We start from the raw sequence: 60,948 nt of genomic DNA, 5'->3' as shown, positions 1-60,948 counted from the left end.
AGCTCTGCAGGTTTGCCTATGACCTTCAGGACGTTTGTCCTGTCTCTGAACCACCTGAAATATATTTATTTCATACAATTCTTTAAATCAATTCACCTAATAGATTTTTTTTTTTTTTTACCTAGCTTCATCTTAAGCTTTTATTGAAAACAGTCACCAGTTTGGTCTGCTGGTTTCCTCTTGTTCTGACAAATACTAAATGAAATGTAATGTTAATGTAAAAGCCACTCCCCACCCCTCCTCAGGTCGCCTGGTGACAGCATGCTGCTCAGCACCTTGAGCAATACAGGGTTACTCCGGTCCCTCATTATTGACACTTTTCCGCTCCTCGTTCCTCGGGGCGAAGTCCTTAGGGGCATTCCTACTAGACCAGACCTGCTGGAGCCGGGGTCTGTTGTCAGGGGACAGGTGGGTCCAGGTGCCAGGGGACAGGTGTGTCAGGGTCAGGTCCCTGCACATGTGCAGGGTCTGGTTGGTAGTTGCCCTGTAGCCTCTGGGAAGCCCCTACCATTCTCTGCCTCATCTCCCTCCGCTCTCCAGCCTTATTTTCAGATCCCAGAATTGTGCCAAACGCATACCCACTTGGGGCCTTCACACGGGGTGTCCCATGTGACTTTCCTTCCACAGGGACCTCTCCCCTGACCCCTGGGGCCCCAGGGCGCATTCTACACTCTAAGAGCCCTCCTTGCACTTCTGGGCACAGGCATCACGCAATTCGGTTAGGAGCATGTGTGAGGTTATGTCATGACCTTCTTGCAAGACTGCGGGAGCTGGGTGAGGAAAGGGCTTGCGCGGCCTCTGGGTTGGGTCCCCTCCTGCTGCTCCTGGTCCCACTACCACCCACATCTCTTCCTTGCTCCTGCACATGGACTTTCCATTCCAGCCAGAGGCCTCCTCCCCTCCCCTCCCAACATGGTTTGCTAGTCCTGCCTCTCAGCCTTGACTTGGCCTTTGGTGTATCCTCTGCCTTTGCTGAAAACCAGGGGAGAATCACCTTCCTCAGGACAGCGCCCACATAGCCCACAGCCTGCTGCCCCATCCTTACTACTCCATCAGCACCTCAGTCCCTGGGAGCACCCGTTGCTTCTCATCAAAATGGCAGTTCTCCAAGGGGTAAAAGCATGGGCTCTGGAGCCAGGGCTCCAGGCTCCAACTGGGGCTGCGCAGTGACCAGCTGGGGGACTCAAGGAAGTGATTGAACTTCCGTGCCTCGGCTCCTCCAACTTCTCAAACATCAGCACAGCACAGTCACCTGGAAAATTCATGAAAACCCAGACTGTTGAGCCACACCCCAGAGTCTGATTCCCACAGTCTGGGTGGGGCTGAGAATCTGCATTTCTAACAGCTCCCAGGGGCTGCTGCAAGGACCCCACTTTGAGAACCACTCTCCTAGCTGTTAGGCAAGCTAGATGGACAATAACGTAATCAGGTAGAATCATGCGGCAGGTACTAAACACTCAACAAATGTTAGTTATTAATACCGTTCATATCAGAGAGTCTGGCCCTCTTTAAATTCCTGACAGGTGTTGTGGCAAAAGAAGAACTGAGTCCAGAGCCTGGCTACACCCTTTCCCAGCTCTGGGACCCTGGGCAAATCACCTAATGCTCTCATATTCACAGGGTTTTCCTGGAGGCCCCTTCCCAGTATAGCCTGAGCTTCCTGAAGGGCTCAATATACAGCTGGTGCCTAAGTAATGTTTCTTGAATCTAATGGAGTGAGATCTGAAAGACAGAAGCTGCAGAGTGCAGCATGATCACGGGGAAAGGCAGTCAAACTGGCACAGCTCGTGAACCACTGAGGTCTGGAGCCGTCCACGCACAACCACCCAGTTACCTACAGGCAGCAGGAGGGAAAGTCAGTGAGTGAAGACAGCCAGGCGTGGAATAACAGGGAGGGGTGGCAACTGTGGCAAATAGGGAGCCTGGCCCCTTCAGAAGGGGGCAGCCACCATCTCTACAGTGAGTCGTGGCCATGAGCCAGCGCCAGCCCAGTGCTGCTGGTCGGTCTGACTGTGGCAGAAGCAGGAATGTGGGTTATGTGAAATCACTCAGGAGTCAAACACAGCACGCTAGGGACCAGACCCAGTCCACGGCTGCCAGACTGGAGTGGGAGCAGCTTACGGGCAGTTGGCCTAGGCTCCGGGCTAGTCTGCCTGAGCCCTTGTCCCCACATAGGGCCCAGCAGAGGGCAAGAAGGGGGATGGCGGGCTCCCCAGAGTGTGTCAGAATCATCAGCATCTAGACAGGCATTTGGCTTCAGGGCATTTATTTCATGTCTCTCTGTACAGACCCTGGGGCCAGGTATGGGGGCAGGAGACCAGGAACGGGGTAGCAATAAATAACATGGACAGACGGAGCTCCCCTCCAGACAGATGAGGTTAAAGGGGATTAGAGGGGAGCCACAATGCAGGAGGGGGTTGCTGGCAGGCAGGGGCAGCTGAGTAGGAGGAGGAGGTCAGGCCCCCAGGACCTCGCTGTCACCTGCCCCATCCCTTGCCTGCCACAGCCCCCACTGCATTTGGGAGGAAGGGAGTCACCAGCCAGTGGGGCCAGCGAGGGTCCTGAAGGGGGGTGGCCGCACGGGCTGCCCCCAGCTCCCTCACTTGACACGGATTTCAGCATACTCGGCTAGCTCCTCCGTCAGGGTGTAGCTGTCCTTGGTGGGCCGCTTTCCCAGGTCCGAGTGAGAATAGCTCAGGTCCAGCTCCGGGGGCTCTCCCCGAAGGCCCAGCAGCCTCCTCTCTGTTCCCAGGCACCTCTCGCTCTATGAAGGGAACCAGCCCATTAGAAGGCTCCTGTAGCACCTTTTCCAGATGCAAAGCCTAGAGGATCTTGTACCCCCACAGCTCCAGAGCTGAGTCCCAAAGCCCTGTGTGAACCTCCTTTCTCAGGGACCTCCAGCCCTGAAGTCCCTGGATCCCACTCTGGGCCTGTGGCCCTGCTCATCCCCCATGCACAACAACCCCCTTGCAGCTAAGTCTCAGGGTCACCTACAAGTACAGTGTCTCCAGGAAGCCTTCTTTAACATAGGAATTTAGGGGGTACACAGTTCAACCTACACCACCTTCTCAGATTAGAAACCAACTGTTTGGGATCCCACCTTGCCAATTTATTTTTAAATGCAGGGCCCAGTGAGCCCTTCCCCTCTGCCTGGGTCTGGCGTGGTCACCTGCTCAGTCTGGGAGGTCCTGCAGGTGCAGCTTTGGCTTCCCCACCAAGCTCTCCGTCTCTGTGCCCCCCGCCCCACAGGCCTCTGGACACAACACAGGACAGTGACCACAAACGGACAGAAGGGAGCAGCGATGGGATAGAATAGACAAGGCTAGGTGTGCTGGGTAAGGCCAGACTTCACTGGGGCCCATCCTGGATGCCTGACAGGACGCACAGACATGCACGCCAGCCCCAAGGCCCAGCCAGGGCCCAGAGGCAGGCACACTGAGGCCCCCGGAACCTACCTCCTGGGGCGCTCATTCCAAGGTAGAGACCTCTCTGGACTATTGGAGAAGGAAATGCAGTCATAGACCCAGGCGGTGAGGGTGAGGGCTTCCCTCAGCCCTGAACCCCAAAGCCCCCTTCATAGCCTCAGCCTGGACCCTGCTCCCAACCAGGTCTAAGCCAGCCCTCTACACGTCCTCCTTTCCCTTCTGTGGGGCCGGGCTCCCCTCTGCCCCTGGCCTCCCAGGCCCCTTCCTGGCCCTCCATGGGTTCTCCAGCCAACCTGTGGGGCTCTGGCACTCACCTCATACTTTTCTGGTGCCCCAGAGATGCGGAAGTCACTGCTGAACAGGACAGGGGGGTTGTCCCCCGCCGAGAAGCTGGGGCTCTGTGTCACGTTCTTTCTGTAGGGCAGGATGTATCAGCCCAGTGGAACTCCCAGGGTTCTCCCCTCCCTCCCTTTCTGTGCCCCTGACTACCTTAGGAGTTTGGCTCAAGGGACCCTAGAGCTGCTCCCATCCATCTCTAAGACAGGGCAGACGGCCTCCTCAGAGTGACTGCGCTCTTCCTGTCTGCCACTGCCCATCCCTCCCCACTTGGTGACTAGGCTAAGCCTCCCAGCCCCTCGTCTCTGTCACTGTTCAGGACCCCAGCCTGGTTCCTCAAATGCTCTGGGTCTGTCTGTCCCTCTTGCTGCCAGGATGTGGAGCAGGGAGATTAATTCTTTCTCGGGAGAGCTGATGTGTGTGTGCCACAGGGAAGAAAAATTCCTGGCACAGTTGTGGCAGGTGGGCGTGGTTTGGGGCTGGCAAGAAGTGTTTTATCACAAACATGTGTGACCACTGTGGCTTCTGGTACCAACTGTGACTGACACTGTAGCTGCACGTCTGGAGTAGCTGACTTTTTCTGACACACTGGAGTGTGTGCAAGACAGTCCACAAAGGCAGGAGTCCACAGCACAGTAAGCGGGGCTCAGGTAATGATCAGTGGACAGTGCTCCGCCCAGGCTCTGGCACACCCTGATGGGCAGCGGGTCATGGTCGCAGGAGCCCTCTCTCCTCTCTCCAGCTGAACATTCTCAGAGAAGAATCCGCTCTCCCACACTCATATGGCTGTCCTCCTGTGCCCGTATCCCAGCTCCAACAGACACGCCCCTGCCCTACCCCTTGCCCATCAAAACTCCCCACCCTCATACTAGCCCTGGCAGGCCACTCACTTTCTGCGGGTCTGAGTAATGTAGCAGACAATGGCGATTAGTATGGCAAAGGCGACCACAGCTCCTACAGGCCCGATCTTGGCCCACATCAGGCGGTCTGAAGGCAGAGAAGACCCACATACCCTCAGGGCTATTGGTAGTAGTAAGGACACCTGGGTTCTTAGGAGACAGGCGAGAGCAGGGGTGATAGGGAAATAGGTACAAGCTGGAACTCCTTGCACTGGGGCTTTGTGGCCGGAGGACCCAGGGAGGAGCCAGCAAAGTATGGGCAACCTTTCTTGCTGACTGCAAAGAACATTTTTATCACTTCACCAATCCGCGCAGCCTAACCCACGCTTGGTGGCTGACGGTCAGCTTTGGGGAGGGCAGCCTGGATCCCAAAGGAGGCCCCTCCGTCCCCGTGGCCCCAGCCCCAGGCCACACCACTCACGGGCTCCCTGGAAAGGCAGCTCCAGGCTCTTGGAGCCATAGAGGTTGTGGGCGGTGCAGATGACCCGGGGCGGGACCTGGGCCTGCCCGCGCAGCGTGAGGATGCTGGTGAGCAGGAGACCGCTGCGCTCCGAGTACACGAACTCCCGCTCCGTCTCATTCACGGTCACGTTGCGTGAGGGCAGCTCAAAGGCCACGGACGGCTCCGGGCTGGATTTCACCACGCACAGGCACTGCACCGTGTCTCGGGCCGCTGCGCAGTGGGACTCCAAGAGGATTATGGGGGCAACTGCAGAGGCAAGACCAAGACTCAGTGGGCTGAGACTTCCCAAGGCCAGTCCTCCGGGGACTCCTTGGCTGAGGGCCAAGGGCGAGAGTGGCAGCTGTCTCAGAGATGAGCTGCATTTTCCCCTTTGCACTATCTCTTGCACCCGCTTTAACTTGTTCGCTTTGTAGAAAAAAGCAGATCATGGTGCTCCCCGCTCAACCTCTTCCAGGTGTTCCCTGTGTCACTTAGAATAAAATCCAGATTCTTCGCCTTGGTCGGCAAGGCTGCGCAGGACCTGGCCACACTCTCATCTCCTTCTCTCGCCCTGGCTCACTTCTTCCCAGTCACATGGCCTCCTTGCTGTTTCTCAAGCTCATGCAGCTCTGTCCCACCCCAGGGTTTCTCCCTCAGACCGACACCTTCTGACGCCTGCCGAACTCACTCCCTCACTCCAGACACGTTCCCCTCCTCTGACAGCCCCACGTGAACTGCACCTGCCTCACCAATCATTCATTCCTTTCCTGCTTGGGTTTGCTCCCCAGCCCCTATCCCTTCCCATATTTAAAGTGACACAGCTTGTCTCTTATTTCCATCAAGACAGCTCTGTGAAGACTCGTGCACAAACTGTTGAATTCCGCCAGCTCCCCTTTCGGGCCATCCTACAGATACCCCCTGGCACCCTGATCTTCTCCGTGGGACTCCCCATTGTCACTGGCACCAAATACTACCCTCCATCCAGGATCATTTTGTTGAGCTTTGTTTTGCTGTCATTTGTATGATAAAAATGGTACTGGCATGGTTTTTTCCTTTCATTTTCTTAACTATGAAATTAGAATAGAACAATGCATGCTGCTTTTTAAAACTATGTCCTCTTTCCCTCCTTGAGAGTCTGGCACTCCCCTCTGCTCACTCTAGCCTGAGCTCTGATTCTCAGTTCTGACCAAAACCCACTTACACATGGGCAAAGGCCCTGGACCCACCGACCCCACTTATTTTCAATTTCCAGCAAAAAGGAATATGCAGGTAACAATAATGGGCTAATGGATCCTGTGACCAGGTGCATTCACAATAGAGATGATTCCAATTGGAACCTCAATGCCTACATGTATCAAAGTCTGGCAAATTAAAAATTATATATCCCATGTCTGTTAAGGCAGACACACACTATGCTTACTACAGTGTTAATGAGTTACACACCACAGAGCAAATTAATAATGACGAACATGAACTGACAGTGATTAATTTTTTTAAAAACCTCTTTCACTCAAGGCTGCACTGGTGATCTGGTGACAGGGTCCTCTCTAGATGCTGTGGAAACCTGACACCCTGCCTGCATGTGCTCCATATCTTCGCAGGTTTGCAAGCAGCCTGGGAGACCTATGAAACCCTGGTTGACACTAGACAACACCCCCAGTCCCACAAAGAATGGGGAGCTTGGGGGGAACAGCTTAGCTCAAATCCCAGCTCTGCCATCTACTGGCTGGGTGGCCCTAGTCAGGCCACTCAGCTTCCCTGAGCCTCCAAGATGGAGTTCTCATTTGTGCAAATAGGGGTAATGGTCCTTAACTTGCAAGGGGTGGAGGATACTCTGACAGTAGGTCCACGAGTGAGTTGTAAAGGCTAACCATCCCACCCTGGGTATGATTAGATAAATAGAGCCACCCCAGCAGAGGGAGTGAGAACAAAGCCTTGGCATCAGGATCTCAAGGCAGACATCCAGCCTAGGGTCCAAAGGAGAGGTGGGTGGGAAATTATGAGGATGTCTAAGGGTGACAGAGCACGTGTCAGGTGCTATGGGCACTCACCATAACTTCCTGTCTTCACAGCCATCTTTGGGGAAAGGTACTGTTATCACACCCATTTTTCAGAGGAGAGAATTAAGGCTCAGCAAAGGTAAAGCCACTTGTCTGGGATCATGTGGCAAGATGGAGACAGAGCTGGGATCATCTCTGTGTGGTGCTGGACACCAGTAACACTTCAGTTTCCTTCCATGTATTAAACGGGGATGAACAGTCCCTCCCCCAGTCACGTTCTTGTGAGACCAAAATAGGTCAGTATGTGCAAAGGGCTCAGACTAGTCCCTTGCAAACCCAGTAAGGGTGAGCAGCCTGTGCATGTCCCGTGCCAGGCAGGGCCCTGGGGTCAGCAGGTGAGACAGAGAACCCTGCTCCAGGAGCACCCAACATTGTCAGTGAGCACTTACCCCTGGTGCTAGGGGACATGGACTTTGGGATGGAGGAGGCCTGAGGGATGGCCCCACCCAGCAGCCTGAGGCCACACTCCCAGAGGACCAGCACAGGGACACAGGCTCTGGTGAAGCATGAGGTGCTCAGCAGCTTTGGGTGCAGCAAGGTTGTTCCTCAACTCCAGTAAATTGAAGGCTTTATGCTCCAAGTTGGCTGGTTTGCTCGTTTGTTTTCAAAAGAAGCCATATTAAATGGATCATTGGGTGCCCAGGACTGCAGGGGTGGTGAAGCAGCCAGCGGTTTAAGAGCTGAGACACACAGGGGTCTGGGGGAATCCTGGTTCTGACTAACTTCCTAGCTGCATGGCCTTGGGGGATTCTGATCACTCATTTTCTCCTTAGTGAGATGGGGGGTCATGACAACACACACCTGCTTCATGGGGTGGCCACAGGGGCTCAGCAAAATAATGTAATCTTGGCCCAGAGCAAGCCTGGAACGACCATTTGCTGCTACCACTCTTATTCAGGAGGGTCTGTAACTGAAAGTGTGTGTGAGATGGTGTGTATATGTTCAGAGGCTTCCATCAGATTCTCAGAGGGTTCTCTGACTCTTAAACTTATGAACCACTGGCTTGGGATGTAACGGGGCAAGAATGGGGGAAGCTGGGCCCAGGAGGGTGAGGATGGAGAAAGGTGAGTACCCCACAACTCACATGCCATGACCCCATGGGATGCTGCCAGCAAGCACAGACCATGAGGGAACATGCCCAGAGGTGAAAGGGCAGCAGAGCAGTGGACAGCCACCGCTTGGCTGTGGAAGATGGCACTCTAGGAGTAATCTGAATCTATGGTGTACTGATTATTGCCACATACAGAGTATTGAGCATGGATTGTGGCAAATGTGTGATGGGGACATTTGTAGGTGGCGTAATTGAGGCCAGGAGCAGTGAAGTTTGCAGACTAGTGCCAGTGGCCAAACAAGAGCTGAGGAGGAAGCAGGGGAAATGGAAATATGGAGGTGACATTCAGTGGGAGTTGCTGGACAAGGGAGTCGAAACTATGACTTGGGAGCTACACCCCTGAATTATGGCCAGGGATGGGGGCGTTGGTGGTGCTGTCCACAAAGAGGAAGTCCGGAGGGAGAAGTGCTGATTGTCAGTAGAAGGATGAGTTTCATTTCCAGGACAGTTCGCTTTTCATGTGCATCCATTTCATCTCTCTGGCTATACTCTGTTAATAAGCTTGCTGTCCTCTTGGTCCTCTTCTCCACCTCCCACCGAGCCATACAGCTCTTTGCACATACAATGGCTTATCATGTCTTCTAATGTGATGACATAGGATGAGGTCAACTTTGGGCAGTACAGAAGAGTAGAGCCAGACCTTCTGGATTTGAATGTCAAATTCCCACCATTTTCTAGCTGGGTGACCTTGGGTATGTAGCATAATCTCTCTGGGTCTCAATTTCCTTCTCTGGAAACAGGGGACAGTAACAGAACCTCCCTCCTAGGGATGGCATGTGGATGAGATGAGTGGGTCCCTGTACAGAGCTTCCAGCAGTAGCTGGTACATAGCAATGCTCCACGAGGTTTAGATGTCATGGTTATTGTTTTAGTTCAGTGCAAAGGGGTGGCGTCCACAGGATCCAGAAATCTTTTTCATCAAAAATGCATCTTAGGATGTGTGGACAAGTATTCTGAGGTGGGACTTCTAATTTCATGCTGTGGATTCTGCTTCCCTGCCTTCTCCGTCCTCATCTGCTGGTGCAAAGCTGATCGTTGATTTGGGTAGGTGGGTGCCTCCCAGGAAGCCAGGTGCCCCCACTGAACCATTCACAGAGGCCCCGGCAGGGGTGGGAGGAGGACAGGGATACTCACACTCCACGGACAGGTTGAAGGCAGTGGCCCGCTGGCCGTACTGGTTCTCGGCCACACACCAGTATTCTCCGTCATCCTCCGGCGTGACGGCAGGCAGCTCCAGCTGCAGCTCGCTCTCATAGATCACCGTGGCCAGAATCTGCTTCTCCTTGAAGATGGTGAGAATAGGATCCGGGTTGCTCTGTGTGGAGCACAAGATGGAGACCGTCTCTCCCTCCACGGCCACCACTGTCCCGTTCACCATCGGCTTCCGGGGTGCATCTGGGGGTCGGAACAGTGAGCCAGTGGTCAGAAGCCAGGGGTGCCTCTTTGGCCAGCTAACTCCCTGATGTGACCTCATACCCCAGTCTGAACACGCTAGCTCAGGATGGCCCAGGTAACCCCAGTCCTGGCTCTCATGTTTACAAAAACAGGGGCTCTGCAGCCAGAATGCTTGTATTTGAGTCCCAGCTGTACCCCTTCCCAGCTATGTGTGGACCCATGTGTTAACCTCACCAGGGCTCCTTTTTCTTATCTGGAAAATGGACTTGATGATAGCCCCAACCAAGAACCTCCTAAGTGACAGACACTGTTTCAACGTGAGCAAGATAGATGAAGATTCCTGCCCAGGTGGGCACACACTATGTAAGTAAATGAAATACATAGTTGGTAAGATGAGGATGGGAAGTCATGGTTCTCACAGTTTTAACTAGGATGGCGAGGGAAGGCTTCCAGAAGGAGGTGGGTAAGAGCCAGCCGTGGGGCTGTCTGGGGAAGAATATTTGTGTACTTGACAGCATTCAGGAACTGCTGAGTCAATGTTGGCTCTGGCTGTTATTGTTATTATATCCAGCACTGGGCATTGTGCCTCAATAAATATTTGTGAATCAATGAATGACCTCTCTTTGGTTCCTAGCTAAGAACCCTGTCTGACCAGACCCCTGTCCCAGTGGCCCCATAATGTACACAGTGCACACAAGAGGCTGGGTGAGGCTTGGGATCCCCTCATCCCTCCCATTAGAACTACAGAAGGGCTTGTTTTTGAAGGGTGGATTCCAGGAGCCAGGCCCAGATCTACTCCCATACAAGCCAAGGCCCACAGGCATCTGAATTTAACAGGCTTTCCTGGTTGACAGGGACCTCATCTGTCCTGCGGTCTTGTCATAGGGATGAGAGTGGTGCAGAGTGAGTGTTCTCCAGATGTGCAAAAAATTAAGGAACGCCTTGACCTGCAACCCTCCTCTCCATCTTCCCCTCAACAGCGTTTATGGCCCTAACCAGCCTGGTCCAGCCCAGCTCCGCCCTGGGTGAGGCCCGTTTCCCCTCATCTCCCCACCCGCAGGGCCCATGCTAGGCGCGTGTGCACCCAGGGCAGTCACTCACACATGACGCTGAGGCCCACGGTGCGGTTGTTCTGGCCATAGGTGTTCTCTGCCAGGCAGGCGTAGACGCCGTCCTCCCCAGGGGTCACCTCCTCCAGCTCCAGGAACAGGCTCTTGGCCACGGCCTCCTGGAGCACGGTGCCATCTCGCATCCAGGTCAGCAGCGGCAGCGGGTTGCTGTCAGCGCCGCAGAGCAGGCTGACATGCGAGCCCTCGATGGCCTCCACGGAGGAGTTCATCTCCACAATCACCGGGGGGTCTGAGGCCAGCACACAGAGGGGGGTCAGCGGACAGGGGCCGCAGACCCCGCCCCCAGCCCTGACTCCGCCCCCAGGCCCTCCCCAAGGCTCACACTTGACGTCTAGGCTGGCGTAGCCCTCGAACAGCAGGGAGGTGTTGGGGAAGGAAGCCTGGCAGCCCAGCCGGTGGCCGTTGGCCTCCCTAGTGGGTACAAAGTGTAGCAGTGACACCTGCACCCAGGTGCCTTCATCCTCGCGCAGCCGACCTAGCACAGCCGGCTCCCCCAGCCCGTCATGGCCCAGCCAGCTCAGCTCTGGGCGCAGCTCTGGGCAGTTGTCAGGCACCATGCAGCTGACCTCCACTTCTGTGCCTTCCACCACCTCCGGGGGGACCACAATGTTGGGAGTGTCTAGGCGAAGTGGGGAGAAGGAGGGTTGAGGGAGTAGCACCAGGCTACACAACAGCCCCACCTTGTCCAACCCCATTCCTTGTACCTGTTCCTCTCCTCATCCTTGGATACAGAATTCCCTACAACCTTTTCTCCTCCTGGTTTCCCTTCACCCAGAAGTCCTCCACAGATCCTGTGCATATGTAATAATCATGAAAATAATGATATAGTGGTCTGAGCATTTTACAGTTTTTAATTTGTCAGTCCTTCCAGCCGTGCTAGAAGGTGGACAATATTATTTTGCTCATTTTACAGATGATGAAACTGAGGCTACAGTTATTATAGGGTAAAACTGGGCCTCAAACCCTGTCACTCTGGCTTCAACATCTGTGCACTGGACTCTGTATTCCTTAGACCTCTCTCCTTCTCCATGTTTGCTATGCTTTACCCTCCATCTGTGTGTGTGTGTGTGTGTGTGTGTAGTGTCCTAGAGATGTGTCCATGTCTGGCTGTGCCTGTGGAGTCCCTTTCTGCATCAAGCCTGTAATCTGGCTCCTCACACAGACTCAGTGCTGATGGGGAGCCCAAATCTAAGGGTTCTACACCTAGGGCTTCTCAGGTAGTAAGCAGTGGATCCTACTCTGATTGACAAATCTGGCCCAGAGCAGAATTTATTTGGCCTAAATTTAAGATTCTTTTTAAATGATCTATCTGAATCAGCAGCCAATGTTTAGAAATTAGGAGATTATACAGAAAAATATACAATTCTGGTTTCTCTTGAAGACTCAGACTGACAGCAATGGCCCTGCATCTCACCCGCACTGCTGTGAGCACTGACAGTACTCACTCACTGAGCTCTAAGTGCTGTTTTTATCCCCATTTTACAGAAGAGGAAAACAAAGCACAGAGAAGCTGACTGACTTGCCTACCATCACCCAGCTAATGTAGGGATTCAGAAGCCTCCACCCTAACCCCTGGGCCCTACTGTCTTTCTCCCAAGAGTTTCTAGAAGAGTAAGTGCCCTCCTTTTCCTCTGAGGGCAGCAAGACTATTTTGGGCCCTGCTTTGCTCGTTTCTGTCATTTGCCTGGTCCATGTAGGGGCATTGGGGTCTGCATCCCCAGCCAAACCGACTAGTGCCTGGATCTGCCACCCAGGCTTCCCTGGAAAGGTGCTGGGGGTGGGTACCTTCTTGCTGCACCCACGCCTGCCCAGGAGCGACCCTGCCTGTCCTGCTCCGCCCCAACTCCACTCTGGCCTGCCCCGCCCCAGCCCCACCTTGGCCTGTCCAAGCCCCACCCCCTGCCCGTCCAAGCCCCGCCCTGGCCTGCTCCTGCCCCTCCCCTGCCTGTTCCAGCCCCGCCCTGGCCTGCCCTGGCCCCGCCCCCCACCCCCCTGCGCCCGCACAGCCTCCGGCGTACTCACTGACGATGTCCAGGACGCTGTGCTCGGAGAACGTGTACTGGTTGTAGCCCCCCAGGTCCCCGCGGAAGTAGTACTTGCCGCCCAGCTCCGGGCTGAGGCTGCTGAGCAGCAGGGTGCAGTTGCGCAGGCCCAGGTCCCCCAGGAGGCGGCTGCGGCCCTGGAAGCTCTCGTGGACCACCTGGGTGCGCGACTTGAAGACCACTGGGGGGTAGTTTTTCGGATAGGGGCTGTTGAAGTACCAGACACCATGCACGACAGCCGGCCGCAGCTCGTCGGGGAAGTCGAAGCGGCAGGGGATGGAGACGCACGTGCCCTCGAAGGCCGCGATGGAGGAGGGCATCCAGGCGCCCCAGTGACCCCCTCGAGAGGCTGCGGGCGAGCAGAACTACTGAGGCAGAAGGACATGCCCAGCCCGGGGCTCCCTCCACTTCCATCACCTTCCACTTTCCTGGGAGATCCAGGGACCCACAGAAACAGCTCCACCCCACTCACAGGCCAAGGGCCCAGGATCCCTGAGCCCTTACCTGAAATCATAATCCAAAACAGAGGCAATGCCGTGAGGAATATCATTTTGTACAGCAAGTGAGTCACAGCTGGAGAGGGGAGAAGAGAGGGTTAAAGGCCAGAAGTGAAAGGGGTGCCGCTACGAAGGCTTTAGGAAGGGGCCTGTTCAGATGTTAGCTGCTACCGCTATTTAATATCTATAATTACAAATAATTGTATGGCATCAACTATATACCAGGCCTCAGTGCTTTATTTAGCTATATTAATTCATTTGATCTCTTTGACATAGGTGAATTATTATCTTCATTTTATAGCTGAAGTCCAGAGAGGTTAAGTAACTTGCCCAAGGCCACACAGCTGGTAAGTAGCAGAGGTAAGACTCAAGCCCTATCCGTCTGGCTCCAGGTCTGCAGACTTAACTGCCAAACTGTCCTGTCTTTACATGGTTAGTGATATGCTGATAATTATCAACACCATTGTGCCCCTGGAGATTTCCAGAAAGTAAGGAGAGAGCCAAGGCTGAACCAGCAGCTGGAAGGAGGAGAAGTCAACAGGAAGAAGAAGTTGGATGCCTGCCCTCACCTCAGTCTCCCTGAGTTGGGAATGTCTTCAGGTCCCACCTGAAGTTGTCAGCCAGCTAACCTGGAACAAGAGTCCGACAGGTGCACCTGCTCCCGCCTACCGCTCTCCTATGAGTTGTGGCCTGTTGTAAGGCTGCCCATGTGGTCTTTGTTGCCCATAGATGCTTGGGACCCTCCCACACAGTCTCCAAGCCAATCTGTGGTCACACTCACACCCAAGCTGTGATGGACAACTGTGGGGAAGGATGGGGGAGCGGCAGACCACTAGGCGGGGGGGAGGCGGGGGTTTGGTAAGTAGGGTGAGGGAGCAGATGTCCCACGGCTGAGGCCTGGGGGTGGCAGGCAGGGACCCAGTCCCATCAATGACTGGGTTTCACAGTATCAGCATTCCCAGCATGCCGCGTGAATTCCTGCCGCCCTCTCCCACCCCACAGACGGTCCCTGTTGTCCCCACCCTCAACAGAGGCCAGTGCCGGTACAAAAGAGCCCTGTTCCCTCAAGATGAAGGTGCCTCTTCCTGGGGAGCTTCTCAGGTAGGTGGTGGTGAGGAAAGGGTCGGGCACTCCTGACTGGGCTCTGAGTGGGGCCAGGAAGGACCAGGGGTTAGGAGTTGTTGAGCCTCTGGCACCCAGCTGCTCTGTGGGTCGCCTCAGGGTTGGAGCCAGGGTTTCCAAGCAGCTGCCTTTCCTGGCCTTCACCACCTTCTTCCCACAGACACAGATGCATGCAAAGTCAGACACATGCAAATGCTGGTATGAAATGTGACAGATCTAGACCCAGCCAGAAGGAGCCGGCTCCCACCATAGAGACTCACGGGACACTCGGTCAGGGCCCTGCGCACAGACGGGCACAGAGAACCCTGTGCCGATAGAACATGCCACCTTTGAACCTGTGGCAGGATGATACAGGAGATAGACACAGGTGAGGGCCAGTGGCAGGACCTGGGCAGACATGTGAAACAAGCATGCAGACCATGCACTGGATGAGAAAGGTCTTGGTGTGGGTCAGAAAAGTCTTAGCTTTTACAGAGATTGTGACTCTCTAAAGGGCCACAGTCTCTAAACATGTAAGAGTACATCTGGAGTAGTAAAATTTCATGGAGGGAGTGGGCTTAGAAAAAGAGGTCTAAAAATTTTCTTTAGTGGGTGTAATGAAAAAAAGGTTGAGAAACACTGATGTAGATGGGGACTCACCCAGGGGTGTGCATACTCTCACATGAGCCCATACAGACACACACACACACACACACACACACACACACACACACACACACACACACACACACATACTCTCACATGAGCACAGACACACACACACACACACACACAACCTGTTCTGCACCCAGGTACTGGAACTTGCTCACTCATAGCCCACTGCTCCCCCCACCCCCTCGCACCCAGATGCAGGATGCAGGTGTCTGATCACCTGGGCATCCCTCCGCTCTTCACCCAGCCCCAGACCACTTACAGGCCCTCTGCCCCAAACTTGGAAGCCCCAGGGCAGCTGTGTCTGCAGCACCTCCACCCTGAGGTCCCAGCCCCTTCCCAAAGCAGTCCTAAGTAGCAACCGGCCCCATCCTAAACTAGTGGCAGTTCACAGCGACCAGCCGTGGCCCAGACCACCTGGCCTTGCACGTGCTTGGGCGCCCTGCCTATCCTGTCGCCACCGCCCTCCGCTGGTCACCGGGCCTGGCCCCTCAGCTGCAATACTCACTTGAACGCTCTAGCTTCTGCACCCTCTGCTCCGCCAGCCCCGCTCGCAGTCCCCTGGCCTCCCAGGGTCTAGGCCCCCACTTACCAGTCCCTCCCCTCCCCCTGGGTGCCAGGGGCCGCCTGCCTCCAGGGCCCAGCTCCTCCCTGCCCTCGGGGGAGGGGGCACAAAGGGGCCCTTGTCACCATTGCGCTAACTGGGCAGCCTGATGCTTGGGTTCTACTAGCTCCTTCCTGAAGGGGCTGGGGGGGTGGCTGCCTCACTTGTTCCCCGTCCTCCATCACTGTGCACCCTGGTTCTGGGTCCTCGGTGGGCATTCTAAATCTCTGGAAGCCTCGGGCTGAGGAGCAGAAGGCATTGTCCTCAGCTTCTAGGGAATCTAGGTGGCAACGAGAGGCCACAGAGGCTGGTGTGGGCAGGAGGAAGAGACAGGACCTCCCACCCTGGGCTTCAGTGCCACCTTCCCCCTCTCTAGAGTGGTTTCCCTGGATCACATTTGGTGCCCACATCCTGGTCTATTTTCTTCTAGGCGCTTCTTGTCCTCAGAAGTGACCTTGTATATTGACTGTCTCCTCCCTGGGAACATGAGCTCCAGGACGACGGGCCTGGCCTATTTATTCCCAGTCTATCCTGCCTGTAGAGCAGCTTCTGGCACAGTTAAGCTTCATAAATGCAGAGTGTGTGCATGAATGTGTTCCTCAGCTACTCCATGGCTCCTTCTGAACAGAGGCTTTGCACTGTCCCTCACAGGAAGCTCCCCCTACTGTGCGCTGCTCCGCACCGCACCAAGGTTACAGCCTGCGCATCCTTTCTGCTCACAGTCTGCATGGCACTCACCTCCTTTGGGAGGTCTGCCCTGCCCTGCTCGCCCAAGCCCAGCACCTCCATGGAGAGAGCTGCCTTGGCCCTCCCTAGTCCTCAGCCCTTTTGCCAACCTGCACTCTCAGTGAGCTCCTTCCCCACTAGCACAAGATTGCCAGAGGGCAGGGTTTCTGCCTGTCTGTCTGTCTTGATCACCCTTGTTTCGCTTAGGGCCCTGCCTGGTGCACAGAGGGTGCTCAGCAAGGATTGGGCTGACTCTTTGAGCTGGGTGGGGACAGATTCCATAGTGCTCCTCCTGCCAGCAACCTCTCCCATTGGCTATGACCCCTGCAAGGTCGGGGGGGGGGGGGGGAGGGGGGAGCTGACAGGGGTGTGGTTAAGTGTAGTAGTGGTTTGACCGTGAGCTGTTCCGTTACACTGAGGTATCTTCCGTCCTTCAGGACAGAGCAGGGGGAAGGGAGGGAGGGTCCTTTCTCCCAAGGGAGAGGCCGGGCGAGGTGGGGGGGTGAGGGGCGGGGAATCCCTCAGACCCAGAGTGAGGAGTCAGAGATGGCTGAATGGAGGGGGAGGGGGAGTCCCACCCCCACCTCAGGCTTCATGATGTCAGACTCTGCCCGTGCCCTTCCCAGTCAGGGACAAAGGCCCATTGAGAGTGGGGTGGGGCTTGAACGCCTGGGTCCTGGAGAAGAGAGGGGCCTGGTGCCTGGGCTTTGGGGAAGGACACTGAGATCCTGGGGTTCTCATATGTCACAACCTTCAGCAGCAATAAAGAATCCTTGGGGTCCGTCTCTCTGGGTGTGAACTGAAGGCTGCCCTGCGGAACGGATGCCCTGGCAAGTGCATTTGGCAACAGTTACTAAGTCTGAAATCTCTTGTCTGCAGACTGCAGGAGGACCGGGGCACTGGAGAGCATGTGCCTGTCCGAGCAGGGAACTGACACTCAGATCCAGCTACCGGTGCTGCCAGATCCTTCCAGACAAGGCAGGTGTCCTGTGACAAACTACCACAAACCGGGCAGCTTCTTGTCTCACAGCGCTGAAGGCTAGGAGCCTGAAGTCCACATGCTGAGGGAAGGATCTGCTCCAGCCTCTCTCCGTGGCTCACAGATGGCCATCTTCATGCTCACGTGGCACTCCCCCGTATGCGGGTCTCTGTGTCCAAATTTCCCCTTTTTGTAAGGACACCAGTCCTATCGGATTAGAGTCCACCTATGGGCTTCATTTAAGCTCGATTACCTCTGCAAAGACCCTATCTCCAAACCACATCATAATCTGAGGTATCTAGGGTTAGACTTCATCATGTAAGTTTTGGGGGCACACAGTTCAACACATAACAGCTATTTTTAGTAGCTGTTCCTATTTTTATGTAAAATACCTTGATTTTTAGATGTTAACTCAATTTTATCTAAAACTGTTGTAGACCAAGCAAAACTCACCCCAGGGCAGAATTAAGCCCCCAGGCCCACTTGCTTAATGGTCCCTCGAGTGGGAGGTACCACTGGATCCAACAAAGGGGCACTTGCTTCCCCCAGCCAGAGTGGGCAGCTTCACCCTAGTCCTCAGAGTGTGGCCCCCAGGCCAGAGTGGGCAGCTTCACCCCAGTAGTCCTCAGAGTGTGGCCCCCAGGCCAGCAGCACCAGGACTGCCTGGGACCTTGTTAGAAATGCAATGTTCGAGGGCCCCAGCCCAGACCTGCTGAATCAGGAACTCTGGTGGTCTGCATTTTACCAGGTGCTCCTGGAGGTCCTGGAGCACAGCCTCCCTCCCACCTTGCAGGACCACCTGGAGGACTCGCTAAGATGAGAGGAGAGCCCTCGGGGTCATAGAACCTAACTAGCTTGGCCACCTCCCAGCTATTTATTGAGGAGGTCTGAGAGGCCTCCCAATGCCCCTTTTCAGGGACTACAATGCTAACCTTTTACAATGACAAGGCATTTGACATTTCCAAACCCATTTCACCCTCATCTGTTGCTGAGCAGCTCAACAGCCATTAACTGAGTACCACAGAGACACTTCTTTCCTTTTCCAGATGAGGAGTGGGGTTTCGGAGTGGGGAGGAGTTGCTTTCAAGATCCACAGCTAACAGAACGCCAAGCTCTCCACCTCACCTTCCTCTCCCCCAGCCTCCAGTCTCATTCAGGAAAACCTCTCCCTGAGGACAAGCCTCTCTCATGGTTTCTAGGGTAGAAGGCAGAAGCTGGTGGTGTCTAGGACTGATCTGGCTCCCACTTGAGTTTAGTTTGGCCCACAGGATGTTGACTTAAAAAATCAAATTCCTTTCATCAGTTGCCAATAGTTTAAAAATCAGGGAATTTCACACAAGTGAGGACTGCCACCTTCTCTTGAAAAGAGGCTCTGGCCATGTTTGGCCTGCCTTTGGGCCTGGCAAGTCATCTCCCAGAGCCAAGACCCAGGCCTCCCCACTTCCTATTGTACTTTGAGGTCCTTTATTATCACCTGAGCACAGATGTTTTCTTATGGGCTAAGAAGACAGTCAAATGTATCTCTGTTTCTACCAAAAGTGGGGAAATCAGATAAATTGCAAGGGATACAGTTTTCAGGCAGAATGGGAGGGGACTTAATTCCCTGTGGAGGTAACCACTATTCTCCTGTGTGTCTCCTGTGCAGTGTGTCCTTGTTGAGAGAATATACCTTAAATGCCCCAGTGAAACAAATCTCTCAGGCTCACTCATTTACTGTACTTTTCTGGAAGGCCAGTGGTCTCAAACATAATGGTTTCGGGACCCCTTCCTAATCTGCAAAGTTACTGAGAACTCCAAAAAGTTTTAGTTTAAGTGGATTATATCTAACGTTGCTTAATGTATTAGAACTGAAACTGGGAAATGTCTAAAGCACAAGGGCAGACAATTTCCATCAGAGCACTGATGTCATTACATTCACAGAGCCTCAGAAGACTCTCCTGTACATTCATGAGAGAACAAGGCTGAAAAAGGCATGTAACATCTTAGTTTACTCCATGTGGAGCCCTGGGAGGAGTCCTGGAGCCTTACTTTGAGGACTTTGCTAAGCATTTGAATGTGTTCCCATTTCCAGAAGACTTCAAGGAGAGGAAACTTTGTTTAACTTTCAGCCCCAGCTGTTGCAGCATAAATTCTAGGTCGTTTGAAGTGGGGAAGAAAGGGAAGAACAGAAAACAGATTTTCTTCACCAAGCCTCCTTGCAGCCCCAGTACACACCAACCCTATGCACCCCACTGAGTACTGGCCCTTACAAGACAGGGGCCCCAACAAGCCTCTGGCATAGGACTTGGGTGGGGACAAAGGGCAACAGACACTCTGGTTTGGAAAACAAAAGATAGAACCAGCCATTTTATTCCAAGATCATTCATATTGAGTGCTGGAGGGTGGCAGGAATAAATACGGGAGGGGAGGATGGAGGTTACAGCTGGAAGGCTCTACGTCCGGCAGCACATCCCACACTTTGATTTAATACAGCAGCCACAGCAGTACATGCAGATAGGGAAGTGGGTGTCCCGCCTCCTTAGCCTCCGGAGCACGGGCTGTGGGACAGAAGGGAGAGTGAGTGGGCTGTGGGCACAGGGCACGTGGGAGGCTCCAAGGGGCGTCCCAAGGTCCCTCACCGTCAAGCCGGTAGCAGCTCCCACTGTGTCCTGAGTCCGGAGGTCTGCAAGCTGTCTTGAGGTCTGCAAGCATGGTATTGAGGATGGCAGGGCCCCACAGATCTCTCAGACTCATCCCACCAGCCAGCTCCTCCCCACGGGGCTGGTGTCCCATGGCTCAGCCAGAATGCCAGTGGCGGCCTGGTTTTCTGGCCTTTTCTCCCCTTCCCTCAGGCAGTTCTCCTTCCTCCAAACATTCCCGCTCTGTCTCCTCTCTCCACAGCCGCTACTCTTCTTTGGGTCATCACCCTCCCTGGCCTGCATGCCAGCGCCCTCCTATAACAAGTGTCCTGAGCCTTGCCCCTTATAAGCCACTCCCCGCGCCTTATCAGACCAAGGCTTTCACCATTTTAAAAGCCTGCAGGGCTCCCCTGGCACTTGGAGGAAAATGAGTATTTACAAAGTCGTCTATAGACGTAGCATGTCCACCCCTCATCTCATCTCCAAGTGCCATCTCCTTCAGTTACTAAGCCCTCTGACCCCGGACTACACCATGCTTGCCCTCAGCTCAGGCCTTTGGCTCTCCCCTTCCCTCATCCTCCCAGCCCTAGGACAAATTTCATTTGCTCACAAGACCTCCTGCTTGAGTGCCAGTCCTTTATTCTGTCTAAAGTCCTGCCACCTCCATCCCCCTTCCTGTCCCATAGTCATTCTCCTACCATCTTTTATGTTATTCGAGAATAGCATTTACTAAACACATTATCTTATTTATATTTTAATTGTTCATCAACTAATTGCCTGACCAGGATGTAAACTTCATGAAAGGAAAAATCTTCTCACATCTGCCTTGTTCATTGCTTGATACCCACTGTCTAGAACAGGACTTCACAGAGAGTAGGCTCCCAAGAAGTAACTGTGGAATTGGTTCAGGGCCCCCAGTCCCTGCCACTCAGGACCCCCATCTCTGCACTTTGAGCAGCTGCCTGTCCCCCCTTTGCCTGCCCTGAATTCTGCCAGTGGTAAGCGGGGCGGTGCTCCCAGCACCTGGCTCTCCAGTCCTGGCTGCCCTGCTGGGCCCAGGTCTGGTGTGCTCTCACCTGCTGTGGGAGGACTGAGCCACTGGTCAGGCCGGCCAGGAGGAGGAGCAGGAGGCAGGTGGCCTGGGTCTGCGTGCTCAGTGCCATTGTGCCGTCTGGCTGGTTGTCCTGCTGCTGGGCTAAGACTCGCTCTGTGTCTAGGGCCCAGTTACAGTTGCTTTTATGGGGCCTGCTGGGGGAGGCAAGGGTGCTAAGCCCCCTCCCCTTTGTCCTAACTCATTTCCAAGAAGGTGATGGCGCCGAAAAGGCGGGAGATAAGCGGGAAAAGAGTGACAGGGAACAGTGTTGTGTCACCCTCAGCCAGCAGAGGTGTGTGCAGGGGGTGGGGCAGACAGGGCCACAGACACACACACCCCTAGCCGGCCTCCTGAAAACACTGTCCCTGACATGACATCACCCTTTTGATCTCAGAGAAAACCCCCCCTTTTACCCCTGAGGTTGAACAGGCTGATAGCTGGGCAGGAGCACAGTGACCTCTCATTCACAGGCCAACTTCTCCCCCTATGTCCTCATTCACAGGGAAGATGGGGGCTGCTTACTGGATGTCCCCAGGGTGCCCAGCACAGTCCCCACTGCTTTGGTTTCACAAGAGCATAGGTTCTGGCAGGGGATGTGGGCAGCCAGATGCTGGGGTTTGTGTTGGCACAAGCCCCCACTATGCAGGTGTTGTTTCCAAAGTATCAAAACCTTAAGATGTGGCCCTGGTATCTGGAAAATGTTCTTGGGAACTTGTGACCATAAAAGACGGTGGTAATATTAATAACTAACATGATGATTCTATGTCATCACGTTAGTTATATGTTGTATCACGTTAATCTATGGCGGAGATGCGCTGACTCACTTTTATGTTGACTCAGCCTTGTCGCCTGTCCTCCAAGCGGCTCCTGCCTGCCCCACGGCAGGCTCTGCTCCGTACTCAGGAACCCTCACTGCCCGCTCAGCTACTGACCCTGGGGGCCTGGCTTCCCAGACCCTGCTCCCTCTTAGCAGCCCACCATGCCCAGCCCTGAGACTTTTCTTCACCTTATAGGAAGAACTGAAGACAGCAATTAGGGTGCTGGCCAAGCTTGCACAGCCAGAGGCAGAGCTGGGATTCCAGCCTGGGAAGCCCAACTCTGGGGCAGTGGGAAGCCCAACTCTGGGGCCTGTGCTCTTCCCATTAGGCTTTCCTGTTTCCATGAAAACACCAGAGGGTTCTACCGTGTGCTAGACCTGGCTGATTGGAGCTGACTATGCACGTCTTGTCATGATGCTACACAGTGTCATTATATTGGTACCTTGAAACCTGCAGTGATAGGAGTACTTACACCACAGACATCGGCAACACTAAACCAGAGCTTTTTATTTGGAGAGCTGGTTGCCCAGGAAACCACTAGATGGGGAAATGAATCAAGGCTGCCCATGGCCAGCTCATTCCTCTCTACTACCGGAACCATCCTAGGGTGTGCACAGCCCAGGAACCACAAACCTTGGTTCCCGAGACAGGCCTTTGGCCGTTCAGTCCGACTTGCTCCAGGGCCATCCAGCCTCAGCCTGACCGCTGGAGACCAGGGCTGTGGCTGCCGAGGAGTGAATACTTTCTTTCTGGTCCCGAGGTGCTGCCAAGTCCCACTTAAAACCACAGAAATGGGGGCAGGGGGGCGCTGGGAAGTCAAGGATGTTCCCTGCCATCCGTCTCCCCATTCAGTCCCCGTATCTCTCTCACAGACTGCCTCACACTGGGGAGTGGCCAAGACAGGGAGCAAGAGCTCTCAGTGGGAAGAGACTGGTTGGGGACATCTGAGTTGGGGCAGGGTAGTGCTCGGGGGCTGCAGGTTGAGGCAGGGTCCAGTGAGTGACGGGCTGCAAGCTCGCCCACAGGGAGACACGGCAGCAGAGGCCAGGTTTCATCATCAGCCAGGGGCAGGGGTCACAGCACAGGCGCCAGAGCTGCAGGGCAAGGCGACAGGCTGACGGGCCAAGCCTGGCTTCCTGGCCATCTGCCCTTACTGGGGGCGGGGGGCTCAAGGCCAGGCCCCACCATTGGCTGGGCCAGAGGGAAGGGCTTCAGCCCAGAAGAGTAGGGCCACGAGCCAGTTCTGTTTTTAGGAACTGGTGACATGGGAGACCCCAGCGTCTCCTCCAAAAACATGGGATGCGTCCTTGACCCCAGTTTCCTGTCCCCACAATACATACGTACACCTGGGGCCTCAAAGAGGACATTTATCCCTTAATTCCTCCATCCATCCAACCAACAGACTGGGTACCGCGGGGTATAAGATGGCAGGGACTGGCACACAGGCATGAGCCCAACAGCAGAGGCCCTCCCCTCATGGCCTCTGCACAGACCCCAGGCCCCCTCTCCACACCTGAGATGAACAGATACACAAACAGACAAGGCGGGGCCACATAGGGCCAGTTTATTGCAGTTAAATACCTCTCTCTCTCTCTCTATTTTTTTGTCCATTTTTCCATAAAGAAAATTAAAACACACACACACACTCAAAGGGGAGCAGGGATCCAAAAACAAGAGGTGGGGTGGGACATGGCCTCCCTGCTTAGGTCCAGGCCCCAGGGAAGGCCCCCCAAAGGCTCCCCTCCTTCCCATAAGCACCCTGTCTCAGTACCTCCAGAGACCAAGGAGGCAGCGGGATATGGCAGGGCCTCTGTCCTCCTCCCTCTTGCCTCCAGGTGAGACCACTAGAAGTGCTGGGGCTTCGTGGGGGCCGGGAGAAGGGAGACAGACAGAAGGGGGAAGGAGGGTATTGTTTCCAAGTTGAGGAGAGCGGTGGGCGCTTATCCACAGAAATGCATTATTTCTCTCCGTTTTTGTTAAAAATCTACTATAAAAAAACGCAGCTGGGGGAGGGGCAACTGTCCCTCTCTGTGCTAAGGGCTGGGGAAGGGGCAGCAGAGGCCTGGGGCAGCAGCGGCTGCGTGGTGGGAGTGGGTGTCACGGCCGGGCACTCTCGCCCACCATCTCCAGGTTGTGCTGCTGCAGTTGGGCGCGGAGCACGGCGTTCTCGTTCTTCAGCTCCTCGATCTGCCGCACGACAGGGACCAAGAGCCAGGGGCTGGCCTCCTGCTCCTGGGGTCCCATCGTGCACCCTGCTCCCCGCCCCGCCACTCACCTGTTGCCTCAGGAGCTCATTGTCCATCTGCAGCCGCTCGGCCTCCTTGAAGGTCTCCTGCATGCGCTGGTTGGTCTGGCGCAGCTCCCGGATGTAGTCGCAGGCCTTCGACAGGATCCCTCCTTTACTCTGGGGAGCGGGCCTGAGCGTTAGCGAGCACTGCCGCTTGGCCTCGGCCCATGGCTCACCCCAGGACAACGCCTGTGCCCAGTGGGGCAGACTTTCTGGAAGAGGCTGGGGGCCTGGGCCCACTCACCGCTCCTGTCTTGCTATTGTCTGCGTTACAATCTGGAATGATTTTTGAAAGCTGGACGATCCAGTTGTTGATCTTGTCCCTCCGCCTCCGCTCCACTGCAAGAATAAGACGCCACATGGCCAGCTGCACCGCCGCACTCCCCGGGCAGTCTCCCCGCAGGTAGGTGCCCTTGGCCAGGGCTGGGCCAAGATCTGAACGCAGGGAGCCAGCTTCCGAGCCCGCCTCACACTGCCTCTCAACTCAGAAAGTCTCACCTTCATGAGCCACACACCCCCTCAGGGCAGCATCAGTAGCTGAGGACTTCAGTTCATTTTGCTCGCCTAACATATTTTTTGAAGGCTGAGCCAAACTTAAGAATCAGAACATTTCACATAATTTTCATCTTTTAACAAATGGAGGTGTGATGACAGTGGGCATGTAGCCCCTTCACACAGGACCCAGGCACCCCCGGCTCTGGTCCCTGCAGTCCCTGCATGTGATTCTCCACAGACCTTGGGTATCCCTGGAGCTCTGGGCCTCATGATTTTGCTTTTTCCTTCTTTTTAACAAAATCAGCCTGACAACATCTCATTACTGCTTAAAATCCTTTAGGGTCTGGGCAGTAAGTTCCAGCAGCCCAGGCTGGCACATGTAGTTCTCAGGGGTCCATCCCATAGGGCACTGGGTCACCCAGGAACAATGTAAACCCCACCTTGAAGACCAGGGATGGCAAACTAATAAAGAAGATTTCACTTGAAAAATCCAGATTTGTAATTTTATTTCATGATACGTGGCAATCATACCCAAACTCTGTCTGCTGAGTTGAGTGGCAACTACCTACTCAGACAAGGTATGTATGTGCCCCCCTCCAGTTTCTCCCCTGGCCCATATCACAGCCTTGTGCCAGCTGCCTGGGGTCTGCCTGCACTGGAGTCTGAGAGCCCTGTTCTGGAACCTACTGAAGCAGAGCTGGCCTTCCCTCTCTATACCAGGCACTGGTGGGGACATACGAGGAAGCCTGGTTACTCCTAGCTCTCCCCGCATACCCTCACCCACTGCCAGGACAGCTCCTGGACAGATGCACTGTTTGTGCAGGGGTACTGGGCCTATTTTCTCAAGGGCAAAGGAGGGCAAAGGGCTATTTTCTCAAGGGTGGGTGGTGCTGATGGGAGACTGGGATGGGGGGTATGGGTGAGAGTGAGAAACGAGGGGTGGACCAGAAGCATGCCCCTTACTTCTCACCGCCCCTGAGGCCAGTACCTCCTCTTGCCGCTGCTGTTCCCGCTAACAGGCAGATCCCACCGTCTTCTCATGGCACTCGGTTTTGTTGACTCATTGCTGACCAGTCCTTCCCCACCTCCAAGTGTCCCCCACTTTGGCTGGGGTGACAACACCCTCCTATGTGGGCTCTCCTCCTATCATCTCTTTCCACTGAAACCTCCCCAATATGGTAAGAATGGTGCCCAGAATTGAGCTGTGTCTGACCATAGCTCAGTGAGTACACAATACCTGGGCCGCATGACTGTCTTGGTGAACGGAACCTTTCCATCAAGGGCAGCTATGTCTCAGTCTTTGGGAACTGTGGCCAAAAGCGGTAGCACAGCCAAGAGTCCAGCCCAGGCCTGGCAGCACTGCCCATCCCATCCCTCAGTGTGCTCTGTTCCCAAGGTTTCAGTTGAGGAACTCAACAGCAGATGGCTGCTCAACTCCCTCTACCCTCACGCCGCCTAGCATTCTCACGTCTGGGTGCCAGGCTGCAGCTGTACCTCATTTCAAGCTCCTTTCAAGCGGGCAGTAGTGGGGGTGGGACACATCTTCTCTAGTCTGCACTTGCTCCCGTAAGACTTACTGTCCATCCTAGGGTGTGCAGGGCATTCCGTGAACCCAGAGTCTACAGCGGACTCAATCTCTGTGCTACTGGCACTCACAGCACCACTGTGACCTGCATGGGAACAAGTGATCCTGACACCAGAGCATATGTGGCATAAGTGAAGATTGCACGGAGTGCCAGGGTGGAACAAAGACTTCTGCATGGGAGTGGGGTGGGGGTATCTTTAGAGACAGACCTTGAGAGAAAACACTTGGCTGGACTTTGAGGGGAGGAGCATCAGGCAGACTTGTGTCAAAATTCCAGAAATGGGGATATGGGAAGACTTTTGGGGGTGTGTGGAGGTGGGGGTGGTAGTGGTAGAAAAAAGGCCTCAAATGCTCTGCTAATGTGTCTGGACCTCATCTTCTCTTTCCCTAGGAGACCAGGCCTTTGAGTCCAGGAAGATCATTTCAGCACATTTGAAATGGAGGAAGACAAGATAAGACCGAGGCCATGACCACCCCACAGTAATGCTTCAGTTATGCCTGTACAATACTTAAAACATAATTTAGAGGCAAAACCTGCCAGGACTGAAGAAGAAATGAGTAAGTTTGCAAATATGGTTGCAGACTTCAACACACCTCTTAAGCAATTAACAGAACAAGTGGAATCAGGACAGAAAATCTGAGCACTGTCAATCAACTCGACCTAGCTGACACTGAGGGAATACGCCACCTGACAGCGCACCTGGAAACAATCACCAAGGTACTCAGGGCCACTAAGTTTCAGTACATTTCAAAGAAATTATATAGATAGTATATTTCTGACCACAGCAAAACTAAATTAAAATCAGTAACAAAAAGATATCCAGGAAACACACAAACATTTGGATATTAAGCAACAGGCTTCTAAATAACCCACGGGTCAAAGAAGAAACCACAAGGAAAACTGGAAAATATTTTGACCTCAGTATAATAAAAACACAATGTATCCCAATGGGATGCAGCTAAAGCAACATCAGAGTGAAATCCACAACTAAACAGTCTTGTATTAGGAAAAAGGAAAAGGTTTAAAATCATCTTGAAGCCCTCCTCCTGCCCAACCCCCAAGCACACTCAACCTAAAGTTAAGCGGAAAGAATGAATTAGTAATATTCATAGTAGAAGCTAGTGAAATAGAAAAAGCAATCCCATTGGGATTTAAAAATCAGATTTGACATAGAGATCTGGACTTCTGGCTGGTTCTGGCTGTAGTGGACCCAAATTCTGTCACAGCAGCCACAGGCTAGTGCTGCAAGGGCTGCCCTTTGGGCGGGACACGTTCACTGTGAGGCCCAGAGATGGGCTCCTGGGGCACCAAGAAAAGATGGGAAAGAGGGAAAAAGGAGACAGAGAAGCTGATCTGAGGTCCACTTCAGCTAGCCTCTCAGGGTTTGCAGATGTGAGGGAAGGGGAAGATGGAGGAGCTGAGGTGACCCCGGCTTTTGCTTCTGGCTTAGGTGCTTGTGACGGGTGCTGAGTTTTGCTGCTCTGGGAAAAGAAGTGCTGCATAGGAGCCTCTGGTGGGGGCCGGGGGGTGGGCAGTACATTCTGTTCTGGACGAGTTGAGTTGGAGGTGTCTGAAGGACATCCAGAAATGGAGATTTTGAATGGACAGATCAAAATATAGGCCTGGTGTTCAAGAGAAAAGAATGGAGTAGAAACAACAGCTTTGCACATGGCCAGGTTTCAGGAGGTCGGGGAGGAGGCTCTGGGAGGACACTGAGGAGGAGCTCTCACATACTCTCTTCTGGAGAAAGCTAGCAGACCCCTTCCTGGGGACATGAACACCTACAACTAGGCATACTGGCCATCCCTGGGCCTAATGCTTTGCTCTCCTCAGGCTGAGGAAGCGGGAGACCTCAAGAAACACCAACAACTCACCCAAGTGTGAAGTCACCTGGGGAACCTATCAAAATAGATTCCTGGGCTTCCCTCTGACCTCCTCATTCAGAACCTCGAAAGGACTGTCCTGGAGATTGTGATTGTAAGCTTCCGTGGTGACTGGGAAGCCCTGCTTTGAGGAGCAGGCTGGGAAAGAGCAGCAAAGAGTGTAGGATATTACAGTGGGTAGAGCAGAAAGGAACATTCCCGAAAGAAGGGAAAAGGCAGGGTCAGATGCCTGGAGCACAGACAGGAGGGGAAGCCAGTAGATTTGGCAATAAGGTCGTCACGGTTACCTTAAATGGAACCGTTTTGGTAAAGAAACGAGTCAGGCAGCCAAGGGCACAGGGAGGATGTACCGGTAGCGGGGGGGTCACATACTCTGCAGGTCAGGAGAGAAAGGGCAGATGCAGCCAGAGGGTGAGGGCAAGGTAATGAGAAAGACTGAAGACTGTTTGCAGATCGATTAACCTAATAAGTGGCGGAGAGGCAGAAAGTGGGGTGGAGGGTGGCAGGCCAGGCTGCTGGGGGCCCAAGAGCCTCTGCTCCCTGTGGGTGTCTGCGGTGGTCCTGTTGGCCCCATTTCACACAGCACTATCAGGCACAGAGATGAAGAACCAGCTTGGGCCATTTGGCCAGCAAGTGGCAGAGCCAGGATGGCCTGGGTTGCCTACCACAGACCCCTCAAACTCACCACACCCAAAACCCAAGCTCAGACTCCCCCTTCCCTTTCAAACCAACCTAACCCCACCATGAAACCCTGATTCATGAGATTCTGATTCTCCGGCCTTGGAATCCTCTCCCCAGGCACTCCTACCCCACTGCAGCCCTGTCCTGACTCAGGACCGATGGCAGTCATGTCCTATTTTCCTGGCCTCCGGTGTTGTCACCTTTCCCATTCGGTCTCCACCCACAAATCCCTCAGTGGCTTCCCTTCAAACTATAACAACAATCCAGGAGCAAGGATGCTGGGGGGACCTCTTCTTACAAGGCCCCGTGTGACCTGACCCCGGCCAGCCCTCTTGCAACTCTACCAACTTCCTCTTCCTTTTCCTGAGTTCTGCTCTTCCTCAAACACTCCAAGCCTATTCCTGCTCAGGCCTGGGCATTTGCACTTGCTCTTCCCTCTGCCCGGGACTCTTCCTCAGGTACTCGGCTGGCCCACTTATGCTTCTGCTCAAATGTCACCTCTCAGAGAGGTCTCCAGAACACACTGCCACCATTACTCTCCTTACCCCACTTTACCTTCCTTCATGTGACTTATACGACCTGATGTCATATCGTAGCTTTGTGTAATCTCTCTCTCCCACCAGAATGAACACTCTTGTGAGACCCAAGGCCTCATCTGTTCTATTATCTGCTGTACCTAAGGGCCTAAAACGGGCTGGCACATAGTATGTATGTGCTGAATGAAGGCTTCAACTCGGAGCTGTTCAGATCACAGTTGCACAGGCCACCCCCAAATGAGCACCTCCAGGACTCCTGGGGCCCCATCCTGACATTCAAGGTCCTCCTTGACCCTGCTGTCTTCCTTCCCAAGTGTGCCACATGAGACCTCTGCAACAGCCAGACCAGCACCCCTGGAAGCACCCTCACTCCACTCTGCCTCCCCTGCCCAGCCTGTGTTCCCCTCTGCCTCACAGGCACTCCCAAAGGCCACCTCCTTCGGGTAAGCGTCACCTGATCCCGCTGGCCTCTGCCCACTGGCTCATCCCAGGACAACTCCTATGCTCAGCGGTCAGGCAGACACCTGCCTCAACTCCTCTCAGCCTCTTCGACAGTCCAGAGCAGGCTCCAGCTCTGGCACAGGACACATGGTGCCCAGCCTGGAACCTGCCTCAGGAAATATTTGTTAAGTGATGGTTGTTTGGGTGTAAGTGTTCCCCTGCATTTGTATGCTACTATGCCCACTGCAGTGGCTACTGACTGAGGCAGGGACTTCGGTAGGGGACTAGGGGACAGCATCACATGCCAAAATGACCTTAGGGTGGGATTTGGTGTTTATGCAAAGGGCAGGACGCTCTGGCCTGGGCCAGCGAGAGGCACAGCTTCCTGCAGCTTTACCTTCAGAGGAGCTTCCTATCAGACTAGAGCCGCTTCTGGAAGCCAGGCGAGCAGGAGAGTGAGGGACTGAAGCACAACAGCTGCCACATGGAAAGGTAGGTGCAGGGGAGCCAAATCAACCCACTTTCTCACAAGGGGCAGGAAAGCCATCTGTGAATCTGCCATTTTAGATGTTGGCTAGTAACTCATATTCACTAGGTAGGATGACAAACATATTCCAGTTCACACCTCCTGACTGTTATGTTCCTAATAATGAACATTTCCCTATCTCTGTTTCTACCTTTCCAGCATTCAGCGAACACCTCTCATGCACTTGTAGCATACCCGGTGATCCGTGCCACCAAGTACCAGGCCTGGCTGTGCGTGTGAGGCCCAGGAGCTCCACCCTGACCTTACCTTCATTGTGCTGAGCTCTCCTCCTTTCATCCCGTGGTGTTCTGGTTCCGTCAATTTTCCTAGAAGAGGAGGGAAAAAATGGGTATAAGTTTTCCCAGGCCATTTGTCAAAGCACTTATGAAAAAGTCAGACTTGAGATTATCTTTGAAAGATAAATCCACGTGTTAAAAGAATGGAAAGACGGCATTTTCTTTACTTGTACCTAAGAAACAGAAACAGACCAAAAAATACCCTGACTACTTGCTGTATGCTCAACTGCCTGGCTCCCATTCCAGAAAACCTTCCCTTTCTTGGGCTCCCCAAAACAAGGCCCTCCCAGGGTCCCCTGCTCCTAGGACCAGGTCTCCTGCACATACGGGGAATAGGGGTGTGTCCGGGGTGCAATAGTCCTTTGTGATCCTGTCTGAAGCACGTCCTGAGGTGTCATCATGACATAGAATTGGCCTGCAGAGAAAGAAAGGGTTAGTGCCAAAACGGAACAGAGGCAGAACTGGTTAGGGGTCTTCCCTCCCTACTAGGCCTGTTGCCTTGCCTCCCCTGCATTCCGCCCTGGCCCCTTCCTCCCTTTACCTCCAGCCTGCAAGCTCTGGTCTGTGGTCTGTACGGACACAGCTGTGGTATCTCCCACACTGGATGCTGGGAAATAGGCAAATCGTGCCTCCCCACTGACAGCCTCAGCAGCCGGGCTGCCACCATTGCTGAAGGGATTTTGGATTACAGCCTGGGGAGTAGGAGGACAAAGAGGCCGCCCTCAGCCATCTCTGTTCCCTCCTAGCCATGTCTGACGTTTATTCAATTCTCTATAGAGTGCGGGGAAGCCCTCTGTGTGCCACTCTGCCCTGTGTCTCATAGCCCTGGAACTTGGCAGATACTCAGCAATCACCTGGTGAGTTGATCCATTTTTGCCCTAAGAGACTTTCCTACTACCATCATCCCCGTTTTACAGAAAGAAGAAAGTGATGTCCCAAAGATCCTGCTCAAGGTTTCACTGTGCAGAACAGGGACCTGAACCACACAAACTGACCCTCTGCAGGCAGCATCTGTGTCCCACTTGCCCTACCCCCTGGGGCTCCCTAAGAACAGAAGCAGTGTCCCCTCTCTGTCCCCCCAGGTATTGCTAGGCACCTACCAGTGGGAAGGGCGCTGCGGGACCTGAGGGCACAGAGGCAGCAGCGGGGCCGGGGCGCTGGGCTGCCCCATCCACACCCACCTGGGTCACAGCCTGCTGCCCCCCCGCGAAGGCAGCCGTGGACACGACGCTGACTGCGCCTGCTGTATCGCCCTGGCCGTCCAGCTGACCATCAGTCACCTGGACTACGCGGTATGTCACCTGCAGGGGGCGGCAGAGCACTGAGATCGGCGCTGGGACCAGACAGGGGTCAGTTCAGAGCCCCTCCCAGCCAGCCAGCCCGCGGGACCCTCGGCTCAACCCTTCACTTGCCCTCAGTCTCACCTGTCCTCCATTATTCTCTGTGCGGAACTGATACTGGATATTGTGGTCTCCGAACGCCGCCTGCTGGACGCTGGCGATGGCCACCGCCGTCTGCTCCTCCGCCCCAGGGCCGTCCCCACCTGCGGCCGGAGGAGGGTAGGGGGGATGGTCAGCGGTCGCCCGAGCCAGGGCGCCCCCAGTCCCCTTTCCCGGGCGCAAGCCACACTCCTGGTGGGCCCCGCGACCACTCACCTTCTTGCAGCTCGACGCCCTCCTCTGCCTCGGGTCCCTTGTCGTGACTGCGGGCAGGAGGGGAAGAAGAGGGGGTCAGAGCCGCCCCCGCCCCCGCGCCCAGGTGTAGGGCCCCCATCCCGCCGGGCCCAGTCTGGGGCTGGGGCTCCGCAACGACCCGGGGCCGAGGGTATTAGCGCGGGTCCCCCTCCCTCGCGGCCTCCATTTTGAGCTGGGCCCGGCGGCCGCTCAGGATCATGGCGGCCCGGCCGAAGGGCCGGGGCCAGGGCGTGCGGGGGCACGGACCGTACGGGCGCCCTTACCTGGCGGCAGCAGCAGCGGTAGCCGAGGCAGCAGGATCCAGACCCGGGTCCAGCATGTCCATGGGGGGGGTGGGGGCGGGGGGGGCTCGGGGCCCGGGATGGGGGGGGAGGGGAGGGGAGGGAGGGGAGGGGAGGGGGCGGGCGGCCGGGGGGGGGGCCCCGAGCCCGGCGCTCACGCCGCGCGGCAGGAGGGGACGGAGGAGACACGGGAGCCGCTCGCGCTGATCACGGGGACAAACAGTGGGGTCATGTGAGGAGGAGATGCCGCCGCCGCCGCCGCTGCTTCTGCAGCCGCCGCTGCCGCCTCCGCCCGCCGGCCCGCCGGCTCCCGGCGGCTCTAGGCTCCGGGACGCAGCGCTGCCGCCCCCCGCCCGCTGCACGCGGCCCCTCCGGCCTCCTTCCCTGAGCAGCCGCCGCCGCGACTTTTTTTTTTTAACCCGGCCCGCCCTGGATGGCCGCCGCCTCTCCCCTGGATCGTCGGCTCGCGCGTCCGCCGCTCGGCCTGGCCCAGTCCGGCGGCGGATCGCTGCTGCAGCCGCTGCCGCTTTCTATTTTTTCCCCCTTTTTTTCCTCCTTTACTAGAGCTGCGCGCGCGCGGCGGCGGCGGCGCGAGCCCGGGACCGACGCGCGCGGGGGCAGGACAGCCCTCGGGGAGCGCGCGCGCTGTCTGTCTCCGACGGCGGGCGGGCGCGCGCGGGCCCGGGTCGCGGCAGGGCGCGGCGTCGCCGCCGTCACCTTCGCGGCAAACCCGGCACCTGCCAACAAGCTGCCTGAGTGGAACGCGGGCCCCGATGGAACACCGAGGGAACTGGAGGAGGGGCTGTGGTCGCCAGGGACGAGGCAGATGCGGGGTTTGGAGACAGTAAAGTAGGTCGAGGGGGGGAGGGGTGCGGAGGGTGGAAGGGGAGAGGAGCGCGCACGCGCGCTCCCGGTGACTGAGTTGTGCGCGGCTGAGGCTCGGGGCGCATGCGCACGCCTGGGCGGGGCCGCGGCGCGCACGCAGGGCCGGGTGGAGCTAGCGTGGGGGTACGCACTCCAGGCCGCGGCAGAGGGAGAAGATAGAGCCTCTGCTCTCCCGGTTAGAGGACGCAGGTCCCGGGAGCAAACTGGACACGAGGCCTTCTGCAGACACGCACGCACCTACCTAGTAGCTGTCCAGGCTCCCTAGCTCGCTCAGCAAAATAAACGCTTCCTTCCAGACAGGCCTTGTGATCATAAATTTTATTAGACTTACGAACGGGAGATAATCAGTAGTTCCTCAAATTAAAAAAGTACAAAAGCTACATACAAAATGTGGGATCAGACGACTAAACTTTCCCGACTCAGGGCCAAGTTCTGCAAGGGAGAAAGAAAGGGTTGTGAGCTGGGGAGAACTGGAGGGAGAGAGCCCAGGTAGGTTTGAAGCCAGGAAGGGCTATTCACTCACCTTCTTCAGCCTCCTCTCCCGTGAGGCCTGGGAGTCGGTCTCAGAGTAAGGGGGAGGTGCTGGAGGGTAGTAGGCCTCCTCTTCCTCTTCCTCTTTGTAAGGTCTTCTCCTCTCTGCTGGCTCCTTTCTCCTCAAGGCCTCTTCCAGTAGCCGCCCGTCATACTGGGGGTCCCCAGACCTGGAGCCATCCTCCCGAGGGTCCCGGGAACGGGGGTAGCGGGACCTAGGGTCAGCATGAGGGCGATCTCTAGACCTGAAGTCTTCGTAGTGGGGATCCCGGGAGTGTGGAAAGTCCCTTGAGTTGTCTTGGTTGTAGAGGTCATCTCGGCTGCGGCTTCTGGGAGGTGCATAGGCCCGGCCTCTCCTCCCACTACTTGGGGAAGACCTCCTCTCTGATTCAGCAGAGCCCATCAGGGTGAGGTCTTCCAGAGCATCCACAGAGTGGGCCCGGGGCCGCCCGGCTCCCCAGCCACTCCCTGGCCGCTCTTGCTCCCACCTCCGGGGACTCCGGGGAGAGTGGCGACCCCATTCTTCATCTCGGATGGGGGTGAGGGCAGGGCCTCGGGAAGGCCGGGATCTCCAGTCATCCTCATGGAGGGAGGTGACTTCACTCATGGCTGTAGGGGAAGGGGTGTCACTGCTGGGAGAAGGTCAGTAGCCCTGGGACCCAGCAGTGTCACCCATTTGGCTCATACACTCTAAAGGGGGCCTCAGGCTTCCCGTCCATTAAGTGACGATATGCTGTACACTTCTCACTGTGGCCACGGTAGGGAAGGAGGGACTAGGATTTGTAGCAAGCATCCCTGGAGCAGGTATCAGGGAGACATGCTTCCCCCTCCCTGCTCAGGAACCCCACAGATTCCAAGGCTCCTGCTCACCCCGCTCTACACGGCCATTGGGGGGGCCAGGTCGAGAAGGGTCAAAGTTGGCCAGCTCTTTCTCCATGTAGTACAGGACCCGCATGGAGTCGTCCTGCTGGCTGGCCTGAATCCTGTAGCCACTGCGGACCTCTAGGAAAAGGAGATGTGATCAGTTTGGGAGGATGAATACTGACCCAGCCACCTCCCCTACAGACATGTCCAATCTTATAAAATTGGTTCTCACCGGATGTAACGCTGCCGTCCATGTCACGAAGCAGGGGTACCTGGGAGCTGTGGCCGCCAACTGTGGGAGATTAGCTATCAGTGGCTGCCCACCTAGAGCAAAGCCCTGCATTCCCAGTCCCCTCTCCCCTAGTCCCCTTTCTTCCAGCCCCTAACTATTGCCCCAGCTACTGCTGGCTTCACAGCCTTCACCTGAGCTATTCCTGTCGAAGTCTCCAGAGTACCCGTTGTAGACAGGACCCATGGCGATCATAGCTGCTGGTGGTGGGGTCTTGGCAGGGGAGAGGTGAGCGTAGGTGCTGGGTGCGTAGATGCTTGGGACGCCGGAGGTGGCTGCTTTGCCGGCAGTATACACTGGGGGAACGTGACAGTGTGAGAAAGAAACCAGGAACCATGTCACCCTTTAGTGTGACACAGGGTCTGGAGAGAAGAGCCTGGACCTTCTCCCCAGACCTCAGGGCTGGGGAGCTTCCCTAGGCACTTGGTTTCTGTAGGGTCCTGAGACGAGGGGCCATTAGGTTCAGCGGACCTATACCTCCTGTGCATTTCCTCACAGACGTTTCAGGACGGGCTTGTACATTGACAGCCCACAGCCCCAATCTGGCAGGCCAGTACGTTTTACATAACTGTGTGATGGTTTGCGAAGTTTGTAAAGTTTTACATAAAATCCCAGCTCTCTGGTCATGTTCTCAGAAGAGGTGGCTACCCTGGGCTGTTTTGAGCAACAGGAGGCAAAGATGTCCCTTTAGATAAAGCCCATGTGCTGGACCCACAAGCTGGAATCAAGCATTTTCTTTGGTGGCTGAGCCCCTGCTCTCAAAAATGAATCATTTGGGGGATCCCAAGCCTACTCCCCTCTCATGCCTACTAGTTCCTCTCCACGGGGTCTTCCACACCCAGATGCAATGGGAGTCAGTCTTAGGCAGGAATGTGGGGGCATCAGTTTACTTGAATTGGCCAAGCAGCCAACATCTCCTCTCGTGTTTCCAACTTGCAGGCTGCCCCCACTCCCACCCTGCCCTGCCTGCTTCTACGCTTGACAGCTCAAGGGCAAATCCTCCCTGCTGCCTTGCTCCCCAGGCAAGAGGCTGGGTTCTAGTGGCTGCTCTTTGCAGCAAAGTCACTGGGCCTGAGCAAGATGCCTCTTCCCTGGGACCCAGACAGAAAAACAGGATGGGGGGACAGGCTCAGAAAGGTTCTCCATCTCAGATTCAGTTTGGAAGCAGAAGGCTGGGTGCTCAGCACCCCCAGCAGAAGCCCCTTCGTAGCTCAGGTGATTTGGGGTTTTATAATTAGGCAGGGGAATTGCTTCCAGGCTCAGCAGGGTTGTGGCCACAGCAAAAGTTACAGGGCCTCCAGCCAAGAGTTAATGGGGCCTTGGCTGGGGTAACTCAGGATGGAGGGAACATGGCCTTGGGACAGGCATTTGCAGTCCTGGCCCCAGCCCCAGCCTTAATTAGTGGGCTAACTACAAACCCGGTTGCAGTCTTTGGTGGGGGGAAGGTCCCTTCTGACCTGTGAAATGGGTAACACCCACACCTGAGTAAGAAACTGTCAACTAAAAACAAGGGGAGATGGCCAGCATAAGCCTCTGGAGAGCAGTGGACTTTTTCCAGGGGAGCAATACTTTGAGGAACCAGGTTACTCACTGAATTCAGTGACCATAAAATTAGTATGGGTTGAGCCACAGCCCTGGGCTGGGCATTCACACACACACTCTTCCCTTAATGCTCACGAAACCCCATGGGGTTTGCCGAGAAATGTTTCCTTGCAGAAAAGGAAACAGGCTCAGAGAGGGCATGCTGCTAGTCTGAGGTCACATGGTATGGGTGGCAGGGCTCTGATTTGCTCCCTGGCCTTCAGTCATTACCGATGCTGACGGCAGTAATGTCCAGCAGCTAGTGCATCTGGGTGCATTTTATGTAGGCCCGGCCCTGCAGTAAAAGCTGGACACATGAGGGGAAATCACTGAGCTTTCAAGCAGGTAAGGCATCAAGTTAGGCATCAAACCCCCACCTGCCCAAGCTTGCAACAGTCACCTGTGATTTCACAGTTAACACAGCTTGGACTGTACAGAGGTGCTGCAAACACACACTCCAGCAACCAGGGAACTGGCCACGCTGTCATTCCCAAGGAGGGGAAATGGGGCAGTGGGACAAGGCAGACTCACTGTTTCTTTTTCTTTCCCCTCCATCTCTGATCTCATCTTCATTCCCAACCCTCCAGGGACCCACTTTGGTAAGCCAGGTATGTCCTTAGACACACTATATGTCCTCAGACACACTATCTATGTAAGATCCGGAGCACTGGTGTGGATGCAGGTTTCCTTAATTTGCTTCAATTATGTGGTGCTATAAACCTTGTTTGGTTTCTTACCTTTTCCATTTAAGATTTTGCTTTTAAAGGGAGCTTTACTTTCTAATGAGTGATGCTTTGTACTATCTGAATTTTTTTTCTTTTAGCTTATACACAGATTATACTTTAAAAAGAAAAAGCTCAAAATAAATGAAAATTAAAAATAAATGGAAAATCAAAGTATGTCAACGATAATCTAAAATAACAGATCCTTCTTGGTCCTCTTTCTCCCAAATTGCTCACCTCATAACCTCCAAACCAGGGGGCACTGACCTGGGTGGCAGGCAGATGGCCACCTCGTTCCCTTGGTACCAGGCGGGAGGCCAAGTGGCAGTGGTGGTGTGAGGAGCACTTACGGGCCTCTGGGCAGCAGCACTTGTCTGGGCAGCAGGGGCACCTGACGTAACAGCAGCAGGTATGGGGGCAACACTGACACCAGCAGATGCCCAGCAGGAGGAAGACGAGGAAGACAGCCAAGCAGACCACGACCACGAAGAGCCAGTCTGTGGAGAGATGAGAATAAGCCCTGAGCCAGGAGGCCTGGGAGGCGGTAGGGACACGGGTACAGAATGGCAGGGCAGAGGAGGGGTGGGAGAAGCTATTTGCAAAGCTTGTCTGGGAAGCTGCAGTCTTGCTGGATTCCCTGAGGCTGGGGCACATGAGAGGAGGGATGCCCGGGCCAGTCCGGAGGTTAGGAACTCACCCTGGGCTCATGATGGCAAGGCAGAAAGCGAGGCAGCCAGGATAGAGCAGGTCAGGAAGTAGCCTCAGAGGAGCCAGAGCGCCAGTTGCCCAGATCCCAACCCCCAGAAAAGCACTACAGGCACCAGTCACAGGAGCCCCCTGCCTGCACCCCAGGCCTCTCCTCAGCCAGCCCAGCCCCCGAAAGCCCAGGGCCAGGTCACTAGACACCACGGAGTCGGAGATAGGCAGGGTTAGTGGGGGTCCACAGTGAGCAGTGTTTAGGGTAGAGAGGACACTCAGAAGCAATAAATGGTGGGGGGGGACTCTACCCCGTACCTTCCATGGGCCCCGCCTGAAAATCAGGTAAGAGCTCAGCCACCCCCTCGGTCTTGCCTGGAGGGACAAAAGAGAGACAGATTATGCCGGCAAGGGCCAGCCCAGGCCTCCTCGAGCCTGAAGCCCAACTCCAGGCTCATCAGGGTGAAGGTGTACTCTGCAGCAGGGGAGGGGTTGGCAGCCTAGGAGGGTCCTAGCACATGGCTCCTGTCCTCCAGTGCACCCCCCTCATGTGGCTGCTCCCCTCACAGAATCACCTAGTCCCTCATGCCATGGGGGATGCTGTTGCCCAGAGGGGTTCAAGAACACATCCCACGGGTTCTGAAGGTTTGACCTCAGTGTGGACACTCCATCTTTTCTGCAAACAGAGGTCCTGTCACCTCAGAGGGCTGCATCCCATGTGATAGGGACAGTCCTGTTCTACCAGGCATAGTAGGCACGGTGCCCTAGGCCCCGTGAAAATGTTTTTATTTTTAAATCTGAAGAAAAATTTTAATAGTACCAAATATATAATAAGGAACTGTCTTTATAGCAACTCAGTCAAAACATACAGTTTCTTTTTAAAACGGAAGAAGAGGCCCATCAGGCAAAAGTGCCAACAGCCCGTACAAGTCAAAACGGCCCTGGTTTTGGCCCACAGGAGCGCCACCTGGGTTCATGCATTGTCCCTTGGGCAAGTTTCATGGCCCAGCCACCTTCCCTTTAGTGCCACTGATTGCTCTGTGTCCCACAAGTGTTGCGCAGCCAGGGCACCAACACACCAGGCAGTATGCCAACACAGCTAATGCACTGAGCCACGTCCCTGTGACAGTTTAAACCAGCTGTACTCAAAGTGTGTCCACAAGGCCAAAACCACTTCCATAACACCAAGCCATCACTTTCCTTTTTTGCTCTTGTTCTCTTGCGAGTGTACAGGGCAGTTTTCCAGAGGCACTGTGACACGTAATGACATCACTGCCCTGATGGTAAAGCAGTGTGCGCTTGTGGACCTTGTGTTTTACTGGTTTTGATTTCTGATATGTTAAGCAACTGTAGATAAAACCCACAGAAACTTCAACAAAAACTGAGATCCTTATAAGTAAGAGTAGAAGTGAGTTCTGAGACTCAATTTTGAGAAACGCCAGTGTATACTGTGTCTTTTACCAAATAACACAGAGTTCTCTAGGTCACCAGTGCATGCTTGCCATCACCCACACAAGAACTTGGTCACATGATCTGAGCTCCCTGAAGCTTGCCCCCATCATGTGTGCTCATTTACATGTGTTTCCTTGCATCATACATGTGATAATGGCAATGTATGCCTAGCAGTGTCCCACATATAGCACATGCCACATGAGACTGTGTGTTGGCTAAGAATTGAGCATCTGGCTAATGGCAGCATCCCTTCCACACATGGCAGGGGGCCTCACACCTGGACAGGGCCTCCTGGTGGATATCCCACCCCTCTGGGCATGTTGGAGGCAGCCTCACTGAAGGGAAGCACTTGCTGTGGAAGCCACACAGTGCAACCCCTGCAGAGGGCAAGACTCCTGTGCTTCGCAAGGGCCTCCCAGGTGAGATGTGGCTCTGGGGATGTGGCAGAAGGTGGGTCAAGGTTCCTTGCAATTAAACACACTGTCACCCCTCCTCATTCACTGCCAATCAACGCTGGCCATTTCTATATTTAAAAAAAAACAAGACTAGGGAGAGGTTGAGTCCCTGCTCTCTCTACTCTCAGACTGGCTTATTTGAAATGTTGCAGGGGAGGGGTCCCTGCCTGGGGTGCAGGGCACAGACAAGCCCAAGTGACTGATGGTGCTGTGAGGGGAGAGCAAAGCAGGCGACAGAGAGTGAGCTGGAGGGCAGAGGACAGTCATGCAGGAATGGATGAAGAGGCCCCCTTCCCGGGCTCTCAGGGTCCAGCCCATACTCACCCAGGACGATGAGCTCTGCATAGGCCTCGTTGTTTCCCTGGAGGTCTTGGGCTGAGACCACGGAGCAGTAATACACACCACTGTCCCCCCAGGCTGTCTGTTCAAAGGTCAGGTCAGCATCTGGTCAGGAGGAGCCATGTGAGAGAGCCATGGGGGAGGAGGTGCCTTATGTGGGCAGGGCTGGAGCCTCCCCGATGGGCATATCAGGAGGGGCAAGGACTGCAGATGGACCGAGTAAATGGGAAATAATTCCTACCCAGGGCATGCTTCCTTTCAGGCTGTGTTCTAAACACTTAACATAGGGTATTCGAAGAAGTCTGTGAGGTGGCTACTGTTACCTCTCCTGTTTTGTGGATGAGAAAAGAGGTCGGGCGAGATGACCTAATCAGTCCAAAGCTGTACCGCACCTCGGTGGCAGAGCTGGAGCAGTCTGATTTATAGCCATGCTCCATACCACCTCTTGAAGCAAAAGCATAATTCTCCCGACATGACCCACCAGGGATCCTAATGTAGATTGAGAGGCACAACCCGGATAAGAAGGCAGAGATAAACAGGCCAGATTCCAGGACTCAGGAGCCACCTTGGGCCTGAGAAACAGTGGGGGTGTCAGCGAGAGCGATAGGACTGCCCCAGTTCGCTAGTACATCTGCCCACCATCAGCCCCCACATTCCAGGTCAGAGCCAGGGCTTGGGGACTCGGAATTAGAACCAGCCTTGGGCAAACAGCCTGTTAATTATGCCGGTAATGAAGTCTTTCAGTACATCCGGTTTCCTCTCTACTCCTCAGGCCCTGATTAGTTAAATCCCTTCAGCCATTCACCAGTGCCAACAGGGCGGGACCCAAGGGGAACTCCGCCTTTGGCAGATAGGAGGCAGGAACCGGCCAGAGAGGATCACCCCCACCTCCCCCCTTGCCCTGCACACCACTGCCCTTCTCCAGGACAGCTCTGAGGGCGGCTATCTCTGTGTGTGCCCCAGGCTGCAGCACCTGGCTCCCACCAGGCAGCAGGCCATTGCTGAAGGAATGAAAGAGCCAGAGCCTTCTTCCTTCAGAAGACCTCGCATCCTGTCCAGTTATCCACACCATTCCCAAGGCCTCATCCTGCCCCCAAGGCCCTGTGCGCACAGCCTCAGCCCCACTGTTCTCCTTTGCTCTCTAGACTCTGGACACACAGGCCTCCTCACTGTCCCCCAGCATGCTGGGCCCACACCTACCACGTGTTCATGCTCTTCCCTCTGCCTGGCGTGGGTTCTCAGCCCCTTACAGGGCTGATTACATCCAGTTCCCACAGTTCCCCTGCCTGCCTGCAGGACTTTACCTGCTGGCTTAGGGACTGACCATCCACGATCCCATCCACAGAAGAATGTGGGCTCCGTGCCACCAAGACTCAGTCTGTCCTGGTCACTGCACGGGGCCTGGCCATGACCCTTCCCTCCTCATGTTGACCTTCTTTAGCTTCTGTTGCCTATTCCAGTGTTCTGGGCACACACCTATATTTAAATAGGCACTTGATACATTCATTCAGTATTCAACACCTAATTATTGAATGCACCTTATGTTCCCGGCAGTATCTGAGGCACCTGGTATACTAGAGAGCAGCAGTTATTGATGTGTGATCCCTGAACCCTGGTGTTCTGGACACCTTTACAGAGGATCCCTGAGGTCAAAATTGTTTCCATAAATACTAAGATGTTCTCTTTTTTCACTTACTCTCTCATGAGGATACTACAGCATTTTCCAGAGGCTACATGACATGTGCCATCACGATACACTAAATGCAGCAGCAGCTCTGAGAATCCAGCTTCTATTCAGCCAGACTTCAAGGAGATGTGCAAAAATATAAAACAATGCCACACTTTCATTGAAGTCTTTAAGAAATATGGTTATTTTTTTATGAAAAACATGCTATTTCTTGTAACCTATGTTTATTATTGCCATTTAAATCATTTTTTAAACTTCTCTCCCTTTGCTAGCTATAAAAACAAAGTTCTTTGAAGACCTCAGTAATTGTGCAAAGACACCCTAAGACCAACATGTTTGCGAACCACTGCTACAAAAAGCAGATGTAAATCCCTGCCCTTGTGGAGCTCAGATCCTAACTGGGAAAGAGAGACAAATAAAAAACCTAAAATTTTATTGCATATCATTTGGCGGTAAGGAGTATGGAGAAAACCTATCAGTGAAAACAGACAGGAAGTGGGGGACTCGATGCGAGTTTGAGTGGAGTGACCAGGAAAGGCCTCCAGGTAAGGTAACCTTGGGAGCAGCGCTGGGGAAGTGAAGGCCACGTCCCCTCCATGGTCAAGCACACAGCCACTGGCTACTGAGTTCTTACTATATGCTGGTCCTTTTGTGCATATTTTCAGAGTCCACATAAAACTCCCAAGCACATTCTCCAAAATCCCTGGATTCTCCATAACACTCTCTTAGCCCATCATTTTTCCACCTGTATCTTTAAATTAAGCTCTGACCACACTTCCCCAAAACCGGAACTCAGGGCAGATCCCTGCCCAAACCCCATGCGACAGCAAGTTCACAGGCCTGGTGTTGAAATCTGGCTCCTGTGGGCTGGATGGCGGCCTCAATGCGTTTTGTTTAGCTTGCATGATGTTTTCAAAGCCCATGAAAAAATACGGCTTTCCGGCTTCTTTTGATCAATTCTAAGGCCTGGGCCCACCTCCTTCCTGCAGGCACACCCTGTCCCTGGCCTATGTCTGGTCCTGACACGACTCAGCACCCCTCATGACCTTATACATACCCTGGGTTCTCTGGTCCAGTGCTGCTTAGTGGGGAATACGGGGACCCCAAGTGCCCAAGGAGGCAGAAACAGGGTTCCTGTCCAGGTGCCTCACATCAGGGAAGAATGGAGGTGGGGCAGGACCCACCCTGAGCTGAGGGACACGAGGCGAACAACCATTACTGTACGCCCAGGCCTACTTTCGCTTAAACCCGATGGTTGGTGACTCCAGAACCCCAGGAAGTCCACTTTTCTCCCTCCTCAAAGCTGGACTGAAGGAAGCTCCCATGGTGCCAGGGCTTCCTGAGAGGACACACACACAATGGAAACTTACAAACCATGGCCTATATCAAAAACAGACCTAACTTAAGGCATTTGAAAGACCCCGGCCTGTGGGGCCTTGAGGCATAAAGACTGCCCCAGATAACAGCCTGAGGGTCACTCTGGAGTTCTGAGTCTCAGCAGAGGAGCCACAATTCCAGCCAGCCTTCAAGGCCACTCAGCATTTGAGTGGTCCTGACAGGGCTGCTGGAGAGATCCCTGTGTTATGGGGAAGGGGCCCACACAGCTTGAACCCCCAAGAAGCTCTCTTATCTCAAAAACAGCAGGATGCCTCGGGCTGAGCAGCCCATGGAAATTCAAGGCGAGCAGATCCTGGTTCCTCCCTGAAACAGGACTGACAGGCTGGATCCCTGGAAGCCTGCCTTTGGTCCAAGGTCTACACAGACTGGGGAGAGGAATGTGCTCCATGGCCTGGTCTCTTGGGGTCTGCAAAGGGATGCTCCCTCCCCCCCCATCCCCTGCTGTCCCCATGGATTAAAACTAATCCTTGTTTAAAAACAGTGAAAGGATAAATCCATTAAATGAGTGAGCCTTCATCTCCTGCCCACTGCCATCCATCACCTTCCTGCCTGCCATCGGGATTCTTTAGGGCCCAGTCCCTCCTTAAATCACATTCACAGAGGTCTTAAGATGTGTGCCCCCAAGTCCATCCCTACAGCACATCACCTAGGCCTGCTTTGTAGCACTTCTACTCTGAGATTCTTACTTTATATATCTGCTTATTTACTGCCTATCTCACCCCACTAGTATGTCACCACCTTGAGGGCAGGGACCTTGCTGTCTTGATCATCACTCCATCCCTGGTACCTACAACAGTGCCTCATGCTTAGGAGGCTCAATAAATAGTTAAAGAATGGATGGATGGATGAACAGCTCCCTGACACCGCTTACTTTGTCCCAACTGGCACCTCCCATCAGCAGGCAGCATTATGGTTAAGGACTAGGGCTCTCAGGGCTGCCTGAGTTTAAACCCCAACCCCGTACTAGCTGTGCACCTAAGATGAGCTACTTAATCCCTCTGTGCCTCAGCTGTTCAGAGTGTAAAATATAGTTGTGAGGACTTACTGGGGTAATGTGTGTACAGCGCCTTCTAAATCGTAGGCTTCTGCCACATTACAATCTCCTCCCGCTTCAGTTCACTGATGTTACCTCCTCCGTAAGCCCTTTGCTGACCACCCTGGGGTTACAAGTTTAGAAACTAGACCCACAGTGGCTGACTTAGAATCCCAGCTCTGTTACCAGCTCTGTGACCCTAGGCAAGTCATTCTACCTTTCTGGGTCTCAGTAAAATAAAAATAGAATTTAGTCACACAATCTGTGTCATCTAAATGAGTTACTTCATATAAACCTGGATTGGAGTCTGGCACACAGGAAGCCCTTTATACTTATTTTTACTTATTGTTGCTGGTATTATTAGTATACTCAGAACCCCCACCTCTTTTTTCATTACCCAATTTCTTTATCTTCCAGCACTGGACAGCATGTGTTACGTTTATCTTACTTGTCTCCCTCACTGGAATTCGAGTCCTGTGAGAGAACGGATTTGATTTTGTTTACGGCTGTATTTTTGGAGCCTCAATACAGCCCCTGGTACATGTTAGGTGCTCACTAAATCTTTCCTGTTAAAGGAATGGATGAATGGATAGAAGAAAGGACCCTTCTCTTCGTCAGTCCTTCCTGCACTGGTGCTCAAGAGAGCTTCCAGATGCCAACTCCAGACTGGCACAAGGGAGCCAGCGCCACCACCCCTGTGAGCCTAGTCCCATCCTCTGCCTTGTCCCCTGCCCACCCCGCATACTTCCTGTGATGGTGATCCTCCGGCCCTGGTAGTAGTCTCCCAAGGTCACAGCATTGCCTTGCTTGGTGGCCACAACCCTGACGGTGCGCACGCTGTCCTGGCACTCCACATAGGGGTTGTAGCCTGGGTTCCCAGCCGCCAGCTGGGCATTGAGCTGGTTGTCGACGCTGGCTGGGGAGAAGGCATCAGCAATGCGATCACGGCAGAAAGACTTATACTTCCAGATCACGATGGGTGCTGTGGGGGTCGTGGTCAGCTGGTAGGTGCATGGGAGGGTCACTGGCTGGAATAGGATCACCACATGGTAGGGGTCTGACACAGTCACCTGGATGGCACTGGTAGGGGCTGAGGGCAAGAGGAAAGTCAGCAGGGACTGCTATGAGCCCAGGAAAGTACTTCAGCAGAAATGAGCAACATCATTTGCCACCAGCTTGACACTTAAAAAAGTGAGCGGTCCTAAAGAGCATCTGGTACACATGGTTTTTTAATCCCCAGGGTCAGTGAGTATAGCTCTCATAATCATGCCTATTTTATAGATCCATGGGGCTTAAGTATGAAGTGCAAGGTCCCACGGCCATATTCCTTGGAACACCCTGTCTGCCCCTCTTCCCCGAGTGTGGCCTCCAAACCACCCCGGGGCCCTCTGTCCTTGGCCATTCTTTGGTGGCGAGGGCCCCTCTCTGTGGCCTTGTAAGGGTAAGCACAAACAGCCACTGCAGGTCCCACTTCAAAAACCATCACCAAAGCTCCCAAGTTACCCAGGGGCTTTGTGAATTTTGGAGTTGGCTGACTTAACTGCTTTGCCATGGAGTAGCTAAGCCTCCAAAAGTCTTCATTAGCCTCCCACCTCATCCTACCCAAAGCCATTTTAAATGGACATGTCAAAGTGCTTGCAGAAAAATTGTCTTCCCTGTACCCGGCAAACAGCCGATCCAGGTACAAACTTGCCAGCAGGTTCGAAACCAAGTCCGTAAGTCCATCCCACCAAATTCTTCCGCACAGATACTTCGAAGCCCGCGGGACATGGGTGGGGTTGGGGGGTGGCGAGTCCCCAATCCCGCACTCACCCGAGGCCTGGACGTTGCTCCCTTCTCTCTCCCTCGAGGAAGCCCTCAAAGGCCCTCTCTTCGTCACCCCAAAACTTATAAATCTTGAGGGTGCGCCCAAGTCCCCATCCCAGCCTTTCCCAGTGATTCGATGGTCCTGCACCCCTACCCCACAAAGGATCCCATTCTCCTAACCGCTCCAGGGTTCGCGGAGCAGGAGTTCTACTTCCTGCTATCTCTTAACAAGGGCGGGGGAGCGCTCCCCTACACATGGGGATTCCCCCCGCCGCCCCCACTCTGGCACACAGGAATCTCGAGACCCTGGGGCACTAGGAGGTCCTAGTCTCTGAGCTCCTCCTCCCCCAGCTCTCCTTCCTCGGCGGTGTAGAACTCCGTCCATCCTCCCCTTCTATAGCGCCTCCCGACGTTCCGCAGCACCAGGGGCCATGCTCTCCTTACCTGTACACGAAGTGCTAAGAAAGAGCCACACGAAGAAGACCGCACCCCAGGCCGGGGTGGCCGGGTAGGAGCCCAGGGCGCCAGACAGCCCGCGGGCGACCAGCGCCATAGAGGCCGTCTGGGAGCGCCGAGCCCGCGCGTCCCCTCCTAGGTGTCGGGAGAGTAGGGGGCGCGGCGCACACCAAGGCTGGGAGGGGCGCTTGCTCCGCCTCTTCCCGCTTCCGTTCCTTGTCCCTATTCTAAACCCCACTGCCCGGTTCTAGGGCTTTAGTGAGCGGAAAGAACGTGGGTGAAGAGCACGCTTCCAGATTTCAGGGAGAAGCTTGCTTGACCCCCTATAGTTCCTCGAGCTATCCCACCCCCTGCACGCTCTGGGTAATGGATAGGCCCAGGTACCGAGGGTGAGAACCCAGGGCTGGGCCTGGAGGGTGGGAGGCGGGGAGGGGCTCCTCCACCTCCCTCCCCGGAAGTGGGTTGACCCAGGTGAGCTCCGGCCCCGAGGGTCGGAACCAAGTGACCAGCCCGCAGGGAGGGCGCCTTCAGACCAGGGTCAGGTCCTGTCCCTTCCTGCTCTGCCCAAGCCGAGCAGAGTGTGACTCACGAGAACCGAGACTCAGTTGGAGTGATTCACCTGTTGAAGGGGCGGGTCCTGCCGCGCACCTGTTCCCTCTCTGCCCACACCCCTCTTGCCGGCTGGCGATGGACCAGCCTAGGTACACCCTGTGGGGATAGGCCAGTCTCAGCGGGCTTCGGGCTGGGAGAGGCCGGTGGAGGGCGTTGACTTTTCCATTAGCTCCGGGGTTCCTCCTGTCTGGGGTGACAGAGGCGCTGTGGGCCTTTTGTGCCTCCCACTTTGATGATTTAAAGAACCAAGTGAAGTTCACGGAAAGGAAGAACCCCTTAGGGACGCCTGAGGGGAATCCGGCCCCGGAAAAGTTGAGATTCTACTTTGGAAGTTTTCTCCACTTCCCTCCCCATTCCCAGCTCGTGGTTCGGCCCCCGGGCACCCCTCGCCCCAGGTCAGGCCTCCGGAAACTGGCTCTTAAAGGGGCCGAGCGGAGACGCGGGAGTAGGACGGGTTTCCGCCAAAAGTTTCCCAAGGACTGGGCCACCTGCGTCCTAGGGCGGGGCGGGGCGAGGCGAGGAAGCTGGATGGCGGGGAGCTCAGCGCAGCTCTGCTGCCTCCCGAAGGCGCCTTTGCGTAGCGCTGTCTGTGGAACACTAGGCCCTTCCTCGACGACCGAGAGGCTCCCTGGCCTAAACTGGCCACTGTCTAGGTACCCAGGAATGTTTGGTTCGATAGTATCCTGTTAAAACTCAAGTCAGATCACTCAAAACCTTCCTGTGGCTCCCATTCTTAGCAGAAACCAAAATATTTACAGTGGCCTGATCCCTCTGACCACCTTCCGCGCTCCCCCTGGCATTCTCAACGTCAGCCACACTGGCCTCCTCGCTGCTCTGGAACATGCCCCTCACACTCCCACCTCTCACCCACTGCCGTTACTATTCCCTCTCCGGAACAGCTTTCCAGCAGCTGGAAAATGTCTTCCGCCTCCTTTAGGGCATTACTTAAAGGTCACCTTTGCAATGGCACCTTCCCTGGCCACTTCTTTTAAATTTTAACCCTTTCACGTTCCCCCTCCACTTCACTTTTTATTGTGGTAAAATACACATTCCATAATATCACTTTAACCATTTGTAAGTGTGCATTTAGGTGTCAATAATTACATTCACAATGTGTGTACTCCTCAAGTATCTATACCTTAACCTTTTTCATCATCCCCAACGTAAACTCCGCACCAATTAAAAAATAGCTCCCCATTCCCATCTGACCCCAGCCCATGGTCACCTGCATTCTATTTTCTTTCTTTGTGAATTGTGTATTCTAGGTATCTCATATAAGTGGGGTCATATGAGATTTGTCCTTCTGTGTCTGGCTTATTCACTAAGCATAATGTTTTCAAGGTCCATTCAATAAATAAAATTTTCATTCCTTTTTATGGCTCAATAGTAGTTCACTGTATGTGTATACCACATCTTGTGTATCTACTTATCTGTTGTTAGACACTTGGTTGTTTCCACCTTTTGGTTTCTGTAAATAACTCTGCTATGAACACTGGTGTACAGATATCTGCATTCAATTCTTTTGAAATTGCTAGGTCCTATGGCAAATCTATTTTTAATCGTAAAGATCTGTCTTCTACATAGCTCCACCTTTTACATTCCCACCGGGTTCCAGTCTCTTCACATCCTCACCAGCACTTGTCATCCCCCCGCCCACCTTTTTTTTTTATTATAGCCGTCCAAGTTGATGCAAAGTAGCATCTCATCGTGGGTTTGATTTGCATTTCTGTAATGCTAATGATGTTGAGCATCTTTTCATAGGCGTCTTGCCCATTTGTGTATCTTCTTTGGAGAAATGTCTATTCAAATATTTGACCATTTTTTAATTGGGTTGTTTGGGTTTCTGTTGTCAAATTGTAGTTCTCTTCATATTCTGAATATTAATCACTTGTCAGATACATAATCTGCAAATGTTTTTCCCATTCTGTAGGTTGTCTTTTCACTTTATTGATAGTGTCCTTTGATGTACAAAAGCTCTTAATTTGATGAAGTTCAATTTAGCTATCTCTTCTTTTGTTGCCTTTGCTTTTGGTGTTGTATTTATGAAATCGTTGCCAAAGCCAAGGTCATGAAGATTTTCCCCAATATTTCCTTCTATGAGTTTTATAATTTTAGCTCTCGTTAGGTCTTTGACCAATTCTGAGTCAACTTTTTTTGTATATGGTATAAGGTAAGGGCCCAACATCATTCTTTTCCATGTGGTTCCAGTTTTCCCATCACCATTCATTGAAATGACTGTCCTTTACCCATTGAATGATCTTGGCACCTTTTTCAAAAATCAATTGACCATATATATGAGGGGTTTTTCTGGGTTCTCAAGTCTATTCCATTGGTCTATATATCTGCCCTTATGACAGTACCATACTGTTTTGATTACTGTAGCTTTGAGTAAGTTTTGTAGTTGGGAGTATGAGTCCTCCAACTTCATTCTTCCTTTTCAAGGTTGTTTTTGCTATTCAGAGTTCAGTGCAATTCTATATGAATTTGAAGATTTGCTTCCATTTCTTTGAAAAAGGCTGTTGGGATTTTGCTAGGCATTGCATTGACTCTGTATACCACTTTGGGTGATAAAATATTGATATCTTAACAAAGTTAAGTCATCCTGTCCATGAATATGGAATGTCTTTCCATTTATTTAGATACTCTTTAATCTCTTTTAGCAATATTTTGTAGTTTCAGCATACAAGTCTCTCACGTCCTTAGTTAGATTTATTGTAAGTGGAATTTACATGGAGAATTTTCTTAATTTCCTCTTCAGATTGTTCAATGCTGCTGTATAGAAACACAACTGATTTTTGTGTGTTGATCTTGCACCCTGCAAGTTTGCTGAATTCGTTTATTAGTTCTAGTGGCTTTCTTGTAGATATTTTTATATATAGGATCATGTCATCAGTGAATGAGGACAGTTTCACCTTTTCCTTTACAATTTAGATGCTTTTACTTCTTTTTCTTGTCTGATTACTGTGGGTAGGACTTCCAAAACAATGTTGAATTACAACAGTGAAAGTAGGCATCCTTGTCTTGTTTCTGACCTTAGGAGGGAAATACTCAATCTTTCACCATTGAGTATGAAGTTAGCTGTGGGTTTTCCATACCTTTTATCAGGTTGAGGAATTTTACGTTTATTATTGGTTTTCTGAAGGTTTTTTTCATAAAAGAATGTTGGATTTTGTCAAATGCCAACTTCATCAATTGAGATAATCCTGTGGTTATTTACCAAATTTTTAATCAAATTGGGAGGTTTTTGTCCATTGTTTCTTTAACTGTTTAGTTCTTTCTGTGGCTTTCTCTCTTCCTCTTCTAGGACTCCAACATTATGTATGTTGGTCTTTCAGGCTCTGTTCACTTTTCTTCAGTCTTTTTTCCTTCTGTTCCTCAGACTCAGTACTTTCAATTGTCCTGTCCTTGAGTTTACTGATTCTATCTTCTGCTGGCTCACATCTGTTTTTGAGCTCCTCTACTGAGTTTTTCATTTCAGTAATTGTATTTTTTTTTAGCTCCAGGATTTCTTTTTGGTTCCTTTTTATGTTTTCTACCACCTTATTGATATTCTCATTGTGTTCACAACATCATTTTCCTAGTTTTCTCCATGTCTTCTATGGCTTTTTAAGCATTTTAAGACTGTGTTCAAGTCTTTGTCTAGTATGTCTGCTACCCAGGTTTCCTCAAGGATGTTTTCTCCTTTAATGGGCCACACTTTCCTATTTCTTTATGCCTTGTGATATTTTGTTGAAGAGACATTTGAATCTTATAATCTAACTCTGGAAATCATATTTCCTTCCTTCCCCAGGATTTGCTGTCTTTTGATATTTTAAACATTTGTTGTTTGTTGTTGTGACAGGGTGTACCTGTGCTAGAGATCAGCCTGAGATAGAAAATTAAGGTCATCTCATGTCTTTTCTGAACTTGCATCTTTCCATGGGCTAATGCAATGATTTTCTGAACTTGCATCTTTCTGTGGACTAATGCAATGATTTTCTACGTTCTCCTGTATTATGAATGTTGAACTCCCTAAATGTCTGACTCCCAAAGGGGGAAAAGGGGAGAAAACCCAAAGTGTTTCCCTTGAAATTTCCTGGAATCCACTTCATCCAGTGGTGGCTGAACAATGGTGGCCTGCCTGTGATCTGCTTTTGCAATCAGAAGCAGTAATCTGCAGTGAGAACACAGAACCCTGGTATATAAATGGCAAGATCTTTATTGCTCATTCCCAAATAATAGCACTGGTTGAACACTTTATGTACATTATTTCATCAAATCCTCATAAGAATCCTGTGTGGCCAGTGCCATTCACATTCCTATTTTGAAAATGAAGAAACTGGTTCAGAGAAAAAGCCATTTGACAAGGCCTCCATTTCAGGAAGAGGCTTCATTGTAGTTCCTCAAGTATGTAAGAAAAAGAAAGCAGGCCCTGTTATCTGGGAGCTGACCTGACACTAATAACTGGGTGTTGGTTTTGCGGGTAGGAGCTGGCCTAGAACTCATAACTAGGTCATGGTATTCTCCTGTTGAACACAAACAATTCCCAGAACACCAATATCACACAAGGCCTCTGGGTAACTGATGGATGAAGAAAAAGACGAGAGCACTCATGTCTTAACACAGACAAACAGGAACATTGCCCAAAACCAAAAATACTAAGTATCCCCTTCTCCCAGCTAATTTGAATGACTGCTAATTTAGCTTCACTACCTTCTTCTTGTCTTCTAGATAATATAGAATTACTCCCACTTTTTGGCAACACTCACTCCAATCCCCACTTCCTCAAACCCTTCCCTGAACCATATAGCATAAGCCTAAATTCTATGTCTTTTCTAATACCTTCTTACTGAGACACTGCACTGTCCCCATGGTGTACATCCTCCTTCACTGCATTTAGTCAATAAACCCAGCTTTGTGCACCCACACGTGTGGTCTGGATGGTCTTTGGCTGAAAAGCATTGACATGCCAGGTATGTTCCTACCTCAAGGCTTTTGCATGTGTGCTTAGTCCAGCCCTTGCTTCCTCTGTACTCTGCATGGCTCATCTTATGTGGGTCTGCTCAAATGTCACATCTTTAGAGAAGCTTTCTCTCCTCACTCCCTTTAAAATAGTCTCTATATTAGTTTTCTAGAGCTGCCATAACAAATGCCACAGACATGGTAGCTTCAATAACAGAAATTCATTTCCTCACAGGTCTGGAGGCTGGAAGTCCAAGATCAAGATGCTGGCAGGGTTGGTTCTTGGCTTGCAGATGACCTCACTGTGTCCTCACATGGTCATTCCTCTGTCTGTGTTGTCTGGGTCCTAATCTCCTCTTCTTGTAAGAATACCAGTCATACTGGATTAGGACCCACCCTATTTACCTCATTTCAACTTGATTACCTCTTTAAATGCCCTAGCTCCAAATAAGTCATGTTCTGAGATACTGGGGTTAGGGTTTCTACATATGGATTTTGGGGAACACAATTCAGCCCATAAAGTATCCCCATCTCCCTCTCCCTTATTTTTCCTTCAAAGCACTTATATGACCCAATATTTTATAAGTCATTTATTTGTTTACCATCTATCTTCTTCCAAAGCAAAGAAAACATTGCTCAGCAAATATTCCATGTGGTCCCCTACATTTCCCAGTACCTTTGTAGTCAGGTGAGGTTATGTGATTAATTCTAATTAATGGTTGCAAACAAAAGTAATGTAGATTGCTTCCAGGCCAAAGCATTTAATTGTCAGTGCATGACTCACTAGCTTCCTTTCTTTTGCCATAGCAACTGACCATGTTGCCGACAATGCAGCCTCCATCAGCCATGGCATTTGAAGGGACTGTGTGGAGCAGAGCTGTCCACCAATCAACACTGGACATGTAGCATGAGCAAAAAGAAAATTGTGTTAAGCCATTGAGATTCCAGAATTATTTTGTTACACAGCATAACTTAACTTACCCTGATTAATACATCCCCATTAGAATTTAAACTCCAAGAAGGCAGGGACTTAGCCTGGACCCTTAAGCAATACTTATTCATGGAGTAAATGAATGTGCCAGGCACAAGAAGGTGAACTTGCTAGACCTAAATTACTCTAATGAAAGGTTGACCAAGAGATGAAACTGATCCCAGAGCCTGGGACTGACACCACTTGGCCACATTCTCATGATCCCAACCACTGTCTTGTTCTAAACCCAGACTGTACCAAGAATTTGACATGAGTAATTTCCTGAAAGCTTTGTATCAACCATAGTTTGTGTTTGGAGAGTTCTTATGTCTTATGTCCCTGTTATACAGATGAGAAAACTAAGGCTTAGCAAGTCTCAGCAACTTGCCTAAGGTCATGTAGCTTACACGGTGCCTACCACAACCCTGGTACAGCTTGGATTTCCCATCAGTGGATGCTATAGCAGACATGGTTGGCTACACCAAAGAAGCATTTTCTTCTACATCTCTCCTGCCTACAAAGCGCTTGTTTTGTTTGAGTTTTCAATGACTTCTGTGGCCAGGGAAGATTGTATCTCCCCAGTGCTAGAGAACATATTCTGATTTTCTTAAGCCAGTCATAGAAATTTCCTTTCCTTTCTGGAACTGGTTTAGATCTGCAAATGGCACCTAATCCTGGCCAATGGAGCTGTTAGGAGTAATGTGATGGAGGATTATGGAAATGGTTTGAACTCGATAATATAAAAGAACATTCCTTGTAGTAGACATTAGCTGTGGTAATCATTTCTGACTGCCATTTATGCAATGTTTCCTGGACATAGAATTCCATTTCCATTGTCATGTTGGTGGATTGGTGGTTCGGTGGTACATTAGTCAAACCACGTCTGGCTAATGGTTTGTGGGCAAGCGACATGTGTCCTTTAAGGTCAGAGCATTTAACTGTAGACATGAAATCCTATAGAGCTCTCTTTCTTCCTCCTGTGTCATGAAACTGGAAATGTTTGAAATGGCAGTCGCTCCATCACCCTAGATCCCTGAATGATTATAATGCCAACAATGGACATAGAGCACGAGTGAGAAGCAAACCTTTCTTTTTTTTTATGATATTGAGATTTTGGAGAAGTTTATTATAATAGCAAATAGTGTATCATAAGTGATACAGAAATTCATATCAGGAATGGGGTTCTAATGTAATAAACAAACAAAAAACACATGGCATTGGCTTAGACACAAAGCAAAGGGAACAAGAAAACTTATTTGAAACCGGAAGGATGGAGACTGTTGCCTGAGATACTTTGGAAGGCAGATAATGTACTTAAATAACTTTCACATTAGGGGAAGAAGTAGGAGTGAATGTTGGCCAAAGTTGTCTGAAAATTGGGAAGGCCCTTGAGAGACAAAGCCCAATTACAACTTAGCTTTTGTCAAGGATAAAATCAAGGGTATAGTGCTAATCAAATCATTATTAACCATTGTTAAAATCCCTGAGTGAATTAAGACCCTTAAGACAATCCTTAAGATATTCCCAGGTATACAAAAACGGATCAGTGAAATAGAGTTGAAGAATATGGCTCTCCGTGGATGCCTGATAGACTGTAAAGTAACTGCGATGACAGAGAGAGCAAACGAGGGAAGGAAGGAGGGAGGGAGGGACACAGAGAGAGAGAAGAGAAATAAAAACAAATCTTGAATAGAACTTTGGATGCGGGCTTTTGCACATGGAGTTGACTGGAGGCTTATAAGAATCCTTGGGTCTCAGCTTTGGGAGACAGAAAACAGGATAAGAAACTTGCACATGTGTGCAGGCAGGGACAGCTTCCAATACCACCTCAGATGTTGCTGAAGAGGATAATGGGAAAAGAGATGGTTCATTCCCTGTAGAGAGGAGACATGAGCCACAGAGAACAAAAGTTTGGGAAGCTCCCTCACCAACACCAACAATGAGGGGTGATTTGGTGCTAATTATGGAATTCTCCCCAGCTACAAGCCAGGAGGTCCTTGGAGTACCTTCTCACTGGACTTCATAAATGGTACAGACCAGCGATTTCTGTGTCTCCCTTTCTTCCCCTTTCTGATGCACATGAAGCCATTTTGTCCTGTTCCATCAATGTATATTGGGTATGTGGAGGACACATAATTTGGTTTTAGTTCACTTGTTCTGACTTAGGTTCACTCATTTTGTTTCCGGACCAGCTCTTGTGGATATTTGAGGTTTTGATCCTGTGATTTACATAAGGCTATTTGATTACCTGAACTGAGTCGCACTCCTGGAAGTGCAGTGAACCAAGGTCCATTCCACTGCCCGGCCGATGTCTGAGTTCCGGGGGTGACTCCACAATGCCCGAGTAGTTCCCAACCTCCTTCTATAGTCAGGCTACCATGCTGGCCACCATGTGGCTGCTCAGCCTTTCCCTGTCCGCTCTGCGAGCCCACATGTTAGTCAGCTGTACTTACAAGAGTCTCTGCCAGCAGGCCCTACTCTCAGGCAATAGCGCTGTCCTGCTGTGTGACCATCCCAAGGCATTCTGGAGGAGGATCGCTTGCTGCTGTCCTCAGTGCCTAATATAAAGAAACTGCCCTGGGGGTAGTCTCCTGTTGACCAACCCTCAGCCCTCCCAGACAGGCCTCTATCGCTGCCAGGACAATGACAGTGCCTTGTGGTAGAGTATGAGATTGACTTCCAAGATGTCACCACCCTGCATATTACCCACAAAGACCTGGGCCAAGAGCCCCTGCAGAATGAGACCCTGAGGCTGGGTGGCAGTGTACTTATCTTCACCCGCTGGGAGCCCTGGCAGGACTGTAACCGCTGTGGGGAGCCGGCAGAGCACAAATGCCTGGCGTGCTGCTATATCGAGGAGGCCCGGGAGGAACCCATGCCCTGCTGGCTCTATCTGAGGACAGAGAAGGTGCAGTACAGCCTCACTGTGGCCTGAGCTGCAGTTGGAAACCTGTCATACTCAGCAACCATGTCAAGGAAATCCACCAGCTGTACTTCATCTCTGACATCTACCAGTTGGGCAAATTGACCAACAACATGTGGCTCACCTGCCCCTTGGCCTCCATCTACAGGTGACTGGACCAGGGCATCTGCCCATTTCCTGTGCTTACCTGGGCCAGGGGTTTGCCTTCCAATGGGAAAGCAGGCTCTCTCTCCCAGCCATGGTCAGTGGGTGCAGAAAGGCTTGCTCATATGTTCATTCAGCAAGAATTCTCTGGTGCCCCTTCTGAGCCAGGCCCTGGGCCAGTGAAGTTGGGGACACAGTGGTGACTAATGAAGACCTAGTCTCTGCTCTTATCAGTTCCTCATATTCAGGGGGAAACCAAATGTAAAACCTAGAGACAAGACATTCCATCCCATGCTCATGCCAACATAGACACTAATGTGCTTTCTAACCCCTCACTGGACTCTGACTGATATAATTTGTCCATCCTAGCACTAAAACCACCATATCTTAATTTTATTATACCTTTTAGTAAGTCATTATGTCTGGTAGTATATATTTTCCAATTTTTGTTCTTTAAGAGTATCTTGGTTATTTTTGGCCCTTTGTATAAAAATTTTGGAATCAACTTGTAGTAACCATCCAAAAAAATCTAATTAAAAAAATTGGACCTTCATTGAATCTAAAAATAAATTTAGTTAGAATCAATATATTAAATATTTAATCTTCCAGAACATTAACATTGCAAACAATTCTATTAGTCTTTCTTTAATTTCTCCCAGTAATGTGCAATCATTAATGCAGAGGTTGTACATAAATTTTATTTATTCCTAGGTATTTTATTTTTTCACAAACTGTGTCCTTGTTTTGAATTTATAATGCATGAATTAATAAGTGGTACTTGAAATAAAATAATCCAGGGTTTAAAACAGTGTTTTTACTTTGACTGTATTTTAATATACCATGATTTTGAGATCTTATTCAATGGTTTAAATTGTATATATGTAGGGTTAATTGACAGATAACATTATATTAGTTCCAGGTATACAACATAATGATTTGATATCTGTATACACTGCAAAATGATCACCACAATAAGTCGTTACCATTCCTATCACAATACAAAGTTGCAAATTTTTTAGTGTATGTGACAAGAACTTTTAAAATGTACTCTCTCAGCAACTTTCAAATATTATGACTATAGTCACCATGATGTACATTATATCCCCATGACTTACCTATTTTATAACTGGAAGTTTGTGCCTCTTGAACCCCTTCACCAATTTCGCCACCCCCACCCTCCCCTCTGGCAAACATCAATCTGTTCTCTGTGAATTTTGCTTTGTGTCTTCATTTGTTTTGTTTTTTTCAGATTCCACAGATAAGTGAAATCATACAGTATTTGCCTCTGTCTGACTTACTTGACTTAGCATAATATGCTCAAGATCCATCCATGTTGTCACAAATGACAAGATTTAATTTTTATGGCAGAGTGGTGTTCCATTGTATATATATATATATACCATATCTTCTTTATTCATTTATCCATCAATGGACAGTTAGGTTGTTTCCATAACTTGGCTATTGTAAATAGTGATGCAATGAACACAGGGGTGTGTATAACTTTTTGAATTAGTGTTTTCATTTTCTTCAGGTAAATTCTCAAAAGTGAAATTGCTAGATCATATGGTAGTTCTATTTTTAATTTTTTGAGGAGCCTCCATACTATTTTACATAGTGGCTGCACGATTTACATTCCCATCAATAGTACACGTGGACTTCCTTTTCTCCATATCCTCTCCAATGCAGTGATGTGTGGTACCTAACTATGGTTTTAATTTGCATCTATGCATATATCTTTTCGAGTTAGAGATTTTGCTTTCTTTGGCTAAATTCCTAGAAGTGGATTACTGGGTCAGTTGGCATTTCTGTTCTTAATTTTTTTGAGGAAACTACATACTGTTTTCCATAATGGCTGCACCAGTTTACATTCCCAACAATACTTGTTATTTCTTGGCTTTTGGATAGTGGTCACTCTGATTGGTGTGAGGTGATATCTCACTGTAGTTTTGGTTTACCTTTCCCTGATGATTAGTGATGTGGAGCATCTTTTCATGTGCCTGTTGGCCATCTGCCTATATTTCTTCCTTGGAGAAATGTCTTTTCAGGTCCTCCACCCATTTTATATGTTTATCTATTTTTTTGGGTGTTGAGAAGTATCAGTTCTTTATTTATTTTGGATGTTAACCCTTTATTGGATAAATCATTTAAGAATATATTCTCCCATACTACAGGTTGCCATTTTGTTCTGTTGATGGTGTCCTTTGCTGTACAGAAGCTTTTTAGTTTGATGTAGTCCCACTTGTATATTTTTGCTTTTGTTTCCCTTGCCCAGGGAGACATATCCAGAACAAAATTGCTCATGTTAATGTTCAAGAGATTTTTTCCTATTCTTCTAAAAGTTTTATGGTTTCATGTCTTATATTTAGGTCCTTAATCCACTTAGAGTTTCCTTTTATGTATAGAGTTAGACCGTAATCCAGTTTCATTCTCTGGCATATAGCTGTCTAATTTTCCAACACCATTTATTGAAAAGATTGTCTTTCCGCCATTGTAAATTCATAGCTCCTTTAGCATATATTAATTGACCATATATGTGTGGTTTTATTTCTGGGCTCTCTATTCTGTTCCATTGATCTGTTCTTGTGCTGGTACCATACTGTTTCAATTACTGTAGCTTTGTAGAATAGCTTGAAGTCAGGGAGCATAATGCCCTCAGCTTTTAGAATTATATACTCTAGTTCATTGAAAAATGCCATTGGTATTTTGGTAGGGATTGCATTGAATCTGTAAATTGCTTTATGCAGGATGGCCATTTTGACAATATTAATATTTCCTACCCATGGCATGGGATAGATTTCCATTTATTTGTGTCTTCTTCAATTTCTTTCATTAGTGACTTATATTTTTCAGAGTACAGGTCTTTCACCTCCTTGGTTAGGTTTATTCCTAGGTATTTTATTCTTTTTGATGCAATTGTTAATGGAATTGTTTTCCTGGTTTCTCTTTCTGCTAGTTCGTTGTTAATATTTAGGGATGCAGCAGACTTCTGTATATTGATTTTGTATCCTGCAACTTTGCTGAATCTAGTTATTAGTTCTACTAATTTTTTGGTGGAGTCTTTAGGGTTTTCTATATATAATATCATGTCATCTGCAAACAGTGACAGTTTTGTTTCTTTCTTACCAATTTGGATGCCTTTTATCTCCTTATCTTGTCTGATTGTCATGGCTAGGACTTCCAGTACTATGTTGAATAAAAGTGGTGAGAGTAGGCATCCTTGTCTTGTTCCTGATTTTAGAGGAAAAGCTTTCAGCTTTTCACCATTGGTATATGATGTTAGCTGTGGGTTTGTTGTACATGGCCTTTATTATGTCAAGGTAGGTTCTCTCTGTATCCATTTTGTTGAGAGTTTTTATCATGAATAGATGTTGAATTATGTTGAGATGATCCTGTTTTTATCCTTCCTTTTGTTAATGTGGTACATCACATTGATTGATTGGTTTACAAATATTTTACCATCCTTGTATCCCTGGAATAAATCCCACTTGGTTATGATGGATAATCCTTTTTTTATTTTTTATTTTGATATCATTAATCTACAATTACATGAAGAACATTATGATTACTAGGCTCCCCCCTTCACCAAGTCCCCCCCACATCCCTGTTCACAGTCACTGTCCATCAACATAGCAAGATGCTGTAAAATCACTACTTGTCTTCTCTGTGTTGCACAGTCCTCCCTGTGCCCCCCCCCAACACTATACATGCTAATCGTAATGCCCCCTTTCTTTTCTTCCTGCCCTTAATCCCTCCCTTCCCACCCTTCCTCCCCAGTCCCTTTCCCTTTGGTAACTATTAGTCCATTCTTGGGTTCTGTGATTCTGCTACTGTTTTGTTCCTTCAGTTTTCCTTTGTTCTTATACTCCACATATGAGTGAAATCATTTGGTACTTGTCTTTCTCCACCTGGCTTATTTCACTGAGCATAATACCCTCTAGCTCCATCCATGTTGTTGTGAATGGTAGGATTTGTTTTTTTCTTATGGCTGAGTATATTCCATTGTGTATATACCACATCTTCTTTATCCATTCATCTACTGATGGACATTTAGGTTGCTTCCATATCTTGACTATTGTAAATAGTGCAGCGATAAACATAGGGGTGCATCTGTCTTTTTCAAACTGGAGTGCTGCATTCTTAGGGTAAATTCCTAGAAGTGGAATTCCTGGGTCAAATGGTATTTATATTTTGAGCATTTTGAGGAACCTCCATACTGTTTTCCACAATGGTTGAACTAATTTACATTCCCACCAGCAGTGTAGGAGGGTTCCCCTTTCTCCACAACCTCACCAACATTTGTTGTTGTTTGTCTTTTTGATGGTAGTCATCTTTACTGGTGTGAGATGATATCTCATTGTGGTTTTAATTTGCATTTCTCTGATGACAAGCGATGTGGAGCATCTTTTCATGTGTCTGTTTGCCATCTGAATTTCTTCTTTAGAGAACTGTCTATTCAGCTCCTCTGCCCATTTTTTAATTGGATTATTTGCTTTTTGTTTGTTGAGGTGTG

General features: G+C 51.5%; 4 protein-coding genes and 1 pseudogene across 11 annotated transcripts; 1 reads left to right on the top strand and 4 right to left on the bottom strand.

Moving 5' to 3' along the window:
- Positions 1-2,242: 2,242 nt before the first annotated feature.
- MAG (myelin associated glycoprotein) lies at positions 2,243-15,994 on the bottom strand. Of its 4 annotated transcripts, none has more exons than XM_036929101.2 (11): positions 15,619-15,681; positions 13,907-13,966; positions 13,345-13,413; positions 12,821-13,189; positions 11,121-11,417; positions 10,770-11,027; positions 9,408-9,668; positions 5,082-5,369; positions 4,652-4,748; positions 3,740-3,839; positions 2,243-2,764 (listed from the first exon to the last, which is right to left on the bottom strand). In XM_036929101.2, exons 3-11 carry the CDS (start codon positions 13,388-13,390, stop codon positions 2,600-2,602), a joined length of 1,881 nt encoding a protein of 626 aa, XP_036784996.1. In that variant the 5' UTR covers positions 13,391-13,413; positions 13,907-13,966; positions 15,619-15,681; the 3' UTR covers positions 2,243-2,599. The 4 variants fall into 4 exon arrangements, with proteins under 4 accessions (XP_036784996.1, XP_036784995.1, XP_036784997.1 ...); XM_036929103.2 differs by lacking the exon at positions 13,907-13,966 and adding an exon at positions 3,456-3,494 and having other exon boundaries at positions 2,642-2,764; positions 15,619-15,994; XM_036929100.2 differs by lacking the exon at positions 13,907-13,966 and having other exon boundaries at positions 15,619-15,992.
- A 3,748-nt stretch (positions 15,995-19,742) lies between these two features.
- Positions 19,743-21,270, bottom strand: HAMP (hepcidin antimicrobial peptide). The gene is made up of 3 exons (XM_036929108.2): positions 21,114-21,270; positions 20,038-20,100; positions 19,743-19,956 (listed from the first exon to the last, which is right to left on the bottom strand). The coding sequence occupies exons 1-3, from the start codon at positions 21,198-21,200 to the stop codon at positions 19,852-19,854; spliced, it is 255 nt and encodes an 84-aa protein (XP_036785003.1). The 5' UTR covers positions 21,201-21,270; the 3' UTR covers positions 19,743-19,851.
- A 2,215-nt stretch (positions 21,271-23,485) lies between these two features.
- Positions 23,486-32,732, bottom strand: USF2 (upstream transcription factor 2, c-fos interacting). Of its 3 annotated transcripts, none has more exons than XM_036929105.2 (10): positions 32,637-32,732; positions 32,335-32,381; positions 32,104-32,222; positions 31,780-31,980; positions 31,221-31,371; positions 31,007-31,094; positions 30,651-30,709; positions 24,480-24,574; positions 24,224-24,352; positions 23,486-24,135 (listed from the first exon to the last, which is right to left on the bottom strand). In XM_036929105.2, the coding sequence occupies exons 1-10, from the start codon at positions 32,696-32,698 to the stop codon at positions 24,046-24,048; spliced, it is 1,041 nt and encodes a 346-aa protein (XP_036785000.1). In that variant the 5' UTR covers positions 32,699-32,732; the 3' UTR covers positions 23,486-24,045. The 3 variants fall into 3 exon arrangements, with proteins under 3 accessions (XP_036785000.1, XP_036785001.1, XP_036785002.1); XM_036929106.2 differs by having other exon boundaries at positions 23,486-23,807; XM_036929107.2 differs by having other exon boundaries at positions 31,861-31,980.
- A 1,110-nt stretch (positions 32,733-33,842) lies between these two features.
- Positions 33,843-47,432, bottom strand: LSR (lipolysis stimulated lipoprotein receptor). 3 transcript variants are annotated; one of them, XM_036928968.2, is made up of 10 exons: positions 46,837-47,430; positions 45,332-45,676; positions 40,454-40,573; positions 38,541-38,597; positions 37,877-38,023; positions 35,358-35,519; positions 35,167-35,226; positions 34,941-35,072; positions 34,063-34,679; positions 33,843-33,971 (listed from the first exon to the last, which is right to left on the bottom strand). In XM_036928968.2, the coding sequence occupies exons 1-10, from the start codon at positions 46,943-46,945 to the stop codon at positions 33,936-33,938; spliced, it is 1,785 nt and encodes a 594-aa protein (XP_036784863.2). In that variant the 5' UTR covers positions 46,946-47,430; the 3' UTR covers positions 33,843-33,935. The 3 variants fall into 3 exon arrangements, with proteins under 3 accessions (XP_036784863.2, XP_036784864.2, XP_036784865.2); XM_036928969.2 differs by lacking the exon at positions 38,541-38,597 and having other exon boundaries at positions 46,837-47,423; XM_036928970.2 differs by lacking the exons at positions 37,877-38,023; positions 38,541-38,597 and having other exon boundaries at positions 46,837-47,432.
- An 8,220-nt stretch (positions 47,433-55,652) lies between these two features.
- Positions 55,653-56,520, top strand: LOC118934011 (protein FAM187B-like; annotated as a pseudogene).
- The last annotated feature ends 4,428 nt before the right edge of the window (positions 56,521-60,948 follow it).

Source organism: Manis pentadactyla, chromosome 15 (genome assembly GCF_030020395.1).
Source record: "Manis pentadactyla isolate mManPen7 chromosome 15, mManPen7.hap1, whole genome shotgun sequence".
NCBI classification, from domain to species: Eukaryota; Metazoa; Chordata; class Mammalia; order Pholidota; family Manidae; genus Manis; species Manis pentadactyla.
This window is presented reverse-complemented; position numbering and strand designations above follow the sequence as displayed.

Excerpts from the sequence above, each read along its gene's own strand:
- HAMP (XM_036929108.2), bottom strand. The coding sequence starts at position 21,200 with ATGGCACTGAGCACGCAGACCCAGGCCACCTGCCTCCTGCTCCTCCTC. Across the intron at positions 20,101-21,113 it reads GCTCAGTCCTCCCACAGCAG|ACCTCAAGACAGCTTGCAGA; the intron begins GTGAGAGCACAC and ends CCATGCTTGCAG. Across the intron at positions 19,957-20,037 it reads GAGCTGCTACCGGCTTGACG|CCCGTGCTCCGGAGGCTAAG; the intron begins GTGAGGGACCTT and ends TCTGTCCCACAG.
- MAG (XM_036929100.2), bottom strand. The coding sequence starts at position 13,390 with ATGATATTCCTCACGGCATTGCCTCTGTTTTGGATTATGATTTCAG. Across the intron at positions 11,028-11,120 it reads CGCCAGCCTAGACGTCAAGT|ACCCCCCGGTGATTGTGGAG; the intron begins GTGAGCCTTGGG and ends TGCTGGCCTCAG. Across the intron at positions 2,765-3,739 it reads GGGCACCAGAAAAGTATGAG|AGCGAGAGGTGCCTGGGAAC; the intron begins GTGAGTGCCAGA and ends TTCCCTTCATAG.
- LSR (XM_036928968.2), bottom strand. The coding sequence starts at position 46,945 with ATGGCGCTGGTCGCCCGCGGGCTGTCTGGCGCCCTGGGCTCCTACCCG. Across the intron at positions 40,574-45,331 it reads GAGGATCACCATCACAGGAA|ATGCTGACCTGACCTTTGAA; the intron begins GTATGCGGGGTG and ends CCTCCTGACCAG. Across the intron at positions 34,680-34,940 it reads CAATGGCCGTGTAGAGCGGG|CCATGAGTGAAGTCACCTCC; the intron begins GTGAGCAGGAGC and ends CTTCCCCTACAG.
- USF2 (XM_036929105.2), bottom strand. The coding sequence starts at position 32,698 with ATGGACATGCTGGACCCGGGTCTGGATCCTGCTGCCTCGGCTACCGCT. Across the intron at positions 30,710-31,006 it reads CGGACACACCCCTATTCCCC|GAAAATTGACGGAACCAGAA; the intron begins GTATGTGCAGGA and ends CTCCTCTTCTAG. Across the intron at positions 24,136-24,223 it reads ATGAGCTCCTGAGGCAACAG|ATCGAGGAGCTGAAGAACGA; the intron begins GTGAGTGGCGGG and ends GTCGTGCGGCAG.